This window comes from Mytilus trossulus, chromosome 12 (genome assembly GCF_036588685.1).
Source record: "Mytilus trossulus isolate FHL-02 chromosome 12, PNRI_Mtr1.1.1.hap1, whole genome shotgun sequence".
Taxonomy (NCBI): domain Eukaryota; kingdom Metazoa; phylum Mollusca; class Bivalvia; order Mytilida; family Mytilidae; genus Mytilus; species Mytilus trossulus.
This window is the reverse complement of record NC_086384.1, coordinates 41,821,315-41,893,403: the sequence shown is the minus strand read 5'-3', so window position 1 is coordinate 41,893,403 and position 72,089 is coordinate 41,821,315. Positions and strand designations below refer to the sequence as shown.

The 72,089-nt window shown below is 32.8% G+C and overlaps 2 protein-coding genes across 2 annotated transcripts; one reads left to right on the top strand and one right to left on the bottom strand.

Annotated features, from left to right (window-relative positions):
- Window positions 1-33,019: 33,019 nt before the first annotated feature.
- LOC134692464 (uncharacterized) lies at window positions 33,020-37,034 on the bottom strand. The gene is made up of 2 exons (XM_063552916.1): window positions 35,795-37,034; window positions 33,020-34,107 (listed from the first exon to the last, which is right to left on the bottom strand). The coding sequence occupies exons 1-2, from the start codon at window positions 36,540-36,542 to the stop codon at window positions 33,020-33,022; spliced, it is 1,836 nt and encodes a 611-aa protein (XP_063408986.1). The 5' UTR covers window positions 36,543-37,034.
- A 927-nt stretch (window positions 37,035-37,961) lies between these two features.
- Window positions 37,962-51,330, top strand: LOC134692463 (uncharacterized). Its single transcript, XM_063552915.1, has 2 exons — window positions 37,962-38,031; window positions 50,211-51,330. The coding sequence occupies exon 2, from the start codon at window positions 50,224-50,226 to the stop codon at window positions 51,328-51,330; it is 1,107 nt and encodes a 368-aa protein (XP_063408985.1). The 5' UTR covers window positions 37,962-38,031; window positions 50,211-50,223.
- The last annotated feature ends 20,759 nt before the right edge of the window (window positions 51,331-72,089 follow it).

Sequence of the window (72,089 nt, the reverse complement as noted above, 5' to 3'; positions counted from 1 at the left end):
ATTCGACATTGAATGTTTCGTTTACCTATAGCGTCTTAAACATGACAATGCAACATTTTTGTTAATTTTCATAAACAATTTATTTTGAAAGATTATCATTTCTAATGTAAATTTTATTTTTGAAAAACCAAGTGTTGCGTTTTCATTGGCACTCAGTATATATTAGGTAATGAGTCATAAGTTGTACTTGATAAAGGCGTCCAAACAAGATACATAAGCTGTATTTTATTTAGAAAAAGGTCAGATCCAACACATACTATATAGAACTATAGAACTATTTCTGTATTTGAGACTATTTCTGTATCTGTAGTTCTATATTTCTGTATCTGTAGTTCTATTTCTGTATCTGTAGTTATATTTCTGTATTTTAGTTAATCTGTTAAATTGAGACTTTTGTTGTAAACGGGAGATAATCGTATATGAATATAATCTACTGCACCTCTTTAGTTGGTATATTTGTCAGGTAAATTTATATCATTTGGCTGAATAATGAGAAGAATTAAACACATTTTTTCTAAATGTTATTGATGCGTTAACCGTGGCGATTAACTCACAAACTGAATTAAAGTCCTATAATATAGGGTTATTGCATGAATATTGGGGAAGACTGTGCCGAGTAGAATTTTATATTACAAGAGCTTGCAAGTGCGCGCAATATTATGTTCTACGAGGGACAATATTCCCCAATATTCATGTTGTTGATGACGTCATGAATTTTGAAGATTTATTGCACTAGTTCAATATTATAATTTATCCTTTCCTTAAACTAAATTACATATATTTTTACTGTATATTAATAGCATTAAATTAACGTTAATTCCATATTTTCGAAATTGGTGCTTAGCGGGCTGATATGAAAAGTTTATCACATGCTTCGACTGTTATAACATGCCTTTCCGTAACGTATACGTATCGCACATGACATTCAGGTGATACTCGGCGAATTCCGGAAAATACACATCAATGCTACGTTTCTAGTGAAAAACATTACAAAGTATGCACAAAAAAATATTTGGATACTGGAAAGTATATTTTGTAAAATGTATAAAATAATAATCAAAAATAATAAAAAATATATATATATATATATTAGATAAATGCATTTTTAAAAGTTTCAAACATATTTTGAAAGTAACTCCTAAAAAAAGTTTATTTTGTCGATTTGTCCATATTAAAATGTTTTTCTTCTCTGTTAAGGCATATGATAGAAAGATTTCATATCGAATGTACTAAATTTGGGGTCCTTGAACTTTTCACTCTTTGAACTTCCATTTGCGAAGAACGTCAAAAGGATCAATATATGAATCTGTTATTTTTCTCCATTGTTGAAGCATATGATAAAAAGATCATTACATGCCATGCAGCTCTTGGGCTGATATTGATCCTAGGGCTGATTATACATGCGATATAAAAAATGCCATGTTATAATCTTATATTATTTCATAGCAACATATTTCCCAAAGAAAGAAACAAAAAGTCCTAGCGTACAATAATAAATGATATTCATCAGCCACAACTGTGTAACAATACATCACAGACATACAACACAACTGACTGACCAATTTAATTTACAAAGACAAATAAAAGAACATTATAACACGATATTAAGATGATAAACAACGTCAGAACCTGAATTTATACTTCAAGACCATCATTTGTGACGTTGGTTTGTAATATTCACCAACAATGTCTTGTAATCTTCCAATCAACTTTTTTAGAAAGGGACCGAAACGTTGTTTGACATAACTCTAGTTCATCAACTGTGTGCTCAGATACATGTGACTTTTTACAAAGTCTTAGTAGCAACTGCAAGCTCTTGAATACCAAAATGAGTTCTGGTATTGAAATGACCCCTATGTCAAATTCGAGGTATGAGTCTACACATTAGGCAGAGGAAATCGTGTCTGTTGTTACTTTAATTTCAAGTTCTTGAGATATATATTAATAGACCCTAATCAGAAAACGTTTGAATTGTTTACGGAAAGAACATCATCAATATATCTGAATGTGAAATTACATGCTTTTGTTTCTTTGTTTTTTTGTTTTTGTGTCTGAAGGGACTCCGATTCACATAAAAATGAAAGGAGATTGTTAAGGAGTGGTACATCAATGATTATTGGTATGCAGATGTATTAGCATTGTCACATCTCATTGCCATGAAGATTATTTGGCTCCGCCCCCTCAGTCATGGTCTATTGACTTCGATTGGTTTGCTTACATTACATGTATTAGTTTGTGATTAGGTCAATTTTTGGGGATCCACTTGTGGTAGGTCATTGATATTTGGTTTGCAATTGTGTTAGCATTAATTGGCATTATCAAACGATATATTTGATATGAGTTATATTTTAAGTATGTATTAACGTAAACTATTCATAACCTTTTTAGGAATTGGTTAAAAACGGAATGGCTTCTTCCATTAGTAAAGCACAGTCGCCATTGTCATGTCAGCTTTGTGACAATCCTAACGTTATAAAATGGAAGTGTAAGGACTGTGAATTGTTAATGTGTGATAGCTGTAAAGAACGTATCCATCCCAAATTTAAAATGTCCGAGACACATACTATAGTTTCCATTAAAGATGTTGAAAAGAAAGAGAGTGGTCTATGTGGTCAGTTTGGATCTTTACAAGTTTCTCAGCCAGTAATATCGTCACTACTAACTGCGTACACGTCACATTTAGTTGCGTTCACTAAAATGCAATATTCTGCCAATGACACTATTTACTGCTCGTACCATGTAAAAGACAAAGGATACAACTTCTGTATTATTCGGTTATTGAGAGAATCAATGAAGGTATTGCAGAAATTAGATAAAGAATGTACTTTGTTCTCAGTAGTAAGGAGGAAATATACCACGGAGTTGTCTGTGGTTCCGAATTGAAATGTGTATCAACTGACGGTGTGACAAACACAGTTCTCAGCACTTCACCAATGGTAATAATGTGCGTACATATAAGTGAAAACAACAAGATAATCCTAGGTCTACGAGAACAAGTGTCTCCATTTCTAGTCACAGGATTTTCCACCAGACAAATTGCCGTTTTCGATGAAAAGAAAAAGCACACATTGACGATTGAATACGTTATATATGGAGAATAACCACTGATTCATTTGATAAAATCTATGCAATTCATAAACTTGAAAATTATGATGGACGATTGGTCGCGTTAGAAAAATCTGATGTTGTAAAATTCATATACGAAGGTCTCCGTAATGTCAAGACAACACAAATCCCATTCGAATCCAATAGGTATTGTTATTACAAAAACGCAAATAATAATAGTCCCTGATGAATATAACAATTCTCTTCATGCATTGAACACAAAGGGAGAACTTGTTGGCTTACAAACTGTAACAGATCTGGGAAGAAACCGTCATTGCAGTCTGTGCTTAGACAGTGAAGGATTTTTATTAATTGGATGCTACAGTGGAGAAAGTGATGCCAAAATTCATGTCGGTAAAATAGCCTTATAATCTATTTCTTTATTTCGAAAATTACATCTGTTGAACATTTTTGTATAGTTTACATTCATTTAGTTAGAAAATGACATATAATGAACTTTTTGTATAGTTTACACTTATAAAATTAGAAAATGACATATAATGAACTTTTGGATAGTTTTCACTTTTACTCTTTGTTTGACCTTTCAGAGTGTCGGTGTGTGCATTTTTGGTGTAGTTTTTCCTCATTGATTGGTCTGTTATAATTTTACTATTAGCACACTTTTTCCTTTCTTTCCTTTTAAACATCCTGTTTAATGTTTAAACTATCTTAATCTATTGATCTGTATGAGACATTTATCTGAAATGCAATTGTTTATTTCGATGTTGGACCTCTACCAATTGATGTAAAAGGTAATCAATTATAAGATGTACTGACGAAGGCGTCCAAACAAGAGACATGAGCTATATTTTATTTAGATAATGAACATATCCGACATATATATAGAACTATAAAACTATTTCTGTATTTAAGACTATTTCTGTATCTGCAGAACTGTTTCTGTATTTGAGTTGATCTTTTTAATTGAGACTTTTGTTTTGGTAAACGGGAGATAATCGTAAATGAATATTTAGTTAATTACTATCTACTTCACCTTTTTACTTGTAGTCCATCAGCTGGTAGGGCAAAATTTCAATTCTGTGTTACACCCCAGGGTACCGCAATTTTTTGGTATAAATTAAAAGAGTAATATATGAAGAATATTTTAAGAGGTGTTAGACTTTTGAAAAAGTGTCCAAAAGGGGTTAAAAAGGGACTTATTTAAGGGTATATCAAAAATTTTGTTTTGCACATATTTACAGAAAAAGGTAAAATTAACCAATAATTCAGTACTATTTTTTTAATTAAATGGAACAAATCATATCTTATTAAAACGCAGGCTAATTTTCAATTAATTAGTATTATAGTCCATCAGCTGGTAGGGCAAAATTTCAATTCTGTGTTACACCCAGGGTACCGCAATTTTTTGGTATAAATTAAAAGAGTAATATATGAAGAATATTTTAAGAGGTGTTAGACTTTTGAAAAAGTGTCCAAAAGGGGTTAAAAAGGGACTTATTTAAGGGTATATCAAAAATTTTGTTTTGCACATATTTACAGAAAAAGGTAATATTAACCAATAATTCAGTACTATTTTTTTAATTAAATGGAACAAATCATATCTTATTAAAACGCAGGCTAATTTTCAATTAATTAGTATTATAGTCCATCAGCTGGTAGGGCAAAATTTCAATTCTGTGTTACACCCCAGGGTACCGCAATTTTTTGGTATAAATTAAAAGAGTAATATATGAAGAATATTTTAAGAGATGTAAGACTTTTGAAAAAGTGTCCAAAAGGGGTTAAAAGGGGACTTATTTAAGGGTATATCAAACATTTCGTTTTGCACATATTTACAGAAAAAGGTAAAATTAGCCAATAATTCAGTACTATTCTTTTAATTAAATCATATCTTATTAAAACGCAGGCTAATTTTCAATTGATTTTTAAATCGTAGAGGACCAAGAAAAACGGGGAGGGTAATTTCCAAAATTCATGATTTTGAATGAAAAGAAGCAAAAGTACTAATTCTTGATAAAATGGTATCTTTTTTTATATTGAAACATAGAGCATAATGTAACTACGATGTAAAGGCTGTTGAAAAAAAACATTTAAAGGTAAGAAACAAAAACATAGAATCAACGACAGACACAAATATAACCAACCAGAAATGCACGATTCTGTCACAAATTTATACATCATATTCATGAAATAACTTACATATTAAAACACACAAAACTGTCAGGGTTATATAGATTTTCTATTTTGTTATTTTTTTTAACAACCGAATCACTACATTTTAAGTTCACACAGAAGGTCAATCCATAGAATCATCATCAGTTTGGTCACCTGCATCTACCGAATTATCATTATCATCATTTCCGTCATATTCGTCGTCATCGTTAGCAATATCAACGTTTTGATAATCCTTATATATCTACAAGCATTCGAGCATTTACATACAGGTATCTGTTCAGGATAAACCTTGTTGAACACATGACCATCTGTTTTTGGCACAACCAGCTTTAAATGAACAGCACTTCCGAATTATTAAAGCATCTAACGCTGGTTGTGGTCTAGCCAATTGATACTGATCAAATCGTTCTAAACAATCCAACTATAGCTTTTTAGCAACAGACAAGTGTTGTGTTGAATAGCAGATTTCCAAATCTTCGTCTGAAAGTTGGATGGTTTAATGTGCTTTAACATTGCATCTTTTGTTGGGGGCAGTATTTGACAATAAATCTTTTTTTGGTTGCATTTGAAAACGTTCTGATCTTTATTCATCGATATTTTGAAATTCGTAGCCATATATAGAACATGAAAACCTCTCGAATGTTTTGCCAACTCCTCGTCAACCTCTTCAAAGGTTTCACCACGATGGAATAGACCTTCCGAAAACACATAACGTGTCAAAAAGCCGAATACTTTGCTTTTTTCCTTTACCAGACAAAACACTTACTGAATCACAACCTGTACTGCCGTGAAATCCTGGCAGTTTTCTACAAACATTCTCACCAATCTAACAATGTTAGAATTGATATGCAACTGTGAAAATAGTAAGCCAATACTCTTACAACAATGGAGTCGTAAATTTTGTCAGCTGCATATTTTTGCATTAAGAAACATTTTGTAATCGGCTTCTTCCTGTTTGATTATAAGATAAAACCATTCTACGCTATTTCATTTCCAACATTCATTTTGTGGCACATACTTCCTTGTGATACAAATAAATCGATACATTCAAGTGTAAATCTGTAGGATTATTTACTTTTTTTCCGAACCAAAGAATTCAACAAGAGCAACTTTGTTTTCCCCAACTAACAAATATGTCTTCCATTCCCAAGAACACGATCGTGATGGTCTAGAACTTATCGTAATGATTTGCCCTGCCAAGGACCTGCTGTTTTAATTTTTTTTTATTGATATTGTGGGATACTAATCAGTGACAAAATCAATGCGGGAACTCTTTTCGAAACTAAAAGGATGGTTTTTAAAATAACAATTGCCAAATAAAAAAGTGCTTGGTATCCTAGTAATGGGTTGAATAACTGCCATGTCATCAAATATCCACGAGCAAAAGGAATGACCATTTTCTAAAAGTGACCATCCAGGACAGATTTTAATTTTTATTACATGTGTACCATCAAAGTTTGCAAGATACATTGGAAGATGATCTAATTCAAACTGGAGAGCCTTTTGCGCAACCAACTATCTTGTCTGGGCTATGACAAGCAGGCGACATTTTTTTTCATCTGCTCTCAATGTTTTGTTGTACTTATCAGCCATTAACTGCTTGTCTTTTATTTCCTTTTTTAAAAATGTAAGCAATGATAATCTTTTAATTGTTTTGAAGATATTGGTTGACTTTTTTATAAGCCGTTCATTAATGAAAATTTTTTAAGCAAACTTTCCCGTTTCATACGCGTTTAGAAGGTTGCACATTAATTCAGAAGAAGCAAAAGAACCCGATAACGAGCCATATAACTGCTCAGATGTTTCAAATGGATTTGGCCAGCTTTTCAGTGTCTGAAACAATTTCATAACATCAGTTTTGTCTCGATTCAATCGAGTTTTTTAAAGTTCTTTTTGTGCGGATGTTTCAGGGTTACCCATTCCTATCAAATCTCGAATTTTAAGGATATTGAAGCTCTTTCCACTGCTGGTGGACGTTTCGTCCCCGATGGTATCACCAGCCACGTATTTAACAATCTGTGTTGACATGAATATCAATAATGTGGTCATTTATATAAATTTCCTGTTTATAAAACTTTGATTTGTTCGAGAAACTAAGGATGTTCTTATCCCAGATATAGACTACCTTAGCCATATTTGGCACAACTTTTTGGAATTTTGGATTCTCAATGCTCAATTATTTGGCTTTACAAATATTTTGATATGAGCGTCACTGATGAGTCTTATGTAGACGAAACGCGCGCCTGGCATGCTGAATTATAATTGTGGTACCTTTGATAACAATTTCATGTACATTTAACGACCAACGCTTAACAGAATTTTTATTTAAACTGAAAACAACAAAGCCAATTTTTTTTGTATCTCTTAGAAACCTAAGAACGTAAAAAGTATGGCCAATTCTCATAACTGACTATTTGACGTTCATTCAAAGCGATGTTTGTCGATTGAATGACTTAATAATCTTAAGTCAATCACTACATAGCTAAAACACAAAATGTAATCAAGCACACTTTTATTGAGTTCGATAGAGTGCACCTTTTCTGAACGCAAAAAAATCCACCTTAATTTGTACTTTTTCAGTAATATTTTGTTACACATTCACTTTATAAAATAATTTGTCTCACCAAAACATCATCAATCGACATTTAAATGTGTGTTTTCAGTTGCAAATTGATAATGCTTATGTGTAAATGCATTGTACATGTTGTATACTGAATCAAAGACGGTAATTTGATGATTTCCGTAATTTAACGAGTATTTGCACGTACATATATTTATCAAATATTTCATATTTTAGACGATATATAAATACTGCAAATGATTGAAACATTGTATAATGATTAATTATAAAGTTTAATTAACTAAAACGGGTAAATGTATAAAGAATTTCTTTATGAAAGGAAAAAATATGCCTTAATTTTAACCCAAAACATCGGATTGTTTGTAATGTAAAAAACACATTTTTTTTAAACAAAAATCTTCAGAGTAACATCAAATATGATAATTTTGTATCTGTTTTAGATGTTTACACCTATACTTTATTTTTTTTTTAGTCGCTTTATATAAAAAAAAATTAATTAAAAATTACTAAGTCGTGATTGCTAAATGAGGCCAGGGGACCGTTAAAAGGAACGTTTTTAAACCTCTTTTGGACACTTATTTTTTAGTCTAACACCTTGTATTTTATCAATAAGATAATGAAGTTGAATTCTATCAAACAAAATCGCGGTACCCTGGGGTGTAACACAAACTCCTTAACTAGAGCGCTTTTGAGAACTAGCTGATGGACTATTGGCATATTTGTTTGGTAAATTTATATAGACATAGGAAGATGTGGTATGAGTGCCAATGAGACAACTCTCCATGCAAATAACAATTTATTAAAGTACACCATTATAGGTCAAGGTACGACCTTCAACAAGGAGCGTTGGCTCACACCTAACAACAAGCTATAAAGGGCTCCAAAATTACTATTGTAAACCCACTTAAACGGGAAAACAAGGGTCTAATCTATATAAAAAAAAATTAAAAAAATAATAAATGGTGTTAATTTTTTTTAGTAAGTTGTGTTGTACATGTGTCTGTGATGGGTTTTTTTACACAGTTTTGGCTGCTGGATACCAATTATTGTCACACGAACCAATTATGCACATAGGCAGATTTATTGGGGGTGGCTAGGGAGCCTGGGCCCCTCTTTTCGGGAAAAAAAATTGGTTGATCATAAAGGGAATCACTGAAGTGTGACCGGAGCGTGCCCCCTCTTAGACAGTCAATGGACCCGTCACTGGATGCTTGTTGGGGTTGCTTAACCAGTTTTATCACCATAAAATAACTATATTGATGGACTTTGAAACATTATAGGACACGTACATGTTGGTGCTAACCATACTTCTTTCTGTTCAAAAAATGACCTTTGTTAGTCTTGTTTGATTTTTAATTTTAGTTTATTTATATATTTTTTTAATTAAATATGACGTCCGTTATCACTGATCTAGTATACATATTAGATTAGGGGTTAGCTGAAGCACGCCTTCGGGTCCAGGGGTGTACCGGTGTGTATCGGTTGCCTTTGACTGTTTTCTGCTGTTTGGTCTGGTTGTTGTCTCTATGACACAATCCTCATTTTATATACTCAATTGTATAACCGGACTTACCTGAGGTTACGGAGGTCGCACACATTTTTTCAACTAAAATTTGAAATCATTAATGTGTTAATCATGACGTTCGTTTAACAATTTCCAAAAGTTTAACAATTTTCTATAAAAGTTCATTTAGACTGAAGCAAAATATACGAAATCTACAACTTATTATCTGGTCTAATACAATGAGCTGGAAGGTGTATTATTAAGTTATAACAATTCGTAGAAAAAAAAGACATTCTCATGATAGTGACAAAAAGGAAAACTTCAAGCCAATAATATTTTTTTTCGAGCCTGCGACTTTAGTTCCAGCTGGAGCGGCGTTAACTAATTTCTACAAAGGTTGAAGCCTTGAAGCTTCATTCTTTGTATAAAGATGCCTTATATTTTGAAGTTTCCATCAGTCACATGTTTATTGTCCTTGGCCTCATTTTCATTGTTAAATGACTGCTAAAAAATTAAGATTATATATGGTATGTGCGTACCTTGAAAGATCCTCATGCCTGTCAGACAGTTTTCACTTGACCTCGACCTCATTTCATGGATCAGTGAAGAAGGTTAAGTATCTCAAATACTTTAAGCAAAAGGTCTAGAATATTTGGTGTATGGAAGGATTCTTAGGTGTGCATGTCCAAAAGACAGGTGTCATCTGACCTTGACCTCATTCTCATAGTTCAGTGGTCCAATTTAAAAGTAAAATCACAAAATTTCTGAACTCTGAGGAAAATTCAAAACGGAACGTCCCTAATCCGAAGGCAAAATCAGAAGCTAAATCACATCAATCGAATGGATAACAACTTTCATATTCATGACTTGGTACAGGCATTTTGTGGTGTAGAAAAGGGTGGATTGAACCTGGTTTTATGGTTCGCTAAACCTCTCACTTGTATGACAGCCGCATCACATTCCATTATATAAACAACGGTGCGTGAACAAAACATACAGACATAAAATGGTAAAAATGTCAAAAATACAGCAGTCAACAATGTGTTACAATCCCAATCACTAAAAAACAAAGACACAAAAATGTATATATACCAAGCAAATTAGCAAAAATTAAAGACAAGAATACACAAATTTACCATAGTACAATAACACAATGACAATGAACAGAGCCACATCATATCTGTAACATATAAAAAGGCATAGTAAAAGCACATATCAAAAATGAAAGACAAGAATAGGAGCATATTATAAAAAGTAAAATCACAAAGATACTGAAATCTAATGGAAAAGTCCATAATCACATGGCAAAATCAAATAACAAAACACATCAAAAACGAATGGACAAGAACTGTCATATTCCTGACTTGGTACAGGCATTTTCAAATGTAGAAAATGGTGGATTAAACCTGGTATAGCGCTAACCCTCTCACTTTGATGACAGTCGGTAATAACAGAATGTAAAAGTACAATAAGTATCTTAATCACAATAATGACAAACAAATATTGAACAAAGAAGCACAAAAAGGTAGAAATCAAATTAAACAACCTCATTCATTGCTTTCTTATTTTGAATTTTGTTTATGTATGTTTAAGCCTACCAAAAACTAATGGTAGATTAACATTGACTCAAAGTAGAATCGTGCTTTTGACGTCAGAATGTTAACGTCACACAAGTAGTGATACAAAATAGTTTTGTCAATCAAAGAATGAAAATAATATAGATTAAAGTTCTTTAGGGATATCCTCTGCAGAATGTTATCAAAAGTTTTCATTCCTTTGCCGCTTGTCTATATATGCTTATTATTAAAAAAAAAAAAAAAGCCAAGTCATTATTTAAAAAAGAAACACGAAAGAGCATAAAGGAAGAGTATAAACAAATATGAAAGACCAGAATACAAAAAATATAATTATCAATTATACTTTTTCGGGATGTACAAAGCCATGCTATATGTATCAAAGACAGAGCAAATATGAAAGATATGCAAAAAACACGGACAGAGCAAGTATGAAAGATATGCAAAAAACACGGACAGAGCAAGTATGAAAGATATGCAAAAAACACGGACAGAGCAAGTATGAAAGATATGCAAAAAACACGGACAGAGCAAGTATGAAAGATATGCAAAAAAACACGGACAGAGCAAATATGAAAGATATGCAAAAAACACGGACAGAGCAAGTATGAAAGATATGCAAAAAACACGGACAGAGCAAGTATGAAAGATATGCAAAAAACACGGACAGAGCAAGTATGAAAGATAATGCAAAAAACACGGACAGAGCAAGTATGAAAGATATGCAAAAAACACGGACAGAGCAAGTATGAAAGATATGCAAAAAACACGGACAGAGCAAGTATGAAAGATAATGCAAAAAACACGGACAGAGCAAGTATGAAAGATATGCAAAAAACACGGACAGAGCAAGTATGAAAGATATGCAAAAAACACGGACAGAGCAAGTATGAAAGATATGCAAAAAACACGGACAGAGCAAGTATGAAAGATATGCAAAAAACACGGACAGAGCAAATATGAAAGATATGCAAAAAACACGGACAGAGCAAGTATGAAAGATATGCAAAAAACACGGACAGAGCAAGTATGAAAGATATGCAAAAAACACGGACAGAGCAAGTATGAAAGATATGCAAAAAACACGGACAGAGCAAGTATGAAAGATATGCAAAAAACACGGACAGAGCAAGTATGAAAGATAATGCAAAAAACACGGACAGAGCAAGTATGAAAGATATGCAAAAAACACGGACAGAGCAAGTATGAAAGATATGCAAAAAACACGGACAGAGCAAGTATGAAAGATATGCAAAAAACACGGACAGAGCAAGTATGAAAGATATGCAAAAAAACACGGACAGAGCAAGTATGAAAGATATGCAAAAAACACGGACAGAGCAAATATGAAAGATATGCAAAAAACACGGACAGAGCAAGTATGAAAGATATGCAAAAAACACGGACAGAGCAAGTATGAAAGATATGCAAAAAACACGGACAGAGCAAGTATGAAAGATATGCAAAAACACGGACAGAGCAAATATGAAAGATATGCAAAAAACACGGACAGAGCAAGTATGAAAGATATGCAAAAACACGGACAGAGCAAGTATGAAAGATATGCAAAAAACACAATGACTGGATGCATAAGTAAAGAGCCATGTCAAATGGATATGGAAGTTTTTAAGTTTAGTTCTTTTCTTCCAATAGTTTATGCAATAGGTCAAGTATATTTTGTGTGTTTAAATATTTGTTTATGTGCATGTCAGTCTCACAGGTTTTATTTGACCCTGATCTCATTTTCACGGTTCACTAATCAAAGTCAATTAAGTTTTTGTGTTTTGATCTGTTTTTCTTAAGCAATAAGCAAAGAAGGTCAACTATGATTGTTGTATAGAAGGATTTTAAGCTGAAAATGTCTGGCTGGAATGGTTTGCCTGATCTTCACCTAATTTGCAATGTTAAATGATCAATGTTTAGTTTTCTTGGTTAAGTCTGTTTTTTAGAAACTATAAGCAATAGGTCAGCTATATCTAGTGCATTGAATGATTGTATTGGATTTGATGTTTTTTGGTATTTTAACGCCACTTTTAAGCACCGCATTTTGGCTATTTCTTGACGGCCAGTTTTTATTGGAGGAGGAAGCTGATATGCCTAGAGAAAACCACCGACCTTCGATAGGAAAGCTGATAATCCTAGTCAAGTAAACTACTTTCGACCACTGGGTATTGATTGGAAGGTGTACATATATTTCACGTTAGATTTATATGACCTTGACCTCATTTTCTTGGATCATGTTAAGTTTATATGATAGTTGTATTTAGGATTGTCAACATAGTGTCAATAGTAAGTGAAGAAGGCAATATATTTTAGCGTGTGCACTCGTGTTTAAATTCAATTCAAAGAATATTTTCTTTATACTTTGTAAACGATATAAATTTATGAAATTTCTGAAGGATTTCTTTTTTCAAATAAAAATGGATGACTTTATGCATTAAGATTGTCTCTTGTTGAGTGTTTTATGTTCGAAAATGAAGCACGTTGGAAGCGCGGAATTTATGCAAAAAAATTTAAAAAAAAAGGAATCGAAATTGATTTTCTCGCATGTGCCGATTCGGTGAAAGTGAGAAAAGCAATCGAGCTGAGATGACCAATGATAATATGATTATTGTTACTTTACCTATGACGACGATGTTAATTTTATGTGCGCTCTTAGTATCTTGCAATAATTTTTCATATGACTCTCCTGTGCTAAGAAAAGAAATTATTAGTCAGTAAGATCAAAGGATAATTTCGTAACAAAGCGATAATTTATTTATATTCAACATCATGTTACGATTAGGAATTGGTTTTCTTTGTTCATTTCAGTGGGGTTTTTTTATTTCGGAAAATTTATTAATGAGATCTTGATCTAGTTCTATTGGGTTTTTATTTTGTTGGAGCTTTTTTGTGATTGTTCCTGACGACCAGTTGAAATGTATTTGATATTTTTGTATGTCTTTGAGGAAGGTCATTTTCAGTTCAAAACTGTAAAATTGGCAATGTAGCATTCCGAAGAGGAACCAAGAAAAATATAATTCCTAGTTAAGTTCGATTATCTTAACGCTCTGCTAAATGTTTTCAGTCATGAGTTTAGTAGAACTCTTATTCGAGATATTAGTGTGTTTTAAGTTTGTCAGTTGTAAGATTTCAATTTTTATTTTTCGGTTAAGTCTCGTATTTTGTACTACAGATACAGTTAAGTCAGCTTCATATCTTGACTTACATCTAGAAATTGACAATGAGGGTCGGTTGAAGACAAAACTTTACGACAAAAGAGATGATTTCAGCTTTCCACTTGTGAACTTTTCATTTCAGCAGCACCTGCATACGGGGTATATATCTCTCAATTGATACGACATTCCCGTGCTTGCATTTCCTATCATGATTTTCTTTATAGAGGGTTACTGCTCACAAGGAAGCTATTAAATCAAGAGTTCCAAATGGTGAAGTTGAAATCATCCCTTCGTAAATTTTATAGACGCCATCACGAGTTGGTTGACCGTTATGGAATAACCATTTCACAAATGATATCGGATATGTTCCTTACGTCGTAACTACAATCCCCTTCCCTTTCATGAATTTGACCTACCGAATTAGACTATTTACCGGATTTGTAATAACATAAGCAACACGACGGGTGCCGCATGTGGAGCAGGATCTGCTTACCCTTCCGGAACACCTGAGATCACCCCTAGTTTTTGGTGGGGTTCGTGTTGTTTATTCTTTAGTTTTCTATGTTGTGTCATGTGTACTATTGTTTTTCTGTTTGTCTTTTTCATTTTTAGCCATGGCGTTGTCAGTTTGTTTTAGATTTATGAGTTTGACTGTCCCTTTGGTATCTTTCGTCCCTCTTTTGTCCCAAGTGCAGATTTGTCATCATCATCGGTTCCGACAATGTGTCCGTCATCATCATCATCATCGTCATCGTTATCGTTATCGTCCTCCTCCTCCTCCTCCTCCTCCTCCTGCCATCATCATCATCATCATCATCATCATCATCATCATCATCATCATCATCATCATCATCATCATCATCATCATCATCATCATCATCATCATCATCATCATCATCATCATCATCATCATCATCATCATCATCATCATCATCATCATCATCATCATCATCATCATCATCATCATCATCATCATCATCATCATCATCATCATCATCATCATCATCATCATCATCATCATCATCATCATCATCATCATCATCATCATCATCATCATCATCATCATCATCATCATCATCATCATCATCATCATCATCATCATCATCATCATCATCATCATCATCATCATCATCATCATCATCATCATCATCATCATCATCATCATCATCATCATCATCATCATCATCATCATCATCATCATCATCATCATCATCATCATCATCATCATCATCATCATCATCATCATCATCATCATCATCATCATCATCATCATCATCATCATCATCATCATCATCATCATCATCATCATCATCATCATCATCATCATCATCATCATCATCATCATCATCATCATCATCATCATCATCATCATCATCATCATCATCATCATCATCATCATCATCATCATCATCATCATCATCATCATCATCATCATCATCATCATCATCATCATCATCATCATCATCATCATCATCATCATCATCATCATCATCATCATCATCATCATCATCATCATCATCATCATCATCATCATCATCATCATCATCATCACCACCACCACCACCACCACCACCACCACCACCACCACCACCACCACCACCACCACCACCACCACCACCACCATCATCATCATCATCATCATCATCATCATCATCACCACCACCACCACCACCACCACCACCACCACCACCACCACCATCATCATCATCATCATCATCATCATCATCATCATCATCATCATCATCATCATCATCATCATCATCACCACCACCACCACCACCACCACCACCACCACCACATAGGATCATCCTCCATCCTCCATCCTCCATCCTCCATCCTCCATCCTCCATCCTCCATCCTCTATCCTCTATCCTCTATCCTCTATCCTCCATCCTCTATCCTCTATCCTCTATCCTCTATCCTCTATCCTCTATCCTCTATCCTCTATCCTCCATCCTCCATTATCCCTCATCCATCAATAATATCAATGACTCCATTAAAAAAAATGTATAATTGATAATTGTAATAATAAAGATTTGAAAGCTACTTTCCATATCCTATCAATATGAACTATGATCGTCCTTAAAGAGTACATAAAACGATAACATATTACGTAACTGCGTACAATACTGGTGACCCTATGACTTCTAGGTATTATTGTCATTATATGTATCTATATAACGATAAGATAGACATGTCATAACATATATCACAAACTAAATGTTTAGTTAAAGAGTAACCGGTATTTTAAACATAAGGTAAGTAGTTGGAAACATACTTAAACGAGAGGGGATCATAAAGTTCTATACTTTTCTTTTCGTTTCAATTGTTCCTATAAAAATTTGATTTCATTTTGCATCTCGGCAATGTATAAAAACCTATACAAAAATGAAAACCATTGTACACAGTCGCGAATAAGTAAATATTAATGTATTTAGCATTCGTGATTTTTGCATTTTGTAAAATACAACTTCATTGAAAGAGGTTCTAAATATGAATGTGTTTATATTTAAATGTGTATCAAACATTAATATCAAAAACCACGCTTGTTTTTTCAAAGAACTGAAGGGGGCGTTTCGTTTAAAGACATACTTTAAAGACGCTAGTATCAAAACAAACTTGCCAATCAATTAATGCATAGTAAGCTTTAAAGGGGTATGGGATATTGACATTTTAACAATCTCTTTTCGAGTACGCTACGCATTAGTTGAAGATTAATCGCAGAATTGTCCAATTCGTCGAAATTCGAACACATTTGCTTTAGAATTAATAGGCAATGATTTTAATATGATTATAAAAAAATCCTTATTTTTAATATCTTTTCTTTTTTTCGCGCTAAACTTCCATGTAATGATTTTTTTATAATAATATAACTCTATATGAGTCTTGCCGATACACATTGTCTGACTGTTATGAATGAAATCTTTATCAATGGTCAAGGTGATAATATCTCACATATTGAGTTAATTACTGGTTATAAATTAAGTGACCTTGGCATTAATAAACACATCATAGATTCCAAGACTAAAATTTTACACTTAAGCCAGACGCGCGTTTCGTCTACAAAAGACTCATTAGTGACGCTTGAATCAAAAAATGTTTAAAAGGCCAAATAAAGTACGAAGTTGAAGATCATTGAGGACCACAAATTCCTAAAATGTTTGCCAAATACAGCTACGGTAATCTACTCCTGAAGTAGAAAAGCCTTTGTATTTCAAAAATTCAAAGTAATTTATTCTTATGAACAAATCAATGATAACCTAAACGATCTTATCATACAGTCCCGTGTTTTTTTATTATATTGTTTGGTGTTTTGTTTGCGTTTCCTTGCCATAACATTAAAATTTAAGTTCGACTGACTTTTATTATCACTTCCGCCCCTGCTTTAAAGTTTTGGAAATAAAAAAAAATTCTTGTTGGTCAGGAATCTGTTCACGAAAAGACCCCATATATATATATATATATATACGACTCGTCTAATCATCAACCCAACAATGTTAGATCTGTAAATTTGCTTTCGCAAATTTTTGGTTCTTCCCTCACCGGGATTCGAACCCATGCTACTATAATATCGTTACACCAAATCGCCTGCACTGCAGCCGTCCCGCTAGACCACACGACCACCTGGGCTCTCTAAAAAGAGCTTTTGCTGGCCATGTATTACCTTTCCACGTCAGTGTTAATCTAGCGGCGTACTACAGTACATGATATATAAGGCATGAAGATGTTATTGTTACAGATCAGCTAAATTATCTATAGTAAAGGATCCTACAAATTAATGTAAGATACAGTCACAGAAAATAATTATATTCATAAGTACGTCTGAGTCAGTGACAACCCTACAACAGATGTATCCATCGGATCGCCATCAATGATGGTGCTACATGGCTGTGTACATAATGTATATACAACTCGTCTAAACATCAACCCAACAATGTTAGATCTGTAAAATTGCTTTCGCAAATTTTTGGTTCTTCCCTCGCCGTGATTCGAACCCATGCTACTGTGATATCGTGACACCAAATCGCCTGCACTGCAGCCTTCCCGCTAGACCACACGACCACCTGGGCTCTCTAAAAAGAGCTTTCGCTAGCCATGTATTACCTTTCCACGTCAGTGTTAATCTAGCGGCGTACTACAGTACATGATATATAAGGCATGAAGATGTTATTGTTACAGATCAGCTAAATTATCTATAGTAAAGGATCCTACAAATTAATGTAAGATACAGTCACAGAAAATAATTATATTCATAAGTACGTCTGAGTCAGTGACAACCCTACAACAGATGTATCCATCGGATCGCCATCAATGATGGTGATACATGGCTGTGTACATAATGTATATACAACTCGTCTAAACATCAACCCAACAATGTTAGATCTGTAAAATTGCTTTCGCAAATTTTTGGTTCTTCCCTCGCCGTGATTCGAACCCATGCTACTGTGATATCGTGACACCAAATCGCCTGCACTGCAGCCGTCCCGCTAGACCACACGACCACCTGGGATCTCTAAAAAGAGCTTTCGCTGGCCATGTATTACCTTTCCACGTCAGTGTTAATCTAGCGGCGTACTACAGTACATGATATATAAGGCATGAAGATGTTATTGTTACAGATCAGCTAAATTATCTATAGTAAAGGATCCTACAAATTAATGTAAGATACAGTCACAGAAAATAATTATATTCATAAGTACGTCTGAGTCAGTGACAACCCTACAACAGATGTATCCATCGGATCGCCATCAATTATGGTGATACATGGCTGTGTACATAATGTATATACAACTCGTCTAAACATCAACCCAACAATGTTAGATCTGTAAAATTGCTTTCGCAAATTTTTGGTTCTTCCCTCGCCGGGATTCGAACCCATGCTACTGTGATATCGTGACACCAAATCGCCTGCACTGCAGCCGTCCCGCTAGACCAAACGACCACCTGGGCTCTACAATGATAAAGCTTTCGCTTGCCATGTGTTACCTTTCTAAGTCAGTGTTAATCTACCGGCGTACTACAGTACATGATATACCGTATAGCGGGTTATTTTCGCGGGTGTACAATTTCGCGATTTTCATTGAATAAGGTATACGAAATATTTTTGCGGTTATTATTTTGGCGGTTTTGAAACTTTTATCAATACCTTTGCATGAACATTTTTAAATTGGCGGAATTTATTTTGGCGATTTTGTTCTATCCGCGAAAATAAGCGAAAATTTACAGCCGGCGAAAATAACCCGCTATACGGTATAAGGCATGAAGATGTTATTGTTACAGATCAGCTAAATTATCTATAGTGAAGGATCCTACAAATTAATGTAAGATACAGTCACAGAAAATAATTATATCCATAAGTATGTCTGAGTCAGTGACAACCCTACAACAGATGTATCCATCGGATCGCCATCAATGATGGTGATACATGGCTGTGTACATAATGTATATACATCTTGTCTAAACATCAACCCAACAATGTTAGATCTTTAAATTTGCTCTCGCAAATTTTTTTGTTCTTCCCTCGCCGGGATTCGAACCCATGCTACTGTGATATCGTGACACCAAATCGCCTGCACTGCAGCCGTCCCGCTAGACCACACGACCACCTGGGCTCTACAATGATAAAGCTTTCAGTGGCACTGTGTTACCTTTTCACGTCAGTTTTATTCTAGCGGCGTACTACAGTACATGATATATAAGGCATGAAGATGTTATTGTTACAGATCAGCTAAATAATCTATAGTAAAGGATCTTACAAATTAATGTAAGATACAGTCACAGAAAATAATTATATTTATAAGTACGTCTGAGTCAGTGACAACTCTACAACATATTTATTCATCGGATCACCATCAATGATGGTGATACATGGCTGTGTACATTATGTATATACAACTCGTCTAAACATCAACCCAACAAAGTTAGATCTGAAAATTTGCTTTCGCAATTTTTTTTTCTTCCCTCGCCGGGATTCGAACCCATGCTACTGTGATATCGTGACACCAAATCGCCTGCACTGCAGCCGTCCCGCTAGACCTCACGACCACCTGGGCTCTACAATAATAAAGCTTTCAGTGACCGTGTGTTACCTTTCTTCGTCAGTTTTAATTTAGCGGCTTACTACAGTACATGATATATAAGACATGGAGATTTTATTGTTACAGATCAGCTCAATTATCTATAGTAAAGGATCCTACAAATTAATGTAAGATACAGTCACAGAAAATAATTATATTTATAAGTACGTCTGAGTCAGTGACAATTTTACAACAGCTTTATCCATCGGATCGCCATCAATGATGGTGCTACATGGCTGTGTACATTATGTATATACAACTCGTCTAAACATCAACCCAACAATGTATATATATATAAAAAACATCGTTCTATAATAATTTCAAACCTAACAAAGGTAAAATTGGGAATGAAAATGGGAAATGTGTCAATGAGACAATAGCCCGAACATATAACAGACACCAGCAGAAGGTCACCAATAGGTCTTCAATGCAGCTAGAAACTCCCCCTACCGAAGGCGTCATTCAGCTGGCCCCTAAACAAATATGCATACTAGTTCAGTGATTATGGACGTCATACTTAACTCCAAATTATACACAAGAATACACATAAATATGAAGGTGAAATATGAAGCAAATAATTCTCAATCTTGCAATCAGTATTGTTAATTCATAATTCATACATAAACTAAAAGAACTAGCCAAGGAATTTGATTTTGTCCCGGCCGATAAAGCTGCTAATAATATTATTATTGTTTGGCGTAAATTTTACATTGAGGTTCTGAAAAAGGAAATCACAAATTCACCAACATTCCAACTGACTCCATTTTCAGAAAACGAAATTTGTAACAAACATAAACTTTTAGCCACCGCTTTACAAGCAGAGCCAAATACAATGAAAGTCCCAACTATGTATTGGCTTCCGAAGCTACACAAAACCCCTTACAAATATAGATTTATTTATGCTAGTAGTCTGTTGTTATTTATGTATTATTGTCATTTTGTTTATTTTCTTTGGTTACATCTTCTGACATCACACTCGGACTTCTCTTGAACTGAATTTTAATGTGCGTATTGTTATGCGTTTACTTTTCTACATTTTCAAAATTTCGTCGCCCGTCAATTGTTAATTGGAATGAGTGTCGTAATATCATCCACGACTCATTCCATACTTACTGTATGAAATGGATTAAAACGGGAAAAAGCTGACAAAAAATCTTTAGACTCTTTTTTTAATTCAGTAATGAATATAGTTGATATACGTATTCAACATTTTAAAGAACATTTTACTATTAACAATAACCACAATAAACCTATTTCTCGTATCAAACATAAACTAAAAGAACTAGCCAAGGAATTTGTTTTTGTCCCGGCCGATAAAGCTGCTAATAATATTATTATTGTTTGACGTAAATTTTACATTGAGATTCTGAAAAAGGAAATCACAAATTCACCAACATTCCAACTGACTCCATTTTCAGAAAACGAAATTTGTAACAAACATAAACTTTTAGCCACCGCTTTACAAGCAGAGCCAAATACAATGAAAGTCCCAACTATGTATTGGCTTCCGAAGCTACACAAAACCCCTTACAAATATAGATTTATTTCGTCTTCAAGCCATTGTTCAACTACTAAATTTTCTATTATTCTTACCAGCACACTTGGTACAATTAAAAACCTTATAATAAATTGTTCAAATAAGGCCTTCAAAAATAGTGGAATAAATTACTTTTGGAGTGTCAAGAACTCGTTGGAAGTACTTGATAAATTGCATGCTTATATTGGTGATTTTGAATCGGTTCAAAGTTTTGATTTTTCTACCCTGTATACCACATTGCCTCACATTCTCATTAAGAAAAAATTCACACACCTAATTAAATGGGCATTCAAAAAATCAGAATGTGAATATATATGTTCAAACTCTTTTAGGTCATTTTTTAGTAGCTATAAACAAAAAAACTATGTTAATTGGACATGCTTTGATACTATATATGCCCTTGAATTTTTACTAGATAACATTTTTGTTCGCTTTGGGGATTCAGTATATCGTCAGATTATCGGAATTCCAATGGGGACTAACATGTGCACCACTTATCGCGGACATCTTTTTGTATTGTTATGAGTTACAATTCATGACAAAAATAAGCGAAGACCCATCAAAACAACATCTGATAAACAAATTTAATAATACTTTTAGATATTTGGATGATAGTTTGGCTCTCAATAATGACGACTTCAGTATGTATATTAATGAAATTTATCCTGGTGAACTTACTTTAAATAAAGCTAATACTAACAGTGACCACTGCCCTTTCCTCGATCTTGATATCTATATCACTAACGGAAAGCTGAATACTAAAATTTATGATAAAAGGGATGATTTTTCATTTCCTATCGTTAATTATCCGTTTTTAGATGGTGACGTTCCCTTGTCACCATCTTACGGTGTTTATATATCTCAACTTGTACGATTCGCTCGTGTATGTAATAATGTTTTAGATTTTAACGAGAGAAATTTATGTATTACTGAAAAATTATTACACCAGGGTTTTCGATATCACAAACTAGTCAAAACATTTACTAAATTTTATCATCGGTATAAAGACATCATTCGTAAATATAGCTCAACATGCAGACTTCTTATACGTTCAGGTATTTCACATCTAATTTTTTATGGAAATATTCTTTATAAAGCACAAAGGTGTCAGTATTCACCTCATAAACTTACAAAACCTTTGAATAGACTTATTAAGAAGGGATATAATTACGATACTGTTGTCACGTCATTAAAGATTGCATATTTTGGCGTTAATATTGAGTCACTGATAAGGTATTTGCGTCGGAACTAAACACATTTATTCTAAAAACAGTTGTTGGCATGACACGGGTTATGTTCTTCTCATATATGTTATGATGGTATGATACTAAACCCCTAACGGGAAGGATTGTGCCTGATGTTCATTTGATGAAATCATTATCTTTCAGTCAGTTTAATTGAAGTCTGGAGCTGGCATGTCAGTTAACTGCTAGTAGTCTGTTGTTATTTATGTATTATTGTCATTTTGTTTATTTTCTTTGGTTACATCTTCTGACATCAGACTCGGACTTCTCTTGAACTGAATTTTAATGTGCGAATTGTTATGCGTTTACTTTTCTACATTGGTTAGAGGTATAAGGGGAGGGTTGAGACCTCACAAACATGTTTAACACCGCCGCATTTTTGCGCCTGTCCCGAGTCAGGAGCCTCTGGCCTTTGTTAGTCTTGTATTATTTTAATTTTAGTTTCTTGTGTACAATTTGGAAATTAGTATGGCGTTCATTATCACTGAATTAGTATATAGTTATCAAAAGTACCAGGATTATAATTTTATACGCCAGACGCGCGTTTAGTATATATTTGTTTAGGGGCCAGCTGAAGGACGCTTCCGGGTGCGGGAATTTCTCACTACATTGAAGACCTGTTGTTGACCTTCTGCTGTTGTTTTTTTATTTGGTCGGGTTGTTGTCTCTTTGACACATTCCCCATTTCCATTCTCAATTTTATAATCTTGCGCGGATCTTATTATGTCGCCAAGACTTAATTATATAATTATTCATTTATTCCTATCCTTACAAGGAATAGGAAAAGGAATTTTGTACATGATCATTGGTCCATATCAGTGATCAGCATTTCTGTGTAAACATGACTCATCATTGCTATAGTCATAATTTAAAATTTACTGTATTAAAAACTTAAAACTTTTCTAAAAAGTACGGAATTTCTACACTAGGAATAGATTATCCTAGCTGCAGTGGAAAACTTTTGGAATTTTATGTTCTTAAAGCTGTTCAACTTCTACTTATAATGCCCTTTTCAAGTCCCTAGTGAGTCCTTTGTAAACGAAACGCGCTTCTTGCGTACACACATTTATTCCTGGTTTCTATGAAAAGTTTGTTAAACATCAAATTTAAGAAATATCTGAAACCTATAAATATTTAGACCATATAATGATAAAGTAAAATAACGTTATCCAAAAATTAAAAGAATAAATTTGAAGTGTAATGCGTCCAAAGCGCTTTTCTGAATTTACACTCATTAGAAACACTTAAACCCGAAAAATTAAAAGACAAGGGTGAATAATATCCGAAACAGTTGAGGAGCTTTTAAATAATTTAACGCCTTTTTAAAGAAATTTGTTGTTGTAAAATAGTTATCAAAGGTACCAGGCTTATAGTCTGATACACCCCCACTCCAAAAGGTTGTGCCGAATACGGCTAAGGTGATTTATTTCTGGATATGTCCGTAAGTATGTTTGTGAGTGACTTGGTTTAGTTTTTACACCAATCAATTCTTTTAAAAAGGCGTTAGTTATTATAGTTCTTTAAAATTTAAATAAGAAATCTATTTTCCACACTTTGTTAGGCGTAAATTGTATAGTTGTGGTATGGACCTGGAGCATTAATATATTTATTGGTTAACGCAAACATGTTTACTCCATAAAACTTGCTCTCTAAAAAATCAACTACAAAATCTCTTATAATCATTCAAACAAATGTTTCGTGTTTATCATTTTTAACAACTAACGCGAAAGTGAATATAAATTGTGTAATAGTCGATCTGGATGGTGCTTGTATTGCCGCCATATTGTTTACATTTGTAACAATAAGAAGTTTGGTCAACTTACAGCTACAGGAAGTCTTCTCGGTCAATCATATTAACGTATTCCCTTATATTCAATTTATATAAAAACTGTTTGACCAAAAAAGGCCTATAAAAATAGCCAAATCGATATAAGGGTCATGATTTTTGTGTTTCTGAAGGACGCTCACCTGAGATATTAATCAACCTGATCAATTGCAATACTAAGTACAATACAGTACCGTGTATTTGAATTCAAATGTAAATTTCAGTAATTGGTATCATCAAATCTTCTGCATATAATGAAATAAGTATTAATTACTTGGTGCGATAATCATGTTCATCTTGATAAAAGATAAACTACAGTTGTGACTTACTAATTTCGGTCAAAAAAAGGAACGAAAGATACCAGAGGGACAGTCAAACTCATAAATCTCATAAATTGACTGCGTCATGGCTAAAAATGAAAAGTACAAATAGACAAACAATAGTACACATGACACAACATAGAAAACTAAAGAATAAACAACACGAACCCCACCAAAAACTAGGGGTGATCTCAGGTGTTCCGGAAGGGTGAACAGATCCTACTCAAAATGTTGCACCCGTCGTGTTGCTTATTATGTAACAAATCCGGTAAATAGTCTAATTCGGTAGGTCACACTTATGACAGAAAAGATGATTGTAGTTGCGACGCAAGGAACATTTCAAATATCATTTGTGAAACGGTAATTCAATAACGATGATAACGGTCAACCAACTCGTGATGGCGTACGTAAAATTTACAAAGAGATGAGTACAACTTCACCATTTGGAACTCTTGATTCAAATACTCAAACTGTATTCTTTATATATATGTATCAAGTACACATGATATGAATCTTATATGTATACTCATAATTGATTTTTAGATAATCACAATCTGCGCATTTATGTTGTAAAGTCTGTTTTATCAACTATTAGATAAAAAGGCCATATATGATATCCAGTCAACAATGTCTAGTTTTTATTTGCTCATTGTTTAAGCCCTTAAGGTGACCTACATATGATACTTTCAACGTCATTTGTTATCATACCACATATCCTTATTTGTATATATATATATATATATACAACTCGTCTAAACATCAACCCAACAATGTTAGATCTGTAAATTTGCTTTCGCAAATTTTTGGTTCTTCCCTCGCCGGGATTCGAACCCATGCTACTGTGATATCGTGACACCAAATCGCCTGCACTGCAGCCGTCCCGCTAGACCACACGACCACATGGGCTCTCAAAAAAAGAGCTTTCGGTGGCCATATGTTACCTTTCCACGTCATTTTTAATCTAGCGTCGTACTACAGTACATGATATATAAGGCATGAAGATGTTATTGTTACAGATCAGCTAAATTATCTATAGTAAAGGATCCTACAAATTAATGTAATATACAGTCACAGAAAATAATTATATTCATAAGTACGTCTGAGTCAGTGACAACCCTACAACAGATGTATCCATCGGATCGCCATCAATGATGGTGATACATGGCTGTGTACATAATGTATATACAACTCGTCTAAACATCAACCCAACAATGTTAGATCTGAAAATTTGCTTTCGCAAATTTATCGTTCTTCCCTCGCCGGGATTCGAACCCATGCTACTGTGATATCGTGACACCAAATCGCCTGCACTGCAGCCGTCCCGCTTGACCACGACACCACCTGGGCCCTCAAAAAAAGAACTTTCGGTGGCCATATATATATATATATACAACTCGTCTAAACATCAACCCAACATTGTTAGATCTGTAAATTTGCTTTCGCAATTTTTTGGTTCTTCCCTCGCCGGGATTCGAACCCATGCTACTGTGATATCGTGACACCAAATCGCCTGCACTGCAGCCGTCCCGCTAGACCACACGACCACCTGGGATCTCTAAAAAGAGCTTTCGCTGGCCATGTGTTACCTTTCCACGTCAGTTTTAATCTAGCGGCGTACTACAGTACATGATATATGAGGCATGAAGATGTTATTGTTACAGATCAGCTAAATTATCTATAGTAAAGGATCCTACAAATTAATGTAAGATACAGTCAAAGAAAATAATTTATATTCATAAGTATGTCTGAGTCAGTGACAACCCTACAACAGATGTATCCATCGGATCGCCATCAATGATGGTGATACATGGCTGTGTACATAATGTATATACAACTCGTCTAAACATCAACCCAACAACGTTAGATCTGTAAATTTGCTTTCGCAAATTTTTGGTTCTTCCCTCGCCGGAATTCGAACCCATGCTACTGTGATATCGTGACACCAAATCGCCTGCATTGCAGCCGTCCCGCTAGACCACACGACCACCTGGGCTCTCAAAAAAGAGCTTTCGCTGGCCATGTGTTACCTTTCCACGTCAGTTTTAATCTAGCGGCGTACTACAGTACATGATATATGAGGCATGAAGATGTTATTGTTACAGATCAGCTAAATTATCTATAGTAAAGGATCCTACAAATTAATGTAAGATACAGTCACAGAAAATAATTATATTCATAAGTACGTCTGAGTCAGTGACAACCCTACAATATATATATATATATAAACAAACATCGTTCTATAATAATTTCAAACCTAACAAAGGTAAAATTGAGAATGAAAATGGGAAATGTATCAATGAGACAACAGCCCGAACATATAACAGACAACAGCAGAAGGTCACCAATAGGTCTTCAATGCAGCGAGAAACTCCCGCATCCGGCAGCGTCCTTCAGCTGGTCCCTAAACAAATATGCATACTAGTTCAGTGATTATGGACGTCATACTAAACTCCAAATTATACACAAGAATACACATAAATATCCAGGTGAAATAGGAAGCAAAAAATTCTCAATCTTGCAATCAGTATTGTTAATTCATATTATAATCTTATTATGTCGCCAATACTTAATTATATAATTATTCATTTATTCCTATCCTTAAAAGGAATAGGAAAAGGAATTTTGTACATGATCATTGGTCCATATCAGTGATCAGCATTTCTGTGTAAACATGACTCATCATTGCTATAGTCATAATTTAAAATTTACTGTTTTAAAAACTTAAAACTTTTCTAAAAAGTAAGGAATTTCTACACTAGGAATAGATTATCCTAGCTGCAGTGGAAAACGTTTGGAATTTTATGTTCTAAAAGCTCTTCAACTTCTACTTATTATGCCCTTTTCAGGTCCCTAATGAGTCCTTTCTTGCGTACTCGCATTTATTCTGGTTTCTATAAATAGTTTGTTAAACATCAAATTTAAGAAATATCTGAAACCTATAAATATTTAGACCATATAATGATAAAGTAAAATAACGTTATCCAAAAATTAAAAGAATAAATTTGAAGTGTAATGCGTCCAAAGCACCTTACTGGATTTACACTCATTAGAAACACTTAAACCCGAATAATTAAAAGACAAGGGTGGATAATATCCGAAACAGTTGAAGAGCTTTTAAATAATTTAACGCCTTTTTAAAGAAATTTGTTGTAAAATAGTTATCAAAGGTACCAGGCTTATAATTTGATACACCCCCACTCCAAAAGGTTGTGCCGAATACGGTTAAAGTGATTTATTTCGGGATATGTCCGTAAGTATGTTTGTGAGTGAATTGGTTTAGTTTTTACACCAATCAATTCCTTTAAAAAGGCGTTTAGTTGTTATAATTCTTTAAAATTTAAATAAGAAATCTATTTTCCACACTTTATCAGGCGTAAATTGTATAGTTGTGGTATGGACCTGGAGTATTAATATATTTATTGGTTAACGCAAACATGTGTACTCCATAAAACTTGCTCTCTGAATAAAAAATCAACTACAAAATCTCTTACAATCATTCAAACAAATGTTTCGTGTTTATCATTTTTAACAACTAATGCGAAAGTGAATATAAATTGTGTAATAGTCGATCCGGATGGTGCTTGTATTAGAGCATTTGCATTAATCAAGTATTTGCTGGCGTATCCGTATCGGCGTATAGTATAACACGTATATGACGAAAGGATAAATTCAGCCAGGTTTGTCCCGATAAAGATATTTTAGTGCAAAACATACAATAAGAATAGTTAATCGTATATAAAAAGTTACATACCGATAATACTAATAAACCCAATATAAACTTAAATAAACAAATAGGTTATTCGGGCAACAAGAGCTGCCCACAAACAAACAACCCTAAGTTAAGTATCACTATGATAGATATAGGAAGATGTGGTGTGAGTGCCAATGAGACAACTCTCCATCCAAATAACAATTTAAAAATTAAACCATTATAGGTTAAAGTACGGCCTTCAACACGGAGCCTTGGCTCACACCGAACAACAAGCTATAAAGGGCCCCAAAATTACTAGTGTAAAACCATTCAAACGGGAAAACCAACGGTCTAATGTCTGTATAGAGTTCCAACAACTCTTAAAGATGTTATCAGGGGATGTCGCGATGGATATATGCAGTTGCCAAAACAAAATGTTTCTGGGGTTATAAAATTCGCGACGTTGCATAATTATTGATCCAAACACATTTCTCCCCTGGCGGTTTGGAGATGGGGGTTCATCCCAAACTAATAAGTTTCTAGATATTGTCATAGAACGTTCTGGTGGAGCGGTAATCATCGATAACAATTCATTCAAATCTACATCAAAAGGCGATGAAAGGTTTAGGAGCATTTCAAGGACTTGCAAAACGGAGTCCATACTGGCATCAATTCTAGAAGAAAATTGAAGAAGGAACCAAAATATAACAAATACAATTTTACGTTGATCCAAAAAAAATCAGGAAAATATAAATATGCATTATATAGAAGTCTATAAAAACTAAAAAACTTTTATTTTCTTAATCTCTCTGATAAAATTATATTTAAACTCTCAAAGGTGATGTTGTAAATTTTTTTTTTTATTAAACGTTTTGGATACGTTTTATGAATCGAGTACACCCGTTATTCTTAATTCAGGTTTATGAGGCTCTGGATGTTTATTTTGTCTAATTGTTTGCGTTGATCAATTTATATCAAAGAAGTTATAATATCCGACTTTATATCAAAAACATTATTTGAGATATATACGTACTCCAGTTATTTGTTTCCTGAAGAAAAGATCCTTGAGTTATGATAATGTTTGACTTATGTTAGAAACTATCCTCGTGTGCTATTTTTCACGTATCCGCGTACGTATCACACACCGTTAGCACGAGTGCACCGTATATATACAGATGTAGACAACTTGAAAACATGTCGAATAAAGCTATGAGTATGTATCTTATGTGTTTACTGTTCTTCATTTACGATATTTAGATGTATCATACTTGATAATATAAATGTTAATAGTATGTACCATAATTGATGCTAAATACAGTTTCCAGTGAAGAAAAGGTGTGCTGGATTTGATTGATACTATAAGTCCGAAGCAATTGTGCAACCCTAGCCCGTTTTATCGGCAACATGTATTTCATGTTTTCTTTTTATTTTCTTAAACACAATAAAAAAAACTTCTATTGTCTCTGGCGTCTCTCATTATCGAGGAACTAAAAAACGATTCTACAAATTAATCATTTGTTATAAGTCATATCATTCTTAAGGGGATTAGTTGCAATTTTCTAAAAACCCTGATCCTCGAAACAGCATACAAGGGGCGGATGTATGATTTGCTATCTAGAGGTGCGCGTGTATGGAAAATATAGGATTAAACAAATTAGGAAATTAATAAAACCAAATGAAAAACCCCAAAAATAATAATCAATGCGTTCTAAGCAGATGGCACACGCCCTCAATGCTCCCTTCTTGATATCCACAAAAGTAGTTTAATTTGTTTACACTGTTACGATTGAAATTACATAAAATAGATGAAAAGAAATACGTCTTGAAGATTTAATTTGGTGATTGAAAGGGATGTAGAAAACAGGAAAATTGAACTAACTAAGCAACATGTGCGATGCAGTTACGGCAATAAAACGGACGATCTCATTATTTGAAACGGCGAAATTGTCATCAACGTCCCCTATAGCTTTAGCCTATGTAGTATAAAGAAACACACAAAAATGATCACAGTAAAACTCAGTGTTAAAGAATTCCGAATCCTATGTCAGAACAGGCAAAAAAAGAAACTAAACAAAATGACAATGATACATATATTCACAAAAGACAACTACATGTAGCAGTTACTGATATTCCTGTTCCAGACCTCAATTAAATAATATTATTAAATATTTTTCCTTTTTCTACCGAATAGCTGCAAAATATGAAGAATTTGATAAAAGTATACTCAATTCCGAAAAAAATGTGTAGAATACACAAATGATGTTATACAATAGACTTTTTTTTTAAAGACAAAGCATACAAAAATGCAGCCCAACATACCCAAATCAATACCGTTGTGTAGTAAGAACTTTAAAAAGCTGGGATTTAGGGGAAATACATACAGGAACAAATTTAGATATAAACTGTGGTACATTGGCAGATCCAGAGGGTTTCGTAAGTTTGAGCCCCCCTTTTTTTTGGCCAAACAATGCTTTTGAATGGGTCCCCCTTTTTGTCCTGAGTTGGGAATCCCCCCTTTTTAAAATGGTTGGATCCGCCTGTGTGGTACTAAATCAACAAACATAACTTGTGTAGCAATCAGTGGTGGATCCAGATTTTTTTTTAGAAGTGAGATGGAGATGGGGATAGTATCGCTTAATTTAACGGGTTTATTAGCAGTTTGATAATGGGACCGGGACCATATTCTGCCAAAATTCAATGATAATTTTTAATTAAATTCTAGATAAGGGTCCCTTATTCTCCCTCTTGACCAGCCTCGGGCAGTAAACACACTTGTATTAGTACATAATGTTCCCGTTAATTTTCGTAGACAAGGTGTGTTCGATTTGATCCTTTCATATATAAAATATTTGTATATGAAAAAGATACACTTGGCACACACAGTTCTTAAATACGAAGCGTGTATGTTCTTGGTCTTATAAAAGCAATGACTCTTTAGTTTTTTAACTATATATCATCAATATTTGGTTCATATTTTACATCTGTTGAGTTTTAATTGAGGTCGGGACTAAAATATTATTTTATACAAATCTGCCCGATACGTATACGTCGATCCGTGCACGTATATAGATACGTGAATAATGCAAATGCTCTATTAGAGGTCGGTCATTTAAAGACGTATCAACCGTATCATATACGTTGACGTATCCGCATCTGCAGATTTACAAAAAAATAGTATATATGATCCCGAGCTTTGATTTTATGTACTTTCAATAATTCAAATGGGCGACTGATTAATTTCTAATGCAGAAATTTACAAAACAATAAGGAAATATCGAGTTTTTGTGGAATATGTAACCCTACTTTTAAAGATATTCCGGACAGTTGGAACAGTTTACAGGTATGATAAGAGTGAATACGGTAAAATCGTTTGTTTGTGCCGGTATGAACTTGTGCTCACGTAGAACCAAATTGTTAATTTACAAATAAAGTGATACTCAGTACGTTCTATTACATTGTATTTACTCTATTACCTACTAACCGGCCTACACCATATCGTACATAAACACTTTGTACGTTTACCATAATTAATATACAAATTAAGAACAATATTAATTTTGCCGACTAGCCCGTCAAGTACGCTGGACGCCGGATTTTATTTTAGATATACAACATGTAATAAATATGATACACATTGTTTAAGTAGACATCCATTCATTTTATAATCATTGATCATTACAACTAACTTAAGAAAGTTCTTCCCCGTACCAACGGCCAAGACACGCCCAGGAAAAACCAGAGATAAAACCATACATTCTTTGATGGTCATAAAAGCTCTGGAAACCTGTGTTCTACAGCAAAAATATCTTTCGACAGACCGTCTCATAGGGCCAACACGAGAACCTGCATTGATAATGAACTTTCATTCCTAATCAAAAACTACACTTATAATCTATATAACATTTCGAAATTGAAAATTCAAAAAATTAAAAATATACAATACTCCCACAGCTTTGAGATATTGATAACTATTATCAAAAATGTAATTTTGATGTGTACACTTCAAAGGACGGCTAGAAAGTGAGATACATTTACATGTATACCTTTTACCTGTAATCAATTTTGATTACAAACAAATCCTGATTGGACAATACCTTATTTACAAACCGTTAATACAGACATTTTCCCGCTATTACTAGTCGAAACGCGGGAAAATTCATGTATTTACTCTATTACCTACTAACCGGCCTACACCATATCGTACATAAACACTTTGTACGTTTACCATAATTAATATACAAATTAAGAACAATATTAATTTTGCCGACTAGCCCGTCAAGTACGCTAGAAAACTTACAAATATAGGGGGAACCGGAAGTAATGAAAAACAAAAAATGTTTACAACCCCAAATGCTTGGTCACTTGCAGCCAGCCTTTTGTCAACTGAATCCACAACGTAACCATCCTTGCTACTGTCACTTTTCCAACGACCGTGTCGTTTCCATACCCTATCATTGACATCCGAATTTGCTGCAGCAGTAGCACCACCTGACCGCATTGAATGCAATCCAAGCTTCAGGTCTTTTGAAACTAGTTTCAGTCTAGAAATAATGCTTTCTCTGGCTGTAGTATAACTAAGCTTTTTGTTTTTATATATAAGTTTACAAATACTGTTAGAACGAAAAATAGGTCTAAACAGGAAAAAATTTGATTCCAAAATGACACCTGAAAGATTTACATATTTCAAAAACATCTTATATGGGCAAGCAATGGTATCCCCCTTGGAAATTAAAACCTCATTACCATTACGATACTGGTCAGTCTTACTCTTCTCTATATACAAAATTAAATAATCTGATTTAACTTCAACATTTTTACACAAAAGAGAGCTAATCTCATCGAAACGCAAAAACCCAGCAAAAGACAGTAAAATCATTGTTAAATCACGAACCACAAGTAAATCTTGGCTATCTGAAAACATGCTACACAATTTCAATAACATATCTAATGAAACGGGTTCCTTCTTGTGTTTCTTAACAGTAGCCACTCTCTTGGCAGATTCTTGTAATGAATGTATATATGAATTTTTAGTTGGATCTGCAAAGTTACTCATTTCATGCACCCATTTTATACTATATATAGCAGCATTAATAGTGTTACATGTAGCACCAGTGTCAAGCAAGTAAGTTATATATAAAGCTATATGAACCGGCTGTGCTGGTAAAGCTTGAAAACCATGTTTTTTAATAAATGTTTCCCAACGTTTAAATGCATAAAAGTACGATTTTGCTGTATTATCACTTCTACTGTTCACAATATAACTGGACATATGTTCTGCATACTTGAAAAGTTCAGATTCCTCGTCTACTCCGGCTTCTTTAACATCATCCTTAATTTTGTCTCTCAAACCTATTCCTGGAAAACAGAAAATCAATCTATGATAATCTTACAACCTAAACTTCAATACGCATAGCAACAAAATTGAAATTTTGTTTAATCATACCAAATATCCCATTTCGCCCTCTTCCTCTATGAGTTATCCCTGAACCCGGAAAGATCTTATGATTTTTAACAAAATATTTGAATCTGTTACCCTCTGACAAGACCGGCCAATAAGGAGCCGACTTCCATTCGGGTATAACTAACGTACCAACTGCTTCGTCTTTCAACATCTTTTTAACTGTTTCTGTAACTAACGAAGGAGGTGGGACTAACCAGTTATTTTCTTTACCCCAGTGCTGTTTGAAAGCATCAACACCGCTCGTTCCCTGACACCAAAACTTTGAATTAAATTTATCACATTTTTTGTTATATGAAGCCGCAAAGCGATCTACTGTATGAGAACCCCACTCTCTATCTAGAATACGAAACAGCCATGTTTGTACACCCCAGTCATCGCAATCGTTCAACCTACTTAAAGTGTCTGCATGTGTATTATTTTCTCTTGGTATCCATTGTGCAAAAAACGAAACATTGCTTTGTTCACATGCATTTTGAATTTCCATATTTATATCTTGCAAGTGAGTCTTTTTACTACCGACCTTCAAAATAGTTTCAACATTCTTATTATCAGTATGTATTTTTACACTTTGTCCATTCAATGTAGGCAAATTAGTTTTCAAAACCCTATGAACAGCCTCAAGTTCTCTCCAAGTATAACTCATGTTTGTTTCATGTGCATCCCATGCACCAAACATTTCTACTATTTTGCTGTTCCCTGCCTCGGCTATATATCCTCCATAGCCTTCACCTGAGGCATCCGAAAACATGTTTACATCACATGCTTCGTTTGTCAACTGACTAAATAATGCACCATCCGCATTTAACCTTACTATGTTTGATAACCAAAACTCTAGTTCTACCTCTGCTTCTGGAGTAACCCAGACCGGTGCCTCCCATGATGTTCTATCCTGAACACAATCATATGCATACCGAGTCCTTAACCTTACAGTTGTACCCAACACACCTTGTGTAGATATTAACTGACCAACAACTGAAGCTAACAGTTTTACTGATATCACACGTTTGTCTGGTAACCTGTTACAAATGCAGGATATACATTTTAATATCCTGTTAATTCTCTCATCCGTTATTCTAATTCTACCTTCAGAAGTGTCCCATACCATTCCCAAAAATGTTATCACCTGAACCGGGTTCCAGTTACACTTTTCCTCAGCAATAATGAAACCAAAATCAATTAAGTCTGCCCTTATTCTATGGCTTACTTTGGTGCATTCATCATAATTGTCAGCACCCCCTAAACCATCATCAAGATACATTAGGATCCTAATACTGTTAGATCTCCAATACTTTATAAGCTCTCTTAAGACTTTTGAAAATATAAAACCTGCTGTAGCCAAACCGAAACACAAAACATTAAATATGTAAAATTTAGACTCCCACTGAAAACCCAAATATGTTCTGTCTTCCTGCTGTACCATTATATGATGATAAGCTGACTTCAAATCAAAAGAAAACAGATAATCACCCTTAGAAAACAATTTTCTTGCCACAGTTGCATCTTCATATTTATATCTAAACTGATATAAATGTGGATTGATGTGACGACAGTCAAGCACTAATCTAAGTTTTGACTTGTTACCTGCAACCGTTAATGGATTAACAACCTTAGGCTTTACAAATACTTCTGATATACACCCTTTAGATAATAATTTCTCGATTTCATCTGTTACAAATGATTTGTTTTCTTTAGCTGATCTATTATTATCTAATAAAACATTCTCAGGTAAAGTTTTTAACGGTAACATATACCCTTTTTCAATAACATTTAAAATGTAATCACTTGCTTGAATGCTTTTCCATTTGTTTATGTGTTTTCTCAAACTATTAACTGGTGATTTAATTGTATCAACCTTTGTACGTAAATTATCTACGTGTACTTCTATATTATTCCTATATAAAGTATTAATTTTACTTATCTTATCATTTTTTCTTTGCTGTTTCTCATGACATTCCTGTTTCCAATGACCTTTTACACCACAATTAAAACATCTGCCTGGTTTTCTTGTCATACTAGTAACTGCTTGTTCTGCTGGTTGTACGTAGGGATGCACTCGTCTAGCTTTCTTTGTCTTATCAGCTTTCACCTTTCTTTCCGCTCTGTTTTCAGCCTTGTACAATTTCCTTTCATCCTCCGAATCATCTGCAAGCGGGTTGGTTTCATATTCATGTACAACTCGCCAGCCCAGCTCGGACGAATCAGCAATACGTATTAACTTTTGTCTATAGTTCATTAAAGAAATACCTTCCGCTAACTTCTGTACCAAGTCAGGAATATGACAGTTCTTGTCCATTCGTTTTTGATGCGTTTTGTTTTTTGATTTTGCCATGTGATTATGGACTTTCCAAATTGATTTTCCTCTGAGTTCAGTATTTTTGTGATTTTACTTTTTTCTCCTTGGCTTTGCATACGGTATCTGGCGTTGGATTGTTACCGTCCAATATACTGTCTGCTTCTTTCATTTTGCTGAGCACTTTCACGTTTTGCTTAAATTGCTCTTCATTCCCTCGTTTCTTGAATTTGGGTCCATCCGTCAAGGTAGCTTCTATCTTGGAAACCTGTGTTTCTGCAAGCTGTTGTTGTTGCACATACATCTTTCCCATTTCACTGGATATAATCGAACGCATTTGGTTCATCATGTCATTTTGGTTTACCGTCAGAATATTCGAGACTTGAATTCTGATCTGCTCTTGAAGTTCGGCGTCCATTTTGATGTGTACACTTCAAAGGACGGCTAGAAAGTGAGATACATTTACATGTATACCTTTTACCTGTAATCAATTTTGATTACAAACAAATCCTGATTGGACAATACCTTATTTACAAACCGTTAATAGAGACATTTTCCCGCTATTACTAGTCGAAACGCGGGAAAATTCATTTATGATAAAATATCGAATGAACAATATTCAAAGTTCCTTACATTTATATAAGTAGTACATTTGATTTTTTTGTGTTTATTCATTAACGATCTTGAAATATTTTTAACTAGATTAATAAAGGTTATTCGTGTACCAGTCCTACATTGGCTCCTTTTAAAGGGCATGTAAAAGTAGTTTTAGATCCCCTTATTTTTGTTTTACAAAACACCACCATTACAAATATTAAAAGTGTATGTTTGATCGTTTCGAAAAGATTCCAATTAGTTTTTTTTAAATGAAGTATGGTCTTATTAATAAGCTCGGGATCACATAATATTTTTTGATATATCTGCAGATGCGGATACGTCAACGTATACGATACGGCTGATACGTTTGTAAATGACCGACCTCTATTGCCGCCATATTGTTTACATTTGTAACGATAAGAAGTTTGGTCAATAAGAAGAAGTAGTATGATACCCAATGATGCAACTCTCCACCAGACATGTTTTAACTGGACATTTTCAACTATTAAGTAGCTTACATTTCATACAAACAAACATTCATAAATTTCAATATTAATATATACCTAAATATATCCAGACTCTTTTTGTTAAAATTTTAAAATCTCGAATCAAAAAAGTTCAAAAGTCAAATATGGTATTTAGTGAAGAGAATTGAGGATTCAAGTATCAAAAGGTTTGCCAAATTCAACTTAGATTGTCTATTCTATTTCTAGAGAAGAGACCCATAAGAGCTTCGAAATAAACTTCTCATAGTTTGAATATGTCAACCGTATCAATATTCTGTCTACCTGGTTTTATTTTTAAATACCTTCCTTTTAAATATCATAAGGTTTATAATGTATTGATTTTAAAATCAGTTATCATAGACGAAGGAAGTTGTATATCGCTTACTCAATGTGAATTTTTCATTGGAGTATCCGTTATTGTTTCGGTGAGTACTGTTTCAATATAATTTTAAAAATTGAGTATGGAAACGGGGAACATATCAAAGAGACAACCCGGTCAAAGAACTGAAAACGGCAATAGGTCACCAATGGGTCTCCAATAATCGTGTAATTATACAGGTTTAAACATACAGTTGATTTGAATATTTGTTATTTGTATTTTGTTGTGTTTGTAAAATATGACTAGCTTCTACTTGGTAATGTATGTTTAATATGAAAGAAGACTTTAACTTTGTTATATTACTTTTCTGTCAATTATTGGTAGAGGGTCTGCGTGGGGTTTACAGAATAGAGAATATTGGGCCAAATTTAACTTGAAGACCAGATAGTTGAAGATAAACACAATTGTTAACTAGTTTCCCTCTACTTCATTCTCTTTTGAATTCATTACTTTACATTCACCTTAATTTCTGATCTTACAGGAAGAGTTTTATCTGAATAATAATAAAAAAAAAACCAAAGGCTTCTTAACAAATCATTACAAAATTGTCCATAACTACTCTTTCTAATTGCTAAACTGTCATATATATCTGTTTCAATGGAACTAAACAATGACCATTTCTTTTCATAAAAAAATGTCAAGTGAATCACAATTTTGCATACACTATTTATCTTTTATTATTTAGGTTCTCGATTTAAATACCGAAGAAATATTTTGAAGATATCCTTGAGGCTTTGCCAAGTATGACGTTTAAATTGAAAGGAAAAATTATAATAAACATTATGTTAAAGGAGCACTAGCTACGATATATATAAAAAAATAAAGTATGATTTTTTTTAGATTAATCATTAATTGAATTGGAATAATGAAATAATAATTTGCTTTTAGCAATCAATTTGCTTTAATTTTGTTGAAATAAGCGATTATACATAATTTTTGACTGATTCACTTGCAAGTGAATACGTCATCATCATTCTAACCGGTATTCATGTGAACTTCAATTTAACCCCCTAGCTAGAGACTGACAACGCATGCATTGTACGTGAACTGGTTATTTAAAGAAACAAAATGTCAACAATGAAAGTGAAACTACGGTAAATCATTTGATTACTAATTCGATCCACATAAATCATTCTTATACGGTTAAAAACAATAAGAAACTTATATTTTTAATCTATCTATCAGACGAACTTTTTTTTTTTTTTTTGAAGAAAATGAAGAAAATTAGTTAAAATGTATATGTTCAGAAATACATAATACTAATCAAACAAAGTAAGAGATGCGAGCGGGGTTTTATCGCGCATAAAGCCATCCAGCTGTGAAATATATACCAAAATAGGTGAATATTTAGGACATTTCACGAACAGATCGTGCAGGTGCTTTATATCTAACAAGTAAGATGTTGTTGCAGTAAAAAAATATTCATTTTAATACAATTATTCAAGTTGTATAACGTAGAATATATTTTGTCATTCAGTTTCTTCATATTTAACTAAATTCCACTATGATGATTTCGTAATTCTAGTCATGTTTACTGTCGAATAATGATACTATTCTTTCATTTTCACTGTGGAGCGAATCATTAGTATTGTATATGCAATGCATTTTCACTGTATATATTTTTTTTTATCTATTACAGCTCATTTCTTTAAGCATGTAGAGCAAGACTTTAGTTGATTTGCCTGCTTTTTTTTATTGGATAATCATTATGCCAATTTAATTCAAATACTAAAAATACAGGTTAAACTATGCCTATTCATATTGTTTAAATATGTCAATCTTATTTACAAAGTTTGTATAAACAATTATACAAACAAAGCAAGCAAGCCAACCAAAGTTTTGCTTTACATGCATTAGGAAATTAGCTGTAAAGCCTTAATTTAGCCGACTTGCTCAAACAATAGATAAAGTAAGAGAAAGATTTGATAAAATTTAACTTACGGAGGAAAGTTTGGTTTTAAAACACTCTAATAAATTCAATAGAAATAACATTTATTTCAAATGTATTCCATTTAGTTTCTTATAAAGCGTATAGGGGTCTTTATCCTTATTTTTTTTATCCATTTCCATGACACTTCACCACTAATTACGTACATCTTGATATAGATTGCACCTTTGTTTTCCCGTTTAAAAGGTTTTACACTGGAGCCCTTTATAACTTGCTGTTCGGTGTGAACCAAGACTCCATGTTGAAGACCGTATTTTGACGTATAATGGTCTACTTTTATAAATTGTGACTCGGATGGAGAGTTGTCTCATTGTCACATACGACATCTATATATGGCTCAAAAACGAAACGAGACGGGATAAAAAGGGATAAAAAAATCCACGCTACTTTTTCAATAAATTTATAATGCGCTTAATATGAGTCAAAATAGAGTAAAATAGTGGGTCGCAATCGGGTATAAGCGTCACGCCGGATTGCCGATTTTTTGCAAGCGTGACAGTTGAAAGTCAAATGATTGTGTAGTGAAAAACGGGAAATGAAGTCTAGCGGGACACGGATAATTACAAAAAATTAGAACTGCTTAGTATAAGCGGGATACGGGAATCTGACAAAACAATAAGCGGAATACGGGAATCTGCCAAAACAGTAAGTGGGATCCGGGATCAGAACCCCCCCTCCCAAATGAGACCCCAGAATAAGATATTTTTGTATATTCATCCTATTGTTACAGTCATGCCTTCAATAACAAATGTATCCGATGCATGCATTTTTTTATATTTTTGATCCCTTTTTCAATTTTTGGGGTCCAAATTTATAGACAAAAGTCCTTTAATATAGATATTTGGAATTTGTTGACATGCTGAATCTAACCATGTATCTAGTTTGGGCATTTTTTGCCTAGTTGCTGAAATAGCCCACATAGAGTTCCAAAGGGTCTAAAATCAACAAAAATGAATTGTAGCATGCATTTCGTGTACAATAACTCAAATGTGCATGGTTTTACATCTGCGGTAGTATCCATTCGCGGATCTAGAATTTTTCATAAGTAGGGGCCCACTGACTGCATAAGAGGGCCCGCTGCTGGCACGCTCCAGTGATTCCATATATAAGTTAAAATCAAGGAGAAACGTAATCTGAAGACTACAATATGACATTTTGAGAATCGCTTTTGTTACAAGTTTGAAAAGCTATATATTTAATGAAGAATGAATGAGGAGTTTGTATTTCAATTTGAAAATACATGTATCATAAATCCTAAAGTCATCAACTAAGTTTTTTTTCATTTGTTGCAAGTGCATTTATCACATAATTCTACAATAAAAATTCCTCGCATCTTTGAAAATTCTACATTAATAATGACTGCACTAACAGTGATAATTCATCGCATCTATAGTTAAAATGGATCGCTTTCAATAATCGATATGCTATATTATGATGCTTTTAAATCACTTATTTGAACTTTAATGCTATGTTTGTATATTATAAAGACATATCACAATGAAAATATGTTAAAACTTAACTTAAAATCCTTTAACTTGATATTTTCAAAACGTAAACAAATACAGTTTTCCCATGATCCTTTATTCTACAATAGACATACCCGTATATAACATTTAAAATGAACTAGCTGGATTCGCACTTTATATACACTGTGTTGTATCTTTTCTTTTTTAGCCATTGCGTTGTCAGTTTCGACTTGTGTCTTTGAATGTCCCTTTGGTATCTTTCGCCCCTCTTTTAATAATACAGATATGTTAAACTACAACAAATGAGCCTTAATTGCAACCGCAATTAATTCTGTGAAACATTGAATATCATAAACCAAATGAAAGAAAGGTTAACAACTACAGATCACCGTACGGCTTTCAACAATAAGCAAAAGCAAAACCACATATTCAGCTGTAAATAGCTCTGGAATGAAAAATGTAAAACAATTCTAACGATAAGACAAAAAGTCTGATTAATATGCAAAAAACAATTATGATATACAACAACAAACAACAATCCTTGATTTAACCAAATTTTCAATTATATCATATTGTAAACATGGCAAATTATGAAAAATGTAGTAAGCACTTTTTGTTAAGAATGACAATTTCACTGTACATCAGAAGTCGGAGAATAAGCACCTTATCATTTGCCGAACAATAAATGCAATACATGCTCCTTATCTTTTTTAGTCTTAGCCTGTAATTCAGTGGTTGTCGTTTGTTTATGTGTTACATATTTGTTTTTCGTTCATTTTTTTACATAAATAAGGCCGTTAGTTTTCTCGCTTGAATTGTTTTACATCGTCTTATCGGGGCATTTTAAAGCTGACTATATGCGGTATGGGGCTTTGCTCATTGTTGAAGGCCGTACGGTGACCTATAATTGTTAATGTTTGTGTCATTTTGGTCTTTCGTGGATAGTTGTCTCATTGGCAATCATACCACATCTTCTTTTTTATATTTATATGATATAGATACTAAACATAAGACGTCAACTGCTTTTCAATTCACTTAATTGAGTGAAAAATGTATTTTTGATCGGTTGAGCCTAAATAAACTATTGTCATACTACTTGATTTTTGTTCATTTATACATAAGTACCCTATTCTGAATAAATCGAGGTCAGTTCTGATTTCAAATACTTGTAATTCGACTTTTATTTAATCATAACATATTGTCATTTTATATTATGTTTTAAACGATTGACTACTAACTAAAATTACACTCCTCGCTTTCTACCTGTTTCTAAGCCTTGTACAAATAACATTGATATTTCGAGACAATGTATGGTTATTCCATATTTAACAGGTCGAGAACTCTAGATTTTCTGACGTCAGAATATATTTGCATAGTAATTTCCAAAACACAAGGCTAATATGGCCTTGAAAAACTGACCAATCGACTCAATGAACTACAATGCATTGTGGGCTACTACGAGTAAACTTCTACTTAAAACACGTGTAATTAGTGGGAAAACAGTCAACTAATATATTGTCTGGGATTCTCATTACCAATGTTTTTATTCTGCAAATATATTTAATGAAAAAATATATAACGTAATCCTCGATTTGCATGCTCAGATTAAAAAAAAATTGTTTACTGGCTTCACGATTCGACTTTCTTTTTCGCCTTGTAAAAGTAGTTGAACCGGTTTTGTGCATTGTTATGAATTGAACCTACATTAATTTCACGACATGAAACAGTGAAATATCCAATGAAGTGACCACTGTCCAGTAAGAAAATCATTTGAGATCTTTTAAACCGATATTATGTCATTCCAAAATCATTTCTGCCTAGAAAAACACGAAAACTTTTATTGAAACACTTCTTTCTGTACTGAATATGTAATTTTTTTTATCAGGACCTGAACTAAAAGTAAGAACATCATAATATTCAGTATGCTAAAAATAGGTGTTATGAAAGCGCCACAGGGGCGGATCCAGCCATTTTAAAAAGGGGGGTCCTAACCCTGGACAAAAGGGGAGAGGGTTCCAACTACATGTCCCCATCCAAATGCACTGATCCTTAAAAAAAAATGGGGTCCATACCCCGGATCCCCGCCCCTGGATCCGCCACTGAGCGGGTACGGTATATAGCTCAATACATTTTTTTATAGTTTCAACAATCGATAACATCCGTTTGTTGCTAATTTGATCACAAAATATCTCCAATATTAAGTCTCTGGATTATAGTGGGTGCCAATTTACCTATTTTTTTTTCTTTCTAAAACGTGATTTGTATATAGAAATATGGCAAATGTCCGAGCCCGTTAAAAGCGAACATACTGAAACTACAGTTGCTGACCTTTACTTTCAAAACAAAGGGAACAATTTGGAAGTCCCATATACTGAAATGTGAAAAAAATAAATACTTATAGATTTTGTTAACACTGCGATGTATGTAAAAACTTCTTCGCCTTTTTTACGAACACAAAATTCAAGGATCACACATTAGCCTTTAATTATCTATACGAAAATTGCTGTACCCGTGAATATCAGCACCGGCTGTTATCGACGGCTTACCTTACACAAGTAAGTTTGTCTTATGGGTAATTGTGTTTTCTTGCTGTTGTTTCGTTGTTGTCTGGTGGACAAATACATGAAATATCTGTGCCATCATCAAACATGTTAATGGCTATATATCGGGTAATTCAAACCCTTTTTTCTTCGCATAGAAACAACTGTTCGTTAATCTGAGCATGGAGGTAATACTTTATATCATGAACTATAAAGAAGGATACACAAAATGAAAAACTAAGCGAAATTGTGAATCCCGCATTGCACGAAAAAATGTGTTGTATTTTAGTAAATAACACGTGTTCTTGGTTGATTGTAAACACGTAGTAGTCCATCATGCATTGTGACTCATTAAGAGGATTGGTTAAAAACCTAGGTAAAAATAAATTGCGTCACATGTAAATAAACAATTACATGTGCGAGAACATAAGTATGCTAATTTATGCATTTCCATATAAGGTAGTGGTCCTGACCTGTTTAACATTAAATTGAATGGTTCTGCAAAACATTTGCCTATATACTCCTTTTAATATGAGACACTTTACAGATAGGATTTCAATTATAAAAATTCCCAACTGTGTGGTTTTCCCTTATTTGAAAAAATTATGAATTTCTATTGGTAAATTTTCCGCATTTGTACATGAATGTGCTCTATCTTCTAATGCTTTTTTTTAAATACACGCTTTTGTTTTCGCATCTAACAATTTATGTCAACCCATAAGATCTCTCTCTCTAATTTTGTTTATTTTTTGTACATTATCAAATTCGTTGTTTTCCAATCATCAAAAGATATATTCATATTTGGTATAGCAGTTGGTACTAGTATACTAATTGCTAAGCAGCGATTGTTTAAATTAGAGTGGCCCTTTTATAGTTAGTGATGCTCTAGATTTATAATAAGTTGCACCTGCTTCTCGATATTAAAATTACGAAAGAAACCATAGGGAGAGTCAAACTCATATATTGAACTAAACCGACAACGCCATGGTTAAAAACAAAAAGACAAACAGACAAGTAATAGTACATAAGACAAAACATAGAATACCATCCATGAACGCAGATAAAATTCGAAATGGTGAACAAGTTTTCTTATGTCTTTATATTATTTACAGGTCATTTCGGTCACTCACTCTCAGTCATGGGATTGTTAGGCTCATCATAGTCATTTTGTTGTTCGGTGGCCGAACGTTACAGTCAAGACACTCATACACTTTAAATGCAACGTAATATGTCCCGCTCTTACTAGTACTATAACAGGACTACAAATGCCAGAGACAGATTATCATCTAATCTAGAATCCCATAAAACCATAGTACTAGTACTTAGCATTCCTTTTTTCTATTACAAGAGGAAGAATAAGCGAGTTCGTTGATTCTACCTGTTGTAGCTTTTTTGAACGTTTGTCATTAATCTATAAAACATCTGTCCATAAGTTTTGGAGAAGAAAACTTTAGAAAAAATCTTTTTGGTAATCTTTTTCAGCCGGGGATTATATGTTGTGCATTCAATAATTTACATGTATTTATACTGCATGTAATACTAGTTCTTTTTGGGACACCAATGGGAAAACACCAATTGCCATTAAACACCCTCCTTTATAACTAAAAAAGGTAAATTTTCCCGCGTCCGATGAATAAACCAAAAAAACAAACGATTTAAAAGTAAACAAGAACTTATTTTTTCTATATATCATACCAACTTCAAAGCAGACTGATATATTTATCCTTATATTACCGATTTAATTTTAAATATATATATACTAAACGTTAAGAAAACTGCAACAATCAATCAATGATTTAACATATACCGTTATAGTCCATCAGCTAGTTCTCAAAAGCGCTCTAGTTAAGGAGTTTGTGTTACACCCCAGGGTACCGCGATTTTGTTTGATAGAATTCAACTTCATTATCTTATTGATAAAATACAAGGTGTTAGACTAAAAAATAAGTGTCCAAAAGAGGTTTAAAAACGTTCCTTTTAACGGTCCCCTCATTTAGCAATCACGACTTAGTAATTTTTAATTAATTTTTTTTTATATAAAGCGACTAAAAAAAAAATAAAGTATAGGTGTAAACATCTAAAACAGATACAAAATTATCATATTTAATGTTACTCTGAAGATTTTTGTTTAAAAAAAATGTGTTTTTTACATTACAAACAATCCGATGTTTTGGGTTAAAATTAAGGCATATTTTTTCCTTTCATAAAGAAATTCTTTATACATTTACCCGTTTTAGTTAATTAAACTTTATAATTAATCATTATACAATGTTTCAATCATTTGCAGTATTTATATATCGTCTAAAATATGAAATATTTGATAAATATATGTACGTGCAAATACTCGTTAAATTACGGAAATCATCAAATTACCGTCTTTGATTCAGTATACAACATGTACAATGCATTTACACATAAGCATTATCAATTTGCAACTGAAAACACACATTTAAATGTCGATTGATGATGTTTTGGTGAGACAAATTATTTTATAAAGTGAATGTGTAACAAAATATTACTGAAAAAGTACAAATTAAGGTGGATTTTTTTGCGTTCAGAAAAGGTGCACTCTATCGAACTCAATAAAAGTGTGCTTGATTACATTTTGTGTTTTAGCTATGTAGTGATTGACTTAAGATTATTAAGTCATTCAATCGACAAACATCGCTTTGAATGAACGTCAAATAGTCAGTTATGAGAATTGGCCATACTTTTTACGTTCTTAGGTTTCTAAGAGATACAAAAAAAATTGGCTTTGTTGTTTTCAGTTTAAATAAAAATTCTGTTAAGCGTTGGTCGTTAAATGTACATGAAATTGTTATCAAAGGTACCACAATTATAATTCAGCATGCCAGGCGCGCGTTTCGTCTACATAAGACTCATCAGTGACGCTCATATCAAAATATTTGTAAAGCCAAATAATTGAGCATTGAGAATCCAAAATTCCAAAAAGTTGTGCCAAATATGGCTAAGGTAGTCTATATCTGGGATAAGAACATCCTTAGTTTCTCGAACAAATCAAAGTTTTATAAACAGGAAATTTATATAAATGACCACATTATTGATATTCATGTCAACACAGATTGTTAAATACGTGGCTGGTGATACCATCGGGGACGAAACGTCCACCAGCAGTGGAAAGAGCTTCAATATCCTTAAAATTCGAGATTTGATAGGAATGGGTAACCCTGAAACATCCGCACAAAAAGAACTTTAAAAAACTCGATTGAATCGAGACAAAACTGATGTTATGAAATTGTTTCAGACACTGAAAAGCTGGCCAAATCCATTTGAAACATCTGAGCAGTTATATGGCTCGTTATCGGGTTCTTTTGCTTCTTCTGAATTAATGTGCAACCTTCTAAACGCGTATGAAACGGGAAAGTTTGCTTAAAAAATTTTCATTAATGAACGGCTTATAAAAAAGTCAACCAATATCTTCAAAACAATTAAAAGATTATCATTGCTTACATTTTTAAAAAAGGAAATAAAAGACAAGCAGTTAATGGCTGATAAGTACAACAAAACATTGAGAGCAGATGAAAAAAAATGTCGCCTGCTTGTCATAGCCCAGACAAGATAGTTGGTTGCGCAAAAGGCTCTCCAGTTTGAATTAGATCATCTTCCAATGTATCTTGCAAACTTTGATGGTACACATGTAATAAAAATTAAAATCTGTCCTGGATGGTCACTTTTAGAAAATGGTCATTCCTTTTGCTCGTGGATATTTGATGACATGGCAGTTATTCAACCCATTACTAGGATACCAAGCACTTTTTTATTTGGCAATTGTTATTTTAAAAACCATCCTTTTAGTTTCGAAAAGAGTTCCCGCATTGATTTTGTCACTGATTAGTATCCCACAATATCAATAAAAAAAAATTAAAACAGCAGGTCCTTGGCAGGGCAAATCATTACGATAAGTTCTAGACCATCACGATCGTGTTCTTGGGAATGGAAGACATATTTGTTAGTTGGGGAAAACAAAGTTGCTCTTGTTGAATTCTTTGGTTCGGAAAAAAAGTAAATAATCCTACAGATTTACACTTGAATGTATCGATTTATTTGTATCACAAGGAAGTATGTGCCACAAAATGAATGTTGGAAATGAAATAGCGTAGAATGGTTTTATCTTATAATCAAACAGGAAGAAGCCGATTACAAAATGTTTCTTAATGCAAAAATATGCAGCTGACAAAATTTACGACTCCATTGTTGTAAGAGTATTGGCTTACTATTTTCACAGTTGCATATCAATTCTAACATTGTTAGATTGGTGAGAATGTTTGTAGAAAACTGCCAGGATTTCACGGCAGTACAGGTTGTGATTCAGTAAGTGTTTTGTCTGGTAAAGGAAAAAAGCAAAGTATTCGGCTTTTTGACACGTTATGTGTTTTCGGAAGGTCTATTCCATCGTGGTGAAACCTTTGAAGAGGTTGACGAGGAGTTGGCAAAACATTCGAGAGGTTTTCATGTTCTATATATGGCTACGAATTTCAAAATATCGATGAATAAAGATCAGAACGTTTTCAAATGCAACCAAAAAAAGATTTATTGTCAAATACTGCCCCCAACAAAAGATGCAATGTTAAAGCACATTAAACCATCCAACTTTCAGACGAAGATTTGGAAATCTGCTATTCAACACAACACTTGTCTGTTGCTAAAAAGCTATAGTTGGATTGTTTAGAACGATTTGATCAGTATCAATTGGCTAGACCACAACCAGCGTTAGATGCTTTAATAATTCGGAAGTGCTGTTCATTTAAAGCTGGTTGTGCCAAAACAGATGGTCATGTGTTCAACAAGGTTTATCCTGAACAGATACCTGTATGTAAATGCTCGAATGCTTGTAGATATATAAGGATTATCAAAACGTTGATATTGCTAACGATGACGACGAATATGACGGAAATGATGATAATGATAATTCGGTAGATGCAGGTGACCAAACTGATGATGATTCTATGGATTGACCTTCTGTGTGAACTTAAAATGTAGTGATTCGGTTGTTAAAAAAAATAACAAAATAGAAAATCTATATAACCCTGACAGTTTTGTGTGTTTTAATATGTAAGTTATTTCATGAATATGATGTATAAATTTGTGACAGAATCGTGCATTTCTGGTTGGTTATATTTGTGTCTGTCGTTGATTCTATGTTTTTGTTTCTTACCTTTAAATGTTTTTTTTCAACAGCCTTTACATCGTAGTTACATTATGCTCTATGTTTCAATATAAAAAAAGATACCATTTTATCAAGAATTAGTACTTTTGCTTCTTTTCATTCAAAATCGTGAATTTTGGAAATTACCCTCCCCGTTTTTCTTGGTCCTCTACGATTTAAAAATTAATTGAAAATTAGCCTGCGTTTTAATAAGATATGATTTAATTAAAAGAATAGTACTGAATTATTGGTTAATTTTACCTTTTTCTGTAAATATGTGCAAAACGAAATGTTTGATATACCCTTAAATAAGTCCCCTTTTAACCCCTTTTGGACACTTTTTCAAAAGTCTTACATCTCTTAAAATATTCTTCATATATTACTCTTTTAATTTATACCAAAAAATTGCGGTACCCTGGGGTGTAACACAGAATTGAAATTTTGCCCTACCAGCTGATGGACTATAATACTAATTAATTGAAAATTAGCCTGCGTTTTAATAAGATATGATTTGTTCCATTTAATTAAAAAAATAGTACTGAATTATTGGTTAATATTACCTTTTTCTGTAAATATGTGCAAAACAAAATTTTTGATATACCCTTAAATAAGTCCCTTTTTAACCCCTTTTGGACACTTTTTCAAAAGTCTAACACCTCTTAAAATATTCTTCATATATTACTCTTTTAATTTATACCAAAAAATTGCGGTACCCTGGGTGTAACACAGAATTGAAATTTTGCCCTACCAGCTGATGGACTATAATACTAATTAATTGAAAATTAGCCTGCGTTTTAATAAGATATGATTTGTTCCATTTAATTAAAAAAATAGTACTGAATTATTGGTTAATTTTACCTTTTTCTGTAAATATGTGCAAAACAAAATTTTTGATATACCCTTAAATAAGTCCCTTTTTAACCCCTTTTGGACACTTTTTCAAAAGTCTAACACCTCTTAAAATATTCTTCATATATTACTCTTTTAATTTATACCAAAAAATTGCGGTACCCTGGGGTGTAACACAGAATTGAAATTTTGCCCTACCAGCTGATGGACTATTATGATTGTTTTACATACAATATCTTTTACTTTTCGGAATAGGTTTTAACCAGGAATGGCTTTATCCATTAGAACAGCACAGTCGCCATTGTCGTGCCAGTTGTGTGACAATCCTAACGTTATAAAATGGAAATGTAAGGATTGTGAATTGTTAATGTGTGACACCTGTAAGGAACGTATCCATCCTAAATTTAAACTGTCGGAAACACATACTATACTTGCCATTAAAGATATTGGTAAAGAGGAAAGTGATATTTCTGCTCAGTTTGGATCGTTACAAATTTCACAACCTGTGATAGCGTCACTACTATCTACGTATACGTCAAAATTTGCTTGTTTCGGCAAAATCCAATATTCTAGCAATGACACACTCTACTGCTCGTACCATACAAAAGAGTCCGGATATAAGTTTTTCGTTATTCGGTTTTTGAAAGAATCAATAAGAGTGTTGAAGGAATTAGATATAAAATGTACAGATTTTGCAATCAGCAGTAAAGATGAGATATTCTACGGACAATACCATGGTTCTGAGTTAAAAGTTGTATCTACTGATGGGGTTAAAAATATCGTTCTTAATACTTCACCGATGGTAATATTGGGTATACATATCAATAAAGACAACGAGATCATTCTAGGTCTACGAGAGCAAGGGTCTATATTTCCTGTCACAGAATTTAGAACCAGGCTAATTGTCGTATTCGATGTAAATAACAAACGAAAATTAAAAATAGAATACGATCAAAATGGTGAAAAATTGTTTAGTTATGTCTGGAGAATTTCCACTGATTCAGATAATAACATTTATGCAATTGATCAATTTGAAAATTTCGATGGACGTATAATCGCTTTGGAAAGATCTGGTAGTGTAAAATTCTTTTACAAAGGTCACGATAGTGTTAATACCCCGGATACACCATTTAATCCAATTGGTATTGTTATCACAAAGAAAGATATCATTATAATATGTGACAAAAATAACAATTCTCTACATGCTTTGAATACAAAAGGAGATCTGATTGGCTTACAAACTGTAACATATCTTGGAGTAGAATTTCCGTTTAGTCTTTGCTTGGATAGTGAAGGATTTTTACTAATTGGGTGCAACACCAGGATCAACAAAGCAAATAATGCCAAAATTCATGTTGCAAGAATAGCATTATGATATATTTCTTTAGCAAATGACATGTAATGATTTTTGTTACAATGGTAAAACTGTGTATCCTTTGCTTTTTATAGCATAATAAAGAGAGGAATGTTGAAGAATATTGCGTATTTTAATCGTTATGATGCAATGACCTTTTACTATGTTTGCGTAAACATTTAAGTGTCTGAATTTACAATTTAGCTTAAAAGTTCTAATTGTTGGACCATCAAAGTAAATCTGGTAATACTTATCTGATTTTACAAAACCATACGCTTGTGGATCGCTGATGGTGTATAATATTTTAGAAAATGGATCCTTATGTTCAGACCAAAATTAGTTGTACCTTTACATCTGTTATAGCAGCTATCTGTTTTCACTTCTTCTGACAGATTTGCTTATACTTTCAAACTTTAAGTTTAATTTGTATGGTCAAGCTGTAGAAAAAGAAATATAAAATCAGTAATACCGCCTATTCTTTTATTTTGTATAATTTTTGGTAACAAAACTGCATGTCTATAGACCAGTAAATAAAAATTGACATTTTGATAAATAAATCTTGTTTTCAGACTTACAATTCAAATTATCGTACTTCATACCATAAAGACGTAGTGATCTATTACAGGAACCTTGAATTAAAAAAAATTAAAAAGAATACAAAAAGTTTCAGATAACCGCACGCAGATCTCGAAATTGGTGCTGATCCGATGGTCCGAGACCAGTAGAAATTGTGTCGGACCAGTAAATTTTGCCGTTAAAATCACTGATTGCATTGCAATCTCTGTTTGTTTACCAAAAAAATCACCTGCGAAATTAATTACACGGTACGCTACTCGGGGTACTGATATCAGAGCATTTGCATTAATCAAGTATTTGCTGGCGTATCCGTATCGACGTATCGTATAACACGTATATGCGGAAAGGATAAATTAAGCCAGGTTGATCCCGATAAAGATATTTTTAATGCAAAACATTACAATAAGAATAGTTACTCATATATAAAAACTCACATACCGATAATACTAATAAACCCAATAAAATTAAATAGACAAATAGGTTCTTCGGGCAACAAGCACTATGATGATCTATGATGTCTGTATAGAGTTCCAACAACTATAAAAAGTTTGAGTATCCATTTAACATGCTCTACATAGACACGATACCTTCTCACAACACGGTAAAATGTATTAAACTTCGCCTACTTAATTTATATTAAGACAGGTAGCCAGTTATACTTAGAGGACATAAGCGATTTTAATTCATCTCGTCTTAAACTGCTCGCAAGAAAAATTATTTGCCATTAAAGCAGTTTCTTTTTAGAATGCATATGTCCGAAGTCAACATATGATCTATTTGTGATTCAGGGGAGTCAGAAGATTTAGAACATTTTCTGCTCGGGTGTACATCTCTTGAACAAACCAGGTCTAAATTTTTCACCTTATTTGCCTCTTTTAATAATAGAAATGTAAGTTTTCTTGAACTGTCGCCACGTGCACAAGTATTATTTTTAATTGGCGATATTGGTTATGCTTTTAACGATGAAATTGGTTCATTTTATGATGTTTATGGAAGAATGTATTTCTTAGAATTATTTAGATTACGTCAAACTATGGTTGAACCAAAATGACCTTTGAGTTACTTACTCGTATGTACTATTATATATTGATTGATCTTAGTTTTTATGCTTTATACATGCTGCATGGTCATATTTATATGAGTGTTTTAAATTACATGTATATTTTAACATTCTATAAATTGTCTTTTTTTTTATTATGATTATGTATTTTAGAAATCTCTATTTTTGTCTTATTAATGTGCCATGTATGTTATTGTTTCAAAGACATTTTATAATGAAACCATTAACTATAATGTATTATAATTGTAAATAATATAGTATAGACGCACCATCACTTCTACCCTGATGACTGGTGCCCCCGATGTAAAGGGGTAGTTTACTAAATAAAATATATAAAAAATATATATTTAAACTCACAAAGGTGATTGTTGTAAAAAAAAAAATGGGTCATTTTAATTAAACGTTTTGGATACGTTTTTTGATTCGAGTACACCCTTCATTCTTAAATCAGATATATGAGGCTCTGAATGTTTATTGTGTCTAATTGTTTGAGTTTATCAATTTATATCAAAGAAGTTATAATATCCGACTTTATATCAAAAATATTATTTCAATTGAGATATATACTCTAACTAAAAGATCCTTGAGTTAAAATAATTTTTGACTAAAGTAACAAACAATCCTCGTGCGCCTATTTTACACGTATCCGCGTACGTATCACAAATCGTTAGCACGAGTGCACCTTACTACAGATGTAGACAACTTGAAAACATGTCGAATAAAGCTATGAATTTGTATTTTATGTGTTTACTGTACTTTATTTACGATTTTTAGATGTAATATACTTGACAATATAAATGTAAATAGTATATACCATAATTGATGCTAAATACAGTTTCCAGTGAAGAAAAGGTGTGCTGGATTTGATTGATACTATCAGTCCGAAGCATTTGTCTAATCCTAACCCTTTTTATCGGCAACATGTATTTCATGTTTTATTTTTATTTTCTAAAACACAATAAAAAACATCTACTGTCTCTAGCGTCTCTCATTATCGAGGAACTAAAAACGATTCCACAAAAAAATCATTTGTTATTAGTCATATCATTCTAACGGGGGTTGGTTGCATTCTTCTAAAAACCCTGATCCTCGAAACAGCATACAAAGGGCGGATGTATGATTTGCTATCTAGAGGTGCGCGTTTATGAAAAAATATAGGATTAAACAAATTAGGAAATTAATAAAACCAAATAAAAAAAAAAAAAAAAATAATAATAGTCAAATGCGTTCTAAGCGGATGGCATAAGCCCTCAATGCTCTCTTCTTGGTATCCACAAAAGTAGTTTAATTTTTTCACACTGTTACGATTGAAATTACATAAAATAGATGAAAATAAATATTTCTTGAAGATTTAATTTTGTGATTGAAAGGGATGTAGTGACAGGAAAATTGAACTATCTAAGCAACATGTGCCATGCAGTTACAGCAATAAAACGGACGATCTCATTATTTGGACACGGCGAAATTGTCATCAACGCCCCCTTATACGTAAAGCCTGTGTGGTATAAAGAAACACAAAAAAATAAGCACAATAAAACTCAGTGTTAAAGATTTCCGAATCCGATGTCAGAACAGACAACAAAAGAATCTAAACAAAATGACATTGATACATATATTCACAAAGGACTACTACATGTAGCAGTTACTGATATTCCTGTTCCAGACCTCAATTCAATACTATTATTGAATATTTTTCCTTTTTATACCCAATGGCTGCAAAATATTAAGAATTTGATAAAAGTATACTTTATTCCGAAAAAAAATGTGTAGAATACACAAATGATGTTATACAATAGCCTTTTTTTAAAGACAAAGCATACAAAAAGCAGCCCACATACCCAAATCAATACCGTTGTGTCGTAACAATTTTAAAAAGCTGGGATCTAGGGGAAATACATACAGGAACAAATTTAGATATAAACTGTGGTACATTGGCAAATCTAGGGGTGTTCCTTTTTTGTCCTGGGTTCGGCCCCCTTTTTTTAAATGGTTGGATCCGCCCCTATGGTAGTAAATCAACAAAAATAACTTGTGTAGCAATCAGTGGTGGATCCAGATTTTTTTTAAAGTGAGATGGAGATGGGGATAGTCTCGTTTAATTTAACGGGTTTATAAGCAGTTTGCTAATGGGACCGGGACCATATTCTGCCAAAATTCAATGATAATTTTAAAATATATTCTAGATTAGTTTCCCTTATTCTCCCTCTTGACCCGCCTAAAGTACAATTACCCGGGCAATAAACACACTTGTATTAGTACAAAATGTTCCCGTTAATTTTCGTAGACAAGGTGTGTTAGATTTGATATTATAAAATATTTGTATATGAAAAAGATACACTTATCACACACAGTTCTTAAATACGATGTGTGTATGTTCTGAATCTTATAAAAGTAATGACTATTTAGTGTTTTAACTATATATCAATACAAGATGGCGGCAGGTGTAGCGGTGTTTTAACAGCTCTCACAATTTTTACCATTTTCAACCGTCTTCTGGCATCACCAACTGAGCCAGTAAACACCAACATTGAATATAATATAGAAGATTTGGGTTTTTATGCAGCAAGGTCGATTCAAACATACCTACATAGAGAACTTTTAATAGATCTACTGCACCCCAGAGTACAAATCAAACAGACCCGTAATACGTGTAACAAAAATAAAGAACTGAATACGAACTGTAAATATACAACGTCTATTTGTATAAGACTACTCTTACTATCAGGAGATGTTTCTTTAAATCCTGGGCCAGTAAAATTTCAAGGGAGTCAGAAAGAACCAACGGGCAATCCAGTGCGATGATTGTAACGTGTGGTTCCACCTAAAATGTATAGACCTACCCTTAAACGAATATGAACTACTTGGAAGTACAACTGACAGCTGGTTCTGTAAAATATGTTATCTACCAGATTTTAGCGATTCTTATTTTATTGATTTTAACGAGGAATCAAACGCACCAAATTACAGTCTATCGTCTAACTCTACTTCCGGTGTAAACAAACTTTTATTTCAAGACTTGAGAGAGACCAGACGTCTGCATCCAAGAACTTTATTGCGGCATATATTAATATTAACAGTCTCAGATACAAATTTGATGAGGTAAAAGAACTACTCACAGATAATATAGTTGACTTACTAATGATTGCCGAATCAAAATTGGACAATACCTTTCAAGACAACCTATTTCAAGTTGAAGGTTATAGATTACAAAGGCGTGACAGAAATCAGTACGGCGGTGGCTTACTTACCCTGATTAAATCAGACTTTCCATCAAGTAGAAAACAATGTTTCGAATCTGATATACTTGAAAATATTTGCTATGAAATTTATATAAATGATGCCAAATGGCTTATTATGGGAGCATACAAGCCTCCATCCATGAAAAATGATGACTTTATTGAAAATTTTACAAAATCACTAGATAAATGTTTTGTGTCATATGACAATATTATTATTTTTGGTGACCTAAATTTTGACATGTTGTCTGCTGAAAAATCTCAAACTCTACATGATATATGTGATATTTTTAACTTGTCCCAACTGGTTAAAGGCCCAACATGTTTTAAAAAGGGATGTAATCCATCCCTTGTAGATGTTATTATTACAAATAAAAAGAATTTGCGTTTTAAAACAATAAATAGTCCAAATGGTGTTAGTGACTGTCATAATATTATTTCAACAGTTGTGAAAGGAAATATACCTGCACAAAAACGCAGGGATGTAACATATAGAAGTTACAAAACTTTTGATATTGATGAATTTACAAAAGATTTACAGAAAATAAAGATTTCAGATAATTGTAATGAAAAAGATTTAAATAGAATATATGATGATTATGAGGAAGATTTTAAAAACATATTAAATAAACATGCACCTGTAAAATCTAGGGGTCAAAGAAAAAAACCACTTCCATGTATGAATAAAGAACTGAGAGGGGCCATATATAGAAAACAAATGCTTTATTCACTAAAAACCGGAGGGACAAAAATTGGGAGAAATTTAGAAAACAAAGAAATTTGGTAAAAAAGATAAAGAGAAAATCAATAAAAGTATACTTTTTAGAACGTTGCTCCGGTGGGTCAAAATCTTGCGATTTTTGGAAAACAGTCAAACCATTTTTCTCAAAAAAGGGGAACTGTGGAGAGCAAAAAAATTGATTATGTGAAAATGACAAAATTGTAAATTGTTCAAATGAAGTTTCAAATGTTTTTAATAATTTTTTCTCCACAGTAGCAGACAAAATTGGAGCAGATGTTGTATATGACCCCTCAAATCACCCTAGTATAAAAGAAATTTTGGAAAACAGAAAGCATAATTCTGATTTTGAATTTAAAAAAGTATCAAATGAAAATGTTGAAAAAATTTTGAATAAAATAAACATAAAGAAGGCTACAGGAGCTGATGGTATTCCAGCAAAAATAGTGAAAAATTGTAAATCTTATATTGCACCACAGCTGACAACTCTTGTAAATTTGTCAATTGATAATAATTGTTTCCCTGATAAACTTAAAGAAGCCCAAGTGACCCCCCTTCATAAAAAAAGTGACCCATTATTAAAAACAAATTATAGACCAGTTAGTGTCTTACCCATATTTTCTAAAATCTTTGAAAAAATATATGAAATTCAATTAACTGATTATTTTGATAAAATATTTAATCCATTTTTGTGTGCATTTAGACATGGACATGGATGTCAGACCACACTTCTCATAGTGTTAGAAGACTGGCGAGAAGCTCTTGATAAAAACCAGTACATTGCAGCAGTATTAATGGATCTTTCTAAGGCTTTTGACTGCCTGCCTCACAATATTATGCTAGATAAATTATCAGCATACGGTTTAACCCCCAATGCAGTTGCTCTTTTAAAGTCCTATTTATCTAATCGAAAACAGCAAATTAAAGTCAACAATGTTCTGAGTGGTTGGGCTGACATCCATAAAGGCGTACCACAGGGTTCGATACTAGGGCCATTGTTGTTTAATATATTTATAAATGATATTTTTCTTTTTATTAAAAATGGTAGTTTATATAACTATGCAGATGACAATACTTTATCTTTTTGTACTCCAGATTTCGATTTATTAATTTCAACTTTGGAATCTGATTCAAAAACACTTATTGAGTGGTTCAGGGTAAATAAAATGCAAGCAAATCCTGACAAATTTCAAGTTTTGGCTGTTGGCAAAAAGACCTTTGAAAAGAACCCATCTATACATATTCAAAATTCGAACCTCACATGTGAAAAAACAGTAAAATTATTAGGCATTGAAATAGACTACCAGCTAAATTTTGATGTTCATATCAGCTCAATCTGTAGGAAGGCATCACAGCAATTAAATGTTTTAAAACGTTTATGCTCATTTTTGGATAGACTTAGTAAACTTACTATATTTCATACTTTTATTCTTAGTAATTTTAATTTTTGCCCTTTGGCATGGCATTTTTGCACTGAGAAAAATTCCAAAAAACTAGAAAAGGTGCAGGAAAGAGCACTCCGTTTTGTTTATGAGGATTTTACCAGCTCCTACGAGGACCTTTTACTGAAAGCTAAGGTGCCTTCCTTGCAGATCAGACGGATAAGAACAATGGCTCTAGAAACTTTTAAAATTATAAACAACATCACTCCTGTGTGCTTACAAAATTTGGTGAATGTCAAAAAATCTAAATATTCTTTCAGGTATGTAAATATTCTTGAAATTCCACAGGTAAAGTCAACCCGTTACGATAAAAAAATCGTTCAAATATGCTGCTGCTACTTTATGGAACAGTCTTCCAAACCATTTCAGGACTGAAAACAGTTTTTCACATTTTAAAAGTCTTGTTCAGTCCTGGAACGGTTTGGAATGTCTCTGTTCTGCTTGCAGATAATTCTTAAACTGTTTTATTATTTATGCTGCTTATTGGTTGCTCTGGTCAAGCATGTTTTTACTTCATTTTAAAATTTTGTTGATTATTTTTATTGCATGCTATGTATGTGAGATTTCAACTTTGTATTACAGGTTGTTTTATATGTCAAAATGCACTGTTTTTATGTTATTTATATGTTTTTATATTCGGTCAAAAGCTCCTTAGAGCTTGTGTTGCTTATTTGTACTCATGCCTAATCAAAATAAAGTTTTCTTATCTTATCTTATCTTATCTTATATCATCAATATTTGGTTCATATTTTACATCTGTTTAGTTGTAATTGTGGTCGGGACTAAAATATTATTTTATACAAATCTGCCCGATGCGTATACGTCGATCCGTGCACGTATATAGATACGTGAATAATGCAAATGCTCTACTAGAGCATTTGCATTATTCACGTATCAGAATACGTGCACGGATCGACGTATACGGATCGAACAGATTTGTTTACAATAATGATTTTACCCCGATCTAAATCAAAATTAAGTGCATTATATAATATTTTCATCGGGACCAACTTGACTAAATTTACCCTTTCCTCATATACGTGTTATACGATACGTCGATTCGGATACGCCAGCAAATACTTGATTAATGCAAATGCTCTATTAGAGCATTTGCATTAATCACGTATCAGAATACGTGCACGGATCGACGTATACGTATCGAACAGATTTGCTTAAAATAATGATTTCACCCTGATCTCAATTAAAATTTAATGCATTATAAAATATTTTCATCGGGACCAACTAGCCTTAATTAAGTATTTCCTGGTATACGTTTTATACGATACGTCGATACGGATACGCCAGCAAATACTTGATTAATGCAAATGCTCTATTAATAGAGCATTTGCATTATTCACGTATCAGGATACGGACACGGATCGACGTATACGTATCGGGTAGATTTGCTTACAATAATGATTTTACCCCGATCTCAATAAAATTTTAAGGCATTATGAAATATTTTCATCGGGACCAGCTAGCCTTAATTTATCCTTTCCTCATATACGTGTTATACGATACGTCGATACGGATACGCCAGCAAATACTTGATTAATGCAAATGCTCTAGATCTTAGAGCATTTGCATTATTCACGTATCAGGATACGTGCACGGATCGACGTAAACGTATCGGGTAGATTTGCTTACAATAATGATTTTACCCCGATCTCAATAAAATTTTAAGGCATTATGAAATATTTTCATCGGGACCAGCTAGCCTTAATTTATTCTTTCTTCATATACGTGTTATACGATACGTCGATACGGATACGCCAGCAAATACTTGATTAATGCAAATGCTCTAGTAGAGGTAACCGGTGAGATCACGAATCACGTACGAATCACGAACGTATTACCTAATTTGCCGTATGAAACGAAGCGGGATCATTAATTTCAATTTAGGATGCCTAACTGTTCATGAGTATCTCGCTTTGATTATAAGTGCATTTTTGTATTGATTGATACGTCATGTACGTGTACTTCCTATTTTATTCTTTTATTTTGTATGTCCTCGTCAGTCACGGAGAATTTTCTGTTGGGAGTGGAGGGGGGGTTATATTTTTTAGATCAAAATATTTGATTCTGATTTTGGTAAAAAAATAATTCTGGCCAGCACCTAAAGTAGGAAACGGCCGTTTGATTTGTAGGGGGAGGGCTGAAATAAAAAGGCAGGGCAGGCAATAATAAATCACAAAAAGATAAAAAGATGGGATCTCTTATTTTTCATTATTGCAAACTTGAAGCTCTTAAAAACAAGTAACAACTTTAATTGGATTCAGTACCAGAACTCTCCCATACCACACATCTCGCGTTGAAATTGTGACCAAAACATGAGTTTACGGTCCGATCATTTAACGTTCATGTAAAAGGGGGAAGGGATATTTTTAAAAATAAATTACTTGATTCCAAATTCTTAGAGCCTGAACGAATAAAGAAATAGCTGGAAATGGCAGAGACAAAAGTGATTTCTGACGAGAAAATTGAACATGTCCTTCCTTGAACATGCCCTCCCACCAGCCCCATTTTCAATTTCAATGGCTGGTCTCTAAATTCAAAATGTATGCCCCAATCATAGATTCGTCTGATAATTTTCGCCTAGTTACTTTTTTATATGTCTAAAATTACCGGCCATATAAATAACAAAAAAGGGGAGATTCCTACTACTCTTTGTACTTAGGGAAAAAAGAAAAAAAATCGAATAGCAAATACTTAACAGAAAACTTCATATATATATATATATATACTATGTGTTCTTTCGCAGAAAAAAACCCGATGCATAACCAAATAAGATATAATAATATAATTTTATAATTCCTGCGTATTTTAAAAAGTTCCAAATTTGTTTTCGGCATTCTATTCTTTTTTTCATGGACCAAATATACTAAATAATGCCAGCAACACCGAATTCTCAATAGGGGTTAGTAGACAACCCTTTGATTCTAGGATCGGAGCTGGCAGGTCACGTAAATAAATGTGTTGGTCAGAAAAATAATAGCAATAAATATGCTGGCTCCCACCTAAAATAAACTGGCTTCCAAATTCTATTATACAGTAAAATGATACATGTGTAATAAATAATTTTGCGTGTAGCAGTTGATTTTTTTTTCTAAAATAAATAATCTGACTGACCAAATCTGCCCGGCCGATCCCCTCACAATCAAATGATTGCCTCCTTATATCCTCCTCAAAAATAGATGATTGTTACCCCTGCGATATGAAATATGATATAAGAAACGACGGTGAATAACTGATTTTTTGTTTTATTATTGGTTGCAAATTTCTTGTAAGGGACACAGTCCCTTGCAAGAAATTTGAGATTAACATGACAAGGTGGCGCAAGAGAGGGGGAGGGGGTTCTTTCGAAAATAATATATTTGATTTTGAATTCTAAGGAAGAATAATATAACCAAAAAAAATAGTGTTAAATTTAAAGAAAAAAAATGTGTCGCGCCGCATAATATTAGTTACACAGTGTGCACTTGTCCTAATACGAGAATTAATCGGGTCAATAAAATTCATATCGGGTGAGGCGAAGCCAAACCCGATATGAATTTTATTGACCCGATAAATTCTCGTATTAGGACAATTGAACACTGTGTAACGAATTTATCCTGATACATATCATTATATTTCAAATTCAAATTAAGAACAATATCAACAAATATATTTTAGATATCTAATCTAAAACTGTGAAAAATTGAAAATATTACTCCATTTAAAAAAAATATTATTACGGTCAATGGTATAAGGGAGATAATTCTTATTGACGTAATAAATAAGGGAGATAATTCCAATTGACGTGATAAAAAATTGTACTGAAATTTATTAGGACAATATCAGCCAATCAAATTGCGAGAAATTACTCTAAATCAGGATAATTATTTTTATCAAGTTAAATGGTCGGTCCATACTACATGTAGTTAAAATGTTTATTTTTGAACAAATATATATTCAATATCGTCTATATGTTTTTTCTTTCAAACGCATGCACCGTGCGCCAATTGCAGTTTTGAAAAGGTATAAATTGCGCAGTCTCTTTTATTTTGATGGTATTAATTGCGCCAATAAATGAAATGAAATTGCGCCACATTTACCTGTACATAAAATTTACCTATATCATACTTGTACATGTTTTACTATAATTTACCATTCTACTTAAAATTTAATTGAACACTCGTCAAATTTGAAAAAAGAATGAATTGTTTAGTAATAGAATATTTTTTCACGAGTGAAGATGTCTGAGAAAGAAAAGCAACCGATATGTTGTCATAACAACCTTCAAAAAATGATAAATTCAGAGCTTTTCTAAATTGAAGAATAAAATTTAGAAAAGAAAGATTTAAAATATGTGCGTCATTCAATGTATAGAGAGAGAAGAAAACTGCATCCGGCTGAACCTAACAAACAAGCAGAATTTCACAGAATATTGGATGATATTATTGATTGTTACAAACAAAGATGATGACTTTGTATGGTTAACGATCCAAAAAGCGGGCTAATTTTATAAGATGCGAGGCTTATCTAAAATGTGTACAATGTGTACAGAGGAAGTTTTTGCTGATGGTACCTATAAATGTTGTCCAAAATATTTCAAACAAGTTTATACTATGCATGGCTTTACATTCCCTTAGTAATTTGTCTGTTGCCGTCAAAATCAGAAGCGTGTTACAAGAAAATGTTTCCTTACTTGGTGAAAATTGCAAGAACTGCCGTTCCCAAGGCCAGATAAATGAAAGGGAAGTCAATCATTTAGTTGTTATAAATAAATAAAAATAAATAAAATTGGCGCAATTAGATGATTGTTTTATTGGCGCAAATGATACCTGTAGTTTCGAAAATTAGGTGGCGCAAAAGAAGTATTGGCGCAATTAAGTTGCACATGGCGCAAATGAGTTACTTTTTGGCGCAAAAAGATATCGCCCATTAATAGATTGTCCCATGATTAAATCATGCTATCATTCCACGTGACTATTAAATGTGTAGAAGGTGACCGCCACAGGTAAACATTTATACGTATTGTTTCGTTTTGATCCGTACATAGGCACATCCGGTATATAAGTTAAAAATACGTAGTCATATATATCCATCCTTATACTAGACAGCTCGTATTGTATCGTTGTTTTCTAATAAAGGTTAAGAGAGCCGTGGTTTAGTGGTTAGTGCATCGGACTACTAACACAAAGGTTCCTGGTTCGATTCCCGTTTGGGATGAAAATTTCAGGAACTCAATTTTCGGCTCTCCCTTGACACCATCTGCGAGTATGGTCTTGAGGAAACGATGATAGTCCGTCGGAAGGGGACGATAAATGGCTGACCCGTGTTAAGAGAGAGCCATATCTCTTGCACGTTAAAGACACCCTTGTAGATTTCGAAAAAGAGTAGGCTAATGCCGCTACAAGGCAGCACTCGTACCCGCAAAGTGGAAAGGGATTAATATAAGTTGCAAAACTTGTTTCCCAATCCACTATAAATAAATATGTTTAAACTAATAAAGGTGAAATTTGTGAGGTGTCAAGGGATATTTTAGTCGATTATTCGATCTAAATAAAATTTACACAATGTGAAAATCACTGCTCCTCATACGTTCGTTCGTTATTATTCGTCGGTTCGTGATCTCACCGCTTACCTCTACTAGAGCTTTCTTACAAATTGACGAAAGGTACAAACGAACGTAAAGGGAGCATATATTTCATTTCTACAATAATAGTTAAAAGAGTCTTTGTTTTATTTAGGAACACAGCATTCTTTTCTAAATCAAGTTTATTTTAAAAAAAATAATATCGCAAATAATACACGATTTTAATATAAATAAACAGTGAAAAATAGTGTCAAATACACTTACGTTCGATACGTTACTTACGTACACCACGAGTACACACATTTCCGCGGGAATTTTTTAAGCACGAGTTTCACGATTAACATTGCAATGACATTATTGAAGTACGTTATTCTAAATTTAACGACAAGATTCACATTTATTTTTATTTGTTACAGTACACTTTAGCAAATTGTCAAAGCGGAATATCGAGATTTTCTAAAAAAAATGATGCTACAATGTTAAAAAGCAATGTTGAATAAATCTAGAAAACAAGACTTGGTATATCAAGAAAATAAATCTTCAATTATATATTGTGGATTTCATGATGACGATTTAACAGTACACATGTTGGAAGATAGACATGAAGTTGCCACTTATCGTCCAGTGGCTAATATTTCATGAGTCAGTGTTCAGGACTATAGGCAAAACGCAGTAATACGCTAAAAAAACCGTTCCATTGCTCCGGTGTATCATATATACAGATTTAGGGGAGGGGAGGGGCAATGAATATTACCAGGGGAGAGGCGATGATTACGAGTTATGAAACGAGCATCAGCATATGGCATAGTATGAGAAGGATCTTGTTTTTCTTCATTTTCATGTATTATTTTCAGCGTTGCAAATTTTGAATGAATGAAGTATTTGTGTTTCTGTTAAGGAAGAAGACAGTGTATTTGCTTTTACATTTTCTTAGGTTAAATAGTGCAACATTGTAATATTAAAGAGTGGGGGCGTTTTTTAGTCTTCTAGAAACATTTTTATCGTCTGACTACTCTTTATTTAGAATATCTTGTAGTGTTATCTCCTTCGACCTGGTGGTATCAATAATCATATTCTAACCTATCGCATGTTCCGAAATTATAAATATTCTCAAGAAAAATCCAATCTAATAAGTGTCGTTGCATGCACGATAATTGTCCGAAGTTCCACGACTGTTATTTAAATGGTAAAAATAAAGGATCCATAAAACGAGTCTTACGTATGATTCGTCAAGCATACGTACCTTTCGTCAATTTGTAAGAAAGTGTTGTGAAGTTGTTTTTGCTATTGTTGTTGGCAACTGAAGATGGATGTCACTTGTTACGATGTTGTGATTATGGTTGTCTTTGTTGTTTCTGAATTGATTACATGTTGTTGTTTTGCCTCCTTTCATTTTCTCAGTTCTTCTCAGTTCTTGGAGGTAGAATGATGTTTGGACATCTGGGGACTACATGTCGTTGTTGTGGACTTGCTTGGCAGCGAGAGTGGGACTCGCGCCTTCTTACCCTTTTTAATGAAATAAATAAGACAACTCAATTTGCTGGTTGGAACAAGGATTGTAATGTAATGTAATGTAATGTTTCTTTTCTTTTTGATCGTTAAATATTACAGTGCATAAATCATACAGATTAACAATAAGATTATCATTTAACAATAACAAATATATTTCTATTTCAAATATTGCTCGAATTAAACCTATTATATTTATTGAATTATTTCCTATTAATTTGCAATTAACTTATTTTATTAAATTACTTTAATTAACATTATATAACTTACCTTTTTAATGAAATAAATAAGACAACTCAATTTGCTGGTTGGACAAGGATTGTAATGTAATGTACGGGCAGTAGACTTATATTTTCTTTTATAGTCACTACTCATTACCCAACATTCTTGTTCCCCAGACAAGATTGAGCGTCTTTTGTAAACGATGGAATGTGCTGCCAAAACTTATATTGCTTCATAATATGAAAAATTTTATTTATTTGTTTTTGAAAAGCATTTGGACTTTTATTTCTTAAACTAAATAAAATAATATTTTTGGAAGAATTTCAATTTCTGATCTTTATAATAATTGATAATTAAAGATTTGTTAAATTTTAATTAATATCTTGTGTACGTCAATCTTCGTATCTAAACTTTTTGATTGGTTATTAATAACTATCTCGTGTGCCTAAATGTATTACTGAATATTCATGATGCTGTAGTATCTACACATTCTGTGAATATGGTTATAACCTTTGATGTAATATCAATTCGACATACACATCTGTCCGTCGACCTGGCAACCTTCTAAACGCGTGCCAAATAACTAATGAGGTTCTTGACTTGTACTATTTTTGTTTATCATGCATCTAAGATATGCTTGTTATTCGCTATTTTCTTTATGTGTTTTCTTCTTATTTTATTTTCCTATATCAACGAATCATTTGACATTTATATTCTCTTTTTACTTTTAACTGACTTAGTAAATTAGAAATATATAATTTTTGTTTTAATAAGCTCTACTTTATTTCAATTTCTAATTATTTCTAAAAGTGTCCTAAATCCTTTCATAACATTACCCCCTTGTTAAGTTTGAAATCTCCTGATTTCATTTTTTCTCACATGTTTGTTTTGAATTTAATGTTTGAATCTTATTAATTGTGATTGATATTACTTTTCCTATGAATTGTTTTTTGCAATAAATGAAACACAAATACATATACATACACAAATTATATGATGCATGCACAATGAAAAAAAATAATATTATTATGCCGATTCTCTTCTGTGGTACAAAAACCCACCTGCGAAAATATTGGAGATCTGTCTTTGGATGTACTCCAACACGCGAAAATAAGTCAAATGGAGATCTGTGTCTTATGTACTCCATATGAAAGTGAATAAAATAACATATTCTCCCTCTCTTTCTTTGTCATTTAAATTATAGAGATTCAAATTTAACCTGATTGTTATAGAGTTTTTTATTGATCATGTTTTTACTTATTTTTGTATTTATACACGAAGATCGGACTTGATTGTATGAATTCCTCCAGGGTTTTTTTTTATAATTTTTACAATTTTTTCTTTTTTTTTTTCTTCTTTTACTTCATTGATTTTGTTTTTATATTAACTATTTTTAATTCTTTAACTGGTTTACCTTCCTTTATGTGTGTTAGAATTGTAATATAATCTTTATCAAATAAATGTAGGTTATTATTATTCTGATTGGTTATGAAAGTTAAACTAATGTCTATATGACAGATTGTTCAGAAATCTCAACCTGTTTCTGAAGGCAAACTGCCAGTTTAGAAAAATCTTATCTTGATTGCTCTCGCGTGCCAAAAATGTTTTTTTGTTATTATTAACTATCAAAATATATGTTCTTATCTCTGACAATCTTACTTTACTTTACCAACGCGTGTTTAATTGTCTGACAATTTATTCACTATAATAATGATCTCTGTTATAATTTATATAGTTTCATTTTACTCTCTATTTTTGTTATGAATTATCTTATCTTTAATATATATATATATGTATATCCTTGTCGACTTAGTTTTTAATAATACATGTAGTCTTTTATTTGAACAACTACAACAACAACAAAAAGGATATGCTGCAAATGCTGTAAACATCTTTTTTAGAGTGATTTAATCATTTTGTCTACCCAAGTAGACTAGTACCATTGAGCAAGTGGCCTGGGGCTCTTATTTTTGCTCTTTAGTTGGGATTTTGTCTCGTCGACATTTTCCCTCGATAAGAAATATCTTCCCTCATTGTTTATAATGGGGAACCAAATATTTGAAACCTAATATTACGATCAATTGCACTCATTTTGATGTTTTAAAAAGGACCTAGTTCAAGATACCTTAAGGATTTAGTTAAAAATACCTTTTATTTGAACCATATCTCCTTAAGTAATTGTTCATGTTCATGTTTATTTTTTTCTATGACTTCATACTTTACGAATACTTAAAATATCTGTTCCTTCAGATTTTTATTTTGGTAAAGACTAAGCAATCGATTTTTAAGAATATAATGTTATAATTTAATGTCAGATATAAATCATGAGAGCAATCAAGAGGTCAGTTACTCGAATCTAGTTATTATTGTTATACACTACATTTGTATGCGAATTGCACTTTTTTTTTGTTCAGAAGTATTTGAATTTGATCCTTTTTTATAAAGAAATAATTTATTTATTAATTCATTTTTTTTTTTTAAATTTAAAAAATAATTTTTAAACTGGTTTTGGTAGAGAGAAAAATATAGTAAAAGCAACAATCTTACCGTACAATGTGAATACAAAATTATACGAGTTGGAAATGAAATTACTGTCCATAGATAATATTGGAAATATTGTTAGAAAACATTAATATTGTTCGTGTGTGGTTTGAAAGTATGTTCTAGTTTGATCCTTCGGGTTGTCACAATAGTGCATAGGTAACTAATTGTATCTGTTTCCGTAAGAATTGTTGGAATCGTCATGGATTGTTTTAAAATTCGGGCTCACTGAATTGAGGTTCTGTAGTCGCTATATTACCAGTGGCGATTGTCCGGTATGGAATCGTTCCTAACATCACATAGGTAGATTTTTATGAATTGGCTTAGGGTACTGTTTGTCTCCTCCTGGTTTATAAATTTCTGTCTCCACCGGGTAAGGTCGTTTGACTTTTCCTTTGATGTCATAAAGAAGGTTCGGGTCCTCAAACCATATTGTTGTGAAGGTATTTTTGGGACATCAGTTGTTGTTGGATACTGAAGATGGATGTCACTTGTTACGATGTTGTGATTATGGTTGTCTTTGTTGTTTCTTAATTGATTACATGTTGTTGTTTTGCCTCCTTTCATTTTCTCAGTTCTTCTCAGTTCTTGGAGGTAGAATGATGTTTGGACATCTGGGGACTACATGTCGTTGTTGTGGACTTGCTTGGCAGCGAGAGTGGGACTCGCGCCTTCTTACCCTTTTTAATGAAATAAATAAGACAACTCAATTTGCTGGTTGGAACAAGGATTGTAATGTAATGTAATGTAATGCTTCTTTTCTTTTTGATCGTTAAATATTACAGTGCATAAATCATACAGATTAACAATAAGATTATCATTTAACAATAACAAATATATTTCTATTTCAAATATTGCTCGAATTAAACCTATTATATTTATTGAATTATTTCCTATTAATTTGCAATTAATTTATTTTATTAAATTACTTTAATTAACATTATATAACTTACCTTTTTAATGAAATAAATAAGACAACTCAATTTGCTGGTTGGACAAGGATTGTAATGTAATGTACGGGCAGTAGACTTATATTTGCTTTTATAGTCACTACTCATTACCCAACATTCTTGTTCCCCAGACAAGATTGAGCGTCTTTTGTAAACGATGGAATGTGCTGCCAAAACTTATATTGCTTCATAATATGCAAATTGTATTTATTTGTTTTTGAAAAGCATTTGGACTTTTATTTCTTAAACTAAATAAAATAATATTTTTGGAAGAATTTCAATTTCTGATCTTTATAATAATTGATAATTAAAGATTTGTTAAATTTTAATTAATATCTTGTGTACGTCAATCTTCGTATCTAAACTTTTTGATTGGTTATTAATAACTATCTCGTGTGCCTAAATGTATTACTGAATATTCATGATGCTGTAGTATCTACACATTCTGTGAATATGGTTATAACCTTTGATGTAATATCAATTCGACATACACATCTGTCCGTCGACCTGGCAACCTTCTAAACGCGTGCCAAATAACTAATGAGGTTCTTGACTTGTACTATTTTTGTTTATCATGCATCTAAGATATGCTTGTTATTCGCTATTTTCTTTATGTGTTTTCTTCTTATTTTATTTTCCTATATCAACGAATCATTTGACATTTATATTCTCTTTTTACTTTTAACTGACTTAGTAAATTAGAAATATATATTTTTTGTTTTAATAAGCTCTACTTTATTTCAATTTCTAATTATTTCTAAAAGTGTCCTAAATCCTTTCATAACATTACCCCCTTGTTAAGTTTGAAATCTCCTGATTTCATTTTTTCTCACATGTTTGTTTTGAATTTAATGTTTGAATCTTATTAATTGTGATTGATATTACTTTTCCTATGAATTGTTTTTTGCAATAAATGAAACACAAATACATATACATACACAAATTATATGATGCATGCACAATGAAAAATAATAATATTATTATGCCGATTCTCTTCTGTGGTACAAAAACCCACCTGCGAAAATATTGGAGATCTGTCTTTGGATGTACTCCAACACGCGAAAATAAGTCATATGGAGATCTGTGTCTTATGTACCCCATATGAAAGTGAATAAAATAACATATTCTCCCTCTCTTTCTTTGTCATTTAAATTATAGAGATTCAAATTTAACCTGATTGTTATAGAGTTTTTTTATTGATCATGTTTTTACTTATTTTTGTATTTATACACGAAGATCGGACTTGATTGTATGAATTCCTCCAGGGTTTTTTTTTATAATTTTTACAATTTTTTCTTTTTTTTTTTCTTCTTTTACTTCATTGATTTTGTTTTTATATTAACTATTTTTAATTCTTTAACTGGTTTACCCTCCTTTATGTGTGTTAGAATTGTAATATAATCTTTATCAAATAAATGTAGGTTATTATTATTCTGATTGGTTATGAAAGTTAAACTAATGTCTATATGACAGATTATTCAGAAATCTCAACCTGTTTCTGAAGGCAAACTGCCAGTTTAGAAAAATCTTATCTTAATTGCTCTCGCGTGCCTAAAAATGTTTTTTGTTATTATTAACTATCAAAATATATGTTCTTATCTCTGACAATCTTACTTTACTTTACCAACGCGTGTTTAATTGTCTGACAATTTATTCACTATAATAATGATCTCTGTTATAATTTATATAGTTTCATTTTACTCTCTATTTTTGTTATGAATTATCTTATCTTTAATATATATATATATGTATATCCTTGTCGACTTAGTTTTTAATAATACATGTAGTCTTTTATTTGAACAACTACAACAACAACAAAAAGGATATGCTGCAAATGCTGTAAACATCTTTTTAGAGTGATTTAATCATTTTGTCTACCCAAGTAGACTAGTACCATTGAGCAAGTGGCCTGGGGCTCTTATTTTTGCTCTTTAGTTGGGATTTTGTCTCGTCGACATTTTCCCTCGATAAGAAATATCTTCCCTCATTGTTTATAATGGGGAACCAAATATTTGAAACCTAATATTACGATCAATTGCACTCATTTTGATGTTTTAAAAAGGACCTAGTTCAAGATACCTTAAGGATTTAGTTAAAAATACCTTTTATTTGAACCATATCTCCTTAAGTAATTGTTCATGTTCATGTTTATTTTTTTCTATGACTTCATACTTTACGAATACTTAAAATATCTGTTCCTTCAGATTTTTATTTTGGTAAAGACTAAGCAATCGATTTTTAAGAATATAATGTTATAATTTAATGTCAGATATAAATCATGAGAGCAATCAAGAGGTCAGTTACTCGAATCTAGTTATTATTGTTATACACTACATTTGTATGCGAATTGCACTTTTTTTTTGTTCAGAAGTATTTGAATTTGATCCTTTTTTATAAAGAAATAATTTATTTATTAATTCATTTTTTTTTTTTAAATTTAAAAAATAATTTTTAAACTGGTTTTGGTAGAGAGAAAAATATAGTAAAAGCAACAATCTTACCGTACAATGTGAATACAAAATTATACGAGTTGGAAATGAAATTACTGTCCATAGATAATATTGGAAATATTGTTAGAAAACATTAATATTGTTCGTGTGTGGTTTGAAAGTCTGTTCTAGTTTGATCCTTCGGGTTGTCACAATAGTGCATAGGTAACTAATTGTATCTGTTTCCGTAAGAATTGTTGGAATCGTCATGGATTGTTTTAAAATTCGGGCTCACTGAATTGAGGTTCTGTAGTCGCTATATTACCAGTGGCGATTGTCCGGTATGGAATCGTTCCTAACATCACATAGGTAGATTTTTATGAATTGGCTTAGGGTACTGTTTGTCTCCTCCTGGTTTATAAATTTCTGTCTCCACCGGGTAAGGTCGTTTGACTTTTCCTTTGATGTCATAAAGAAGGTTCGGGTCCTCAAACCATA

Coding starts and splice junctions, on each gene's coding strand:
- LOC134692463 (XM_063552915.1), top strand. CDS start 50,224: ATGGCTTTATCCATTAGAACAGCACAGTCGCCATTGTCGTGCCAGTTG.
- LOC134692464 (XM_063552916.1), bottom strand. CDS start 36,542: ATGGCAAAATCAAAAAACAAAACGCATCAAAAACGAATGGACAAGAAC. Junction 34,108..35,794: donor TAATCCATTAACGGTTGCAG/GTAACAAGTCAA, acceptor TCTGTTTTCCAG/GAATAGGTTTGAGAGACAAA.